Consider the following 57,140-nt stretch of genomic DNA (forward strand, 5'->3'; position numbering starts at 1 on the left):
AGGTTGGCCCACGTGAGGCTCACAGTCTTCATCCCCATTTGACAGATGAGGGAACCGAGGCCCAGAGAAGTGAAGTGACTTGCCCACAGTCACACGGCTGACATGGGGCCGAGCCGGGATTCGAACCCATGACCTCTGACTCCCAAGCGCGTGTTCTTTCCACTGAGCCACGCAGCTGATCCTGGCCTCTAGGAGCTTACAGTCTCGCAGGGGAGATACTGTAAGCTCCTAGTGAGCGGGGAATGTGTCTGTTGATTGCTCTCCCAAGGTCTCAGTACGGAGCTCTGCCCACGGTTAAACCCTCAACCGGGAGGAGCATGGCTTTAATGGTTAGAGCACAGGCCTGGGAGTCAGAAGGTCATGGGTTCTAATCCTGGATCGGCCACTTGTCTTCTGTGTGACCTTCAGCAAGTCACTTTTCTTTCCGGCTCATTTAATTCACCTGTACAAAGGGGATTGAGACTGTGAGCCCCACATGGCACAGGGACCGTGTCCAGCCCGATTTGCTCCTATCCACCCCAGCGTGTAGTACAGTGCCCGGTACACAGTAAGTGCTTAACAGATGCCGCAATTATGGTGGTATTTGTTAAGCGCTTCCTGTGTGCAAAGCACTGTTCTAAGCGCTGGGGGGATACAGGGTGATCAGATTGTCCCACGTGGGGCTCACAGTTTTAATCCCCATTTTACAGATGAGGTAACTGAGCCCCAGAGAAGTTAAGTGACTTGCCCAAAGTCACACAGTTAGCAAGCGGCAGAGCCGGGAGTCGAACCCATGACCTCTGACTCTGAAACCCAGGCTCTTTCCACTGAGCCATGCTGCTTCCCCTAATAATAATAATAATAATAATAATCATTATGATTGACTGACTGGCTGACCCGATTCTGCACCCGCCAACCTGGCCAGCGGCTTCCATGGGAAGCAGCGTGGCTTAGTGGAAAGATCCTGGGCTTGGGAGTCCGAGGACACGGGTTCTAATCCCGGCTCTGCCACCTGTCTGCTGTGTGACCTTGGCAAGTCGCTGAACTTCTCTGTGCCTCAGTTACCTCATCTGTAATGGGAGCCCCACGTGAGACAACCTGATTACCTTGTATCCACCCCAGCGCTTAGAACAGTGCTCGGCACGTAGTAAAGCGCTTAATAAATACCATAATTATCGTTTCATAATAATAATAATAATAATGTTGGTATTTGTTAAGCGCTTACTATGTGCCGAGCACTGTTCTAAGCGCTGGGGTAACACAGGGTAATCAGATTGTCCCACGTGAGGCTCACAGTCTTAATCCCCATTTGACAGATGAGGTCACTGAAGCACAGAGAAGTTAAGCGACTTGCCCAAGGTCATACAGCAGACAGGTGGCGGAGCCAGGATTAGAACCCGTGTCCTTGGACTCCCAAGCCCGGGCTCTTTCCACCGAGCCACGCTGTGAGCCCGTCATGGGGCAGGGATCGTCTCTATCTGTTGCCGAATTGTCCATTCCAAGCGCTTAGTACAGTGCTCTGCACATAGTCAGCGCTCAATAAATGCTATTGAATGCATGAATGAATAAATGAATGAATGAATGAGATCTGGCGCAATTGGCCTTTGGACCACCAGGTGGCGGTGTTGCCGGCCTCAGTTTCCCTCTCTGGGCAGTAAGTAGTTCAAGGGAGGATTTGGGAATGGAGTTGGGGAGAGGAAAGAGCCGGGAAAGCGAAGAAGGGAAAGGGGAAAAGAAAGAGGAGGCGGAGAAGATAAAGAAGGAGAGGGGAATTGGCTCCTGTAGAACCTAAAATAGAAAAGGCAGGGGAAAAAAGGCACTTGTGTCTCCCTTCTCCCTCCCGTGAGTGGACAGTCACACCAGAGTTCAGAGATGTGGAAAAATTTGGATCCCTTGATGGACATCCGGGCAAACTAGAAGCAGGGACCCGGGAGACAGAAGAACCTGGGTTCTAAACACCTGGACCAACTAGAAGCAGCATGGGTGGCCTTGTGGGCGGAGCAGGGACCTGGGAGACCGAAGAACCTGGGTTCTAATCCCAGCTCTACCACTTGCCTGCTCTGTGACTTTGCACAGCGCTAGTGATAATATTTATGGCATTTGTTAAACGCGTACTATGTGCCAGGCACTGTTCTAAGCGCCGGGGTAGATACGAGGTAATCAGGTTGTCCCACGAGGGGCTCACAGTCTTAATCCCCATTTTACAGAAGAGGTAACTGAGGCACAGAAAAGTGAAGTGGCTTGCCCAAAGTCACGCAGTTGACAAGTGGTGGAGCCGGGATTAGAACCCACGACCTCTGACTCCCAAGCCCGTGCCACTGAGCCACGCTGCCAGTGCTTTGAACACAGCAAGGGCTCAATAAATACGATTGAATGAATAAACGTGACCTTAGGCAAGTCACTTAACTTCCCTGCGCCTCAGTTGCCTCCTCTGTAAAATGGTTATTACTTGTTGAGCATCTACTGTGTGCAGAACATTATAGTAAGCACTTGGGAAAGTACAATAGAATTGGAAGACAGGATCCCTGCCCTCAAGGAGTTTTGAATCTAGTGAAGAAGACAGATGCAAAATAATTTACACACAGGAAAAAGGGGAAAGAAGGATGTGTGGATGAGTCCTTGCTTAAATCGGAGAGGTCCAGAGGAAAGAGCACTGCCTGGGAGTCAGGAGTCCTGGGTTCTAGTCCCGGTTCTCTACAGACCTCACACGCTCTTTGCAATATGCTGCATCCCTGCCCATGTATCCTCTCCGTTGCTCTCCGTGCCCCGGGGGGACATGACAGGCTATTAAATATCAATCAATCAAAGGCATTTGTGGGACACTCCTTGTGTGCAGAGCACCGTGCTAAGCGCTTAGTAGGGATAGGGATGAAAGAACACAAATGGAACCGTCCGAGCCACTAGCACCAGTATGGATCCTCTGCACAGAGTTTCAGCCCCGATATTTTGGGGCGCTGAGGCCCGTCCATCGAAAGAGTGACGTATTCAAGTCAACGAGTGCAGAGCGACTTCGAACGCACAAGTGCGGAAATAGCGCAGAAACGCTAGGAGTAGTCCCCCCGGTCCCTTAAACATCTCCTCAAACACCCCAAGGAGTTTATTGCCACTTCTGTTTGGAGGAGTCGTGAGCAGAGGGAATTATTAAATCACCTTCTTTACCTGGGGATTTAGTGCCGATTTCAAGGACATTGCCAAGGTGGCAATTAGGAATTTTGGGTTGGAACAATTACAAGTTGTGAATGAAGAGCTAATGAGTTCCACGGGGGAGTGGGAGTTCCCAGGGAATATTTCCAACTGATCAACATCCCTCAGTGGCGTGTCTGTCTGCTCTTGGGATGGAGAAGAGAGACAGAGGTGCCTGAGACTTTTTTGTCCGCCTTTTCTACCTCAGGTTCCACATCAACCAATTCCTCTCTCTTTATCTTCTTCGCCTCCTCTTTCTCTCTTCCTTTCCCCTCTTCCCTTTCCCGGCTCTATCCTCTCCCAAACTCCATTCCCAAATCCTCCCTCGAACTATTTATTGCTCAGCTAGAGAAGGGAACTGAGGCCGGCGACACGCCCACGTGGAGGTCGAAAGGCCGAATGCGCCCGAGGCGGTTTGGGGGTAATAAACGTGGCTCAGTGGAAAGAGCACGGGCTTTGGAGTCAGAGGTCATGGGTTCGAATCCCGGCTCTGCCACTTGTCAGCTGGGTGACGGTGGGCAAGTCACTTCACTCTCTGTGCCTCAGTTACCTCATCTGCAAAATGGAGATTAAGACTGTGAGCCCCACGTGGGACAACCTGATTCCCCTGTGTCTACCCCAGCGCTTAGAACGGTGCTCGGCACATAGTAAGCGCTTAACAAATACCAACATCGTCACCTTACTGGGCTCCCAGGTTTGCACGGCAGGAGTTCTGTTCTCCCCTCTGGAGCTCTACTTTCTCCAAAGAAGAGAATTCTCCTGCCTCTCTCCTTCACCGGCCCTCTGCCCCCAGGCTGACGCCCAGGGGGACCCCACTGGCCATCCCTGAGCTGGGCTCTGGCACCCCGGAGGCTGTTCCCTTGGAAATCACGCCCCGAGAGCAGCACCATCATGCGTGCGGGGCTGGTGACGGGGAGAGTCATCGTCTTTCCTCTCTTTCCACTTCCCGTCCCTCCGAGCCTGGCAATGAACGCTTGCTTGATCCAGTTCTCCCCCACCCTCGGCCCCACAGCGCTTAGGTCCAGATCTGCCATTTTTAAATTTACATTAATTTCAGTCTTCCCCTCTAGACTGTAAGCTCACTGTGGGCAGGAATGTGTCTGCGATATCGTTGTGTTGTACTCTTAATAAACACGATCGATTGATCGATCGATTCTCCCCATTCCCTCTCCTACGGAGGGAGAATTGGGCTCAGTGAGCTTCTCCTCACGTGACTGTTCTCTCTTTCCCCTCCCGGGACAGTCACTGATGCAGTCATATCTGGAGGAGCTGGGGAAGTCGAGCCCGGTTCTCCCCTCTGATTCAGGGTCACACGCTGCAGGAGCTGAGCCATCACAACTATTATTATTAATAATAAATAATTATAATTATGGTACCTGTTAAGCATTTAGTATGTGCCAAGCACCGTTCTAAGCACTGGGATAGATACAAAGTAGTCAGGTTGGACACAGTCCCTGTCCCACATAGGGCTTTAACCCCATTTTACAGATGAGATAACTGAGGCCCAGAGAAGTGAAGTGACTTGCCCACAGTCACACAGCTGCCAAGTGGCAGAGCCGGGATGAGAACCCATGACCTTCTGACTCCGAGGCCCGTGCTCTATCCACTGTACCACACTGCTTCTCCAATTAATAACAATAGCTGTGAGTTTTGTTAAGCACTTATTATGTTCCAAGTAACGTACTAAGTATTATTGACAATAATAATGATAATGATGATGTTCTGATAGACCTTCGGCCCCAGATTTTGGAGGAAATGGGAGAAAAGGATGGGAGGAGGTGAAGGAGGAGCCCGGGACAGTTGAGGTCAGCAGGAGGGTAATAACGCAGGTGGGACGACCACCGGGGCTCGGCGGGGTCTCCGGGGAATGACCTGGGGCTGAGCCAGGACCCCAGAAGGATCCTCCATCTCCTCCTTCCCCTCCATATGCCCCAGCTGAGGGGTCTTTCAGCCTAGTGGACCTTAGCGATTGAAACACTTTCTCCCCGGGATCCTGGATCGTGCAACCCGAGCTCAGTAGGACCATCAGTGGGTCAATCGGTGGCATTTATTGAGCGCTTACTTTGTGCTGAGCCCCGGTCTAAGCATTTGGGAGAGTACGATACAACAGAATTGGCAGATACGTCCACTGCCCACCAGGAATTTGCAGTCTGGAGTGGGAGACAGACATCAAAATAAATTATGGTTATGTATGTAAGCGCTGTGGGGTGAGTATCGAGGGCTTGAAGGTTACAGATTCAAGAGGGAGAGAGAATGGGAGAAATGAGGATGTAGTAAGGGAAGGCCTCTTGGAGGAGATGGGATTTTAGGAAGGCTTTGAAGGTGGGGAGAGGGTGGTCTGGGGTGGCCCCTCCACCCACCCAACTCCGGTCCGAACTGGCCAGCCGCCAGCGGCCCCCTCCGCCGGTCAGCGGGGCCGGACGTCCTTGCGGCCGCCCAGCCTCCCCAGCGCCGCCTTCATGTCCCTGTTGCGCAGCGTATAGATGAGGGGGTTGAGCAGGGGCGTGATGACGGTGTAGAAGACGGCCACCGCCCCGTCCAGCGGGTCCCGCGCCCCCGGCCGCAGGTAGGTGAAGGCGCAGGGCCCGTAGTAGGTGGCCACGACGGCCAGGTGGGCGGCGCAGGTGGACGCGGCGTGGCGGCGGCCGGCGGCGGAGCGCATCCGCAGGACGGCCGCTGCGATGCAGCCGTAGGAGGCCAGGATGAGGCCCAGGCAGGTGAGGGCCAGGCAGCCGACGTCCACCACGGTGACCAGCTCGTTCAGGGCCGTGTCCGCGCAGGCCAGGCGCAGCACGGCCGGGATGTCGCAGAAGAAGGAGTCCACTCGGTTGGGCCCGCAGAAGGGGAGGCGGAACACGAGGCCCGTCTGCAGGAGCGAGTGCAGCCCTCCGCCCAGCCAGGCGCCCAGCGCCAGTGACCCGCAGGCCCTCCGGGTCATGAGGGAGGCATAGCGCAGAGGCCGGCAGATGGCTAGGAAGCGGTCATAGGCCATCACGGTGTACAGGAAGCACTCAGCGCTGCCCAGGAAGTGGAAGGCGAAGAGCTGGGCCGCGCAGCCCCCGAACGAGATGACCCCGCTCCCCGGCAGGAAGCCGGCCAGCATCCTGGGGACGATGGCGGAGGAGATGGTCACGTCCAGGAGGGACAGATGACACAGGAACCAGTACATGGGGCGGTGCAGCTTGGCGTCCAGCAGGATGGCCAAGATGATGATGCCATTGCCCGAGAGCGTCAGCAGGTAGGTGACCAGGAAGCCCAGGAAGAGGGGGACCCCCAGCTCCGGGGGGTGATGGAGCCCCACCAAGACGAAATCCGTCACGGTCGACCGGTTCTCGCCGGGCATGACGCCGGGTTGCCCTCCTGACAGAGAAGCCGGCCTCCACGGTCAGAACGTGGCCCCCGGGCTGCCCAGTTGGCCCCTGTGTGCTCCAGAGAGAGGCCTCCTCCTCGTCCACCCCCCTCCCATTCTTCTGGTCACCATCCCCCGTTCTGCCAGCTGTGTGCCCTGAAATCTCCCGCTCCCTCCGCCCCTGGGGTCAGCCTGTGAGGGCAGAGGAGTCAGGGCCCTATGTGGGTGAGGACTGAGTCGTGGGCTGTTAAACCCCCCCGGGAGTCCCGGGGCTGGAAGGAGCCTGTGGCCAGCAGCCCAGCTCCCCAACAAGCTGGGTGGGAGGAGGTTGATAGTGGCTGGGGTACTTCCCTTCGTTCCCAGAAACGAGCTCTGGGACTTTCCCGGAGCCAAGCCTGATGTCAGCGGCGTCTCGGCCCCGTCCCCAGGTCTCTGTCGCCCGCCCACTCGGGGACACCCTTTGGAAAACCAGGGGAAGGAGAATCTCCCTCAGGAAGGGCCCGCCATGTTGCGCTGCCCCTTCTCGTCCCCACTCTCACAGGGGAAGGGACAAGGAGAGAGAAATTCTGGTGATGTCCCTCGAGTTTGTTCCTTCGTTCGTTCCTTCCCTCCTTATAGGATTCATCATGGCGTTTAATAAGTGCCAACCACTGTGCTAAGTGCTGGGGTGAATTCAAGAGGACTGTGGTGCTCAAGACCCCCGAAAATCAGTTCACAAGAGGTTTGGCCCACAGCCCCCTGGCACCCAATCCCCTTCGTACCAGCCCAGCCTCCTCAGAGCTAAAGGACTGTGTCCAATCCAATCTGCTTGTATCCAGCCCAGCACTTAGTACTGTGCCTGGCACGTAGTTGAGCGCTTAACAAATACCATAATAATAATAATAATAATATTTATAATAATACTATAAAGCGAGGGTGGATTGGAGGTGTGGGAGCTGGCGGAGCGAGGGTCGGGAATAACAACTTCCTCGACGGCCACTTCGGGTGCTTCACAAACCAAGCCAGGAGCGATAGGGCTCCTGAACCCCACAGCGCTCTGCCCGTCCACTCCCTGGTTGCCCTGGTTCTTGGTCCTGAAGTCTTAGCTGATCCTGACAGGAGACTCCATCACTAATACAGCATTGCTGATTCCCCCTAGACTGTAAGCTCCTTGAGGGCAGGGATCATGTCTTCTAACTTAATTGCACTCTCCCGAGTGCTTAGTTCAGCATTCTGCACGGAGCAGGCATTCAATGAGTACTCCTGATTGATGGATAGTCCACTGATTCTGGCCAGTGGTGACCCTAAGAACTTTTTCTGCTGTTCCACACGTGTGCCTAACCAGTCTTTTCCTCATCCTTCATCTGAGCCACATAAGACCATTTATTATTCTTGCTATTACTGCGCATACCAACCTCGGCCGTAAGTACTGAGACAGAAACAAAATGATCAGTCTCCCTGTCTGACCTAGTTTTCCCTAGTCTAAGAGGTATGGAGAGCAGGGGTTCAAATCCCCATTTTATAGATGAGGAAGCCCAGAGAGGCTTAGTGACTGGCCCAAGGTCACAGGATGGAGAAGTGACAGAGCTGGGTCTAGAACCCTGATCTCTCAACTCCTGGGTCCCTCACCCTTTCTGCCAGATCATGCTATCATCGCCAGTGTCCATCCCAGTGTTCTGTCTCCGACAGCGACAGTCAGGGTGTCCCACAGGCGAGCTGATTGGTTTCCTCCTTGTTGACTTGATTTCTCCAGATGAAATTCCACGCACTTGTCTCTTAATTACATCCTATTTTCTGGGGCATTTTGAACTCTATTCCAGCCCAAATTCCCACCTTCATTTACCATAATGGGCACTATAATTGGTGAGACTATCTTCTCACCAGCACTAACCAACTAGTTAACGGTAAGCGTTACCACTGTTATTATTATTGTTCTTGCTATCATTATTAATAATAATAATAGCATTATTTATTAAGCCCTTACTCTGTGTCAAACACTCTACCCAGTGCTGGAGTAGACCCAAGATAATCAGGACCCTCAGAGATTCACAATCCAGGCAGGAGGGAGCACAGATATTGAATCCCCGTTTGGCAGAAGAGGGAACTGAGGCACAGAGAAGTTAAGTGACTTGTCCAAGGTCACTCAACAGGCAAATGGCAGGGTTGGGATTAGAACCCAGAGCCTCAAATTCCCAGGCCGATGCTCTTTCCATGAGGCTGTCCTGCTTCTCAAATGCTTGCTTTATTCATTCATTCATTCAGTAGTATTTATTGAGCACTTACTATGTGCAGCTTAGTGCAAAGCACTGTACTATATGCTGAGAAAAAAATTCACGGGTGAGAATTAGAGCCCATTCTTGGCCTCCAAGTGTTCACGGTCTAAAGAATAACATTGGGAGGAGGTTGGCAACGGCCTTAAAAGCACTCTTTTTTGGGAGAATTATTTTCCAAATTCCAGCCAGCAAAATCTCATCCCAATCCTTGCCCACCAACTCCACCCTGAGTCATTGAACAGGTTGTTTCCAGAACGCTCTTCCTGACTTCTGGCCAAACCTCATTCCTCCTTTCCTTTAGAAACATTACCAAAATATCACCTCCTCCCAGAAGTCTTCCCAGACTAACTCTTCCTGACTCAATCACCCTGATCACGGTAGCTCCACCTGGCCCGCTTATCATAAGGCGTATCGAACCATCTTTCATTTTAACAAACCGCCAACTGCACATTTTCGGTTGAAAGAACCTTCTGGAACAGAGTGGTCTGAGTGAGTAGCTAAACTAAATCGAGTCAGTTTCCAAACAGCGAATTTTCAGATTAGCCAACACACTTAGGGTTGCCCCCGGAGTGTTCAAATGGGCCGTCCATCACCTGTTTCATGTTGTTTGTCTTGTCTTGGACTTACCCTCAAAGTCTACATGGAGGTTGGGAATCGCATATTGGGCCGCTCTGCCTTCTGCTTTCGACTGGAAGTTATTCCAGGGCAGACTCAGTTCAATCCCTCCTGTTTAAAACCTGCTCCAGGGTGCCTAGGACAGAGGGTTGATTGGCCGGTGTTACACTCCATCAACTGTGCTTTGATCCCTCTCCATTCCCCGTGATGGGAGACAGCATGGCCTAATGGAAAAAGGATGGGAACGGGAGTCAGGAGAGCCGGTTTCTAATGCTAGCTCACCTCCTACCCTGCTGAGTGACCTTGGGCAAGTGACTTGCCCTTCTCTGGGCTTTAGTTTTCCTCATCTATGAGACAGACTATCTGCTCTCTTTCCATTTTAGACTGTGAGCCCTGTGCGGGACAAAACTATCTGTATCGACTCCACGACTTAACACAGTGAATGGCCCGAAGTGGGTGCTTCCTAAATACCTTAAAAGAAGAAATCACCCCATTGGGTTTCCTGTCCAAGCCCCACCGACCCCGGAGGAAGGACGCACGCTACCTGTGGGGACGGTCAGTGACCAGTCATCGTCGACGACCCGGGGTCTCTCTGGCCGCCCATTCTTCGGCCCAGTTGCCTCCTCGCTTGCTCCTCCGTGCCGCACGGATGCCCACCTCTCCCCTTCCACCATCCCCGGGCATAGGCCGACTGGTCCCTGTCTCTCGCCCGCCTGGCCGGGAGCTGCCCTGTCCCCCCACCCCCCGGCTCATCGAAGCCCTTTATCCCTGATGCCCCAACCTCCTCTCCCTCTGCACCCCACCCCTGCCGGTTCCCGGTCATGACATCACTCCACCCCTCCCTCCCCGCCCCCCGACCCGGGGGATGCCCGCTGCTTGCCGGTGAGCTGCCAGGAGAGAAATTGCTCGGGACTTCGTTAAAGCAGGGGGCGGACTTGTACAGCGAGGGGCAGGCGCACGGGAAAGGAGTGGGGCAGAACAGGTTCCTGGCAGTGGGGAAACCTTTATTATTACATTTATTCTTGCATTTATTACATGCCATCTTCCAGTATCCCTTCTTCTACCCACTCCCACTGTCCTAAATGTGGCCAAGAGATGTTGGAGCAGCGAGCTGAGCTGCTTAATCCATCAGATGGCTCCCAAGTTGCTAAGAGCCAAGCTTCCCCCTTCGCAGACTCAGAATCCTTGGGCCAGAAAAGTGGCTGCTTCCAGTCAACCAAGTATTCAGTGGCATTTATTGAGCGCTTCCTTTGTGTAGACTTTCCCCCTCCCTTCCCGTTGTCTCCGATCGATCTTCTAGCCGACATTCCAGCCAGCGAAGCCTAGAGGAAAGAGCCCGGGCCTGGGAGTCGGAGGACCTGGCTTCTAATCTTGGCTCTGCCACTTACCTGCTGTGTGACCTCGGGCAAATCACTTAACCGATCGGTCAATCAATTATATTTATTGATCGCTTACAGTGTGCAGAGAACTTCTCGGTGCCTCAGTTCCCACATCTGCAAAATGGGGATTCAATACCTTTTCTCCTTCCTATTTAGACTCCGAGCCCCATGCAGGACCTGATTATCTTGTATCCACCCCAGCATTTAGTACAATACTTGGCCCATAGTAAGTGCTTAACAAATATTATTATCATTTTTATTACTATTATTATTATCCTCATCATTATTATCATTACCATCATCCATGACAGGGCACTCTCTTCAAACTTACAATAACTCAGAGGTTTTTAAAAACCTTCCGCGTAGAACCTTGTCAAAGGCCTTTAGCCAGTCACCTATTGTGACATCCACCGGTCCCTCCTCTATTTCTTGGGCCTCTGCTTTCTGCTTCCCAATCACTTAGCAGAGTGCATTACATACATTCAGTGGGTACGCAATAAACACATTTGAAGAGCATTTAGGAAAGCGCAGATTTCTTCTACTGAACCCAACTGCCTCTTCCCAACAGGTCTAGGAAGCAGTGGTGGTTTTGCAGACTTGTGGTCTTTTTTTGGCTTTGAGATCCAAGGTAGTGCTTTTTCCCCGCATGTAGGTCAACATGGATTGTACCCCTGCTCTTCTTCCTGCTCCCACTATTTTGTAAATAATTTGAGCCTCCCTGTCTTCCCCATTAGATTGCAAGCTGCTTAAGGACAGGGATTGCATCTCCTAACTCTATTGTTCGCTGGCAAGCGTTTGGTACACTGCTCTGGATGCTGTAGATGCTTAATTAATACCACCGACTGACTGATTCTGTTGACACTGGTTATGCTTCCTGAGAACTGTTGGCCAATGGGAGAAAACTCTGCAAGTTGAAAAAGAGCAAGTTTGGGCTCATCTGTTAGAAAGGAAATGAGAAAAATCTAGTATGTGCTTAACAAATACCACAATAATAATAATAATATGTGCCAGAAACTGTACTAAGCGCTGGGATACAAATAAATCGGATTGGACACAATTCCTGTCCCTCATGGGGTTCACAGTCTTAATCTCCATTTTACAGATGAGGTACCGAGGCCCAGAGAAGTGAATTGACTTGTCCAAGGTCACTTAGTAGGCAAGTGGCAGAGCAGGGATTAGAATTCAGGTCCTTCTGACTCCCAGGCCCGTATGCTACAGCCCAGTTGTTTGCATGTCAGATACTGGGAAAATACATGAATTAACCATCAAACCACAAATTTACCATCCCCAAGAACAGCATAAAATCAGTGGAAACAACTGAAGGCTCTTCATAAAGGCCAAATCATGCAGCCACAATCAATCAATCACTGGAATTTACTCAGTGTGTTCTGTGTGCAGAGTACTGTACTAAACACTTGAACACATTCAACTCTCTTCAGTGGTACAGTGATAAACCACAGGACTGGAGTCAGGGGCTGTGTGACCCCCATTACCCCCACAGGACACAACTCCTTCTTGCGAAGGAGCTGCGGATTTTCTGATCCCCGTAGCCCCGAACCTGCTCTGTACCTCTCACCTTCCACCCTACTTCCTCCCTCTTACCTCTCTCATTCACCACCATTTTTCACCCTCATCTCCCTATTAACCTGTCCCTGCTCAGATGGGTCAGTAGGAAGAAGACATTTGAAAAGCAGCATTGCCCCATCCAAGGAGCCCGGGCCAGGAAGTCTTAGGATCTGGATTCTAATCCCAGCCCTGCCACTTGCCAATTGGGTGACTTGGGCAAATCACTTCTCTATGCCTCGGTTTCCTCCTCTGTAAAATGAGGACTCAATATCTGTTCTCCCTCCTACTTAGAGTTTGAGCCCAACATGGTACTGTGACCGACCCGAATATCTTTTATCTACCCCAAGCTTGTGCTGTGAATGGCATGTATCAGTAAGTGCTTAAGAAATACCATAATTATCTAATAAGTCTTGATCCTAGCATCTCTGTCCCAGAGACCCCACTGCCTCTGGGTCTGTGAGGGTCCAATAGGTGGGGGGCCCATCTGGATCCAGAGGGCCCCCCGCAAGGGTAGTTACCAGTGGCTCTGTGTCCACCTGGGGGATGTAGACTGTGGGATCACGAGACCGGTCCGATTGAATATCGATTCTCGATTGGACAGAGGAGTCGAGAACTTACCCATGAGTGGGCAGCCGATACCAGACGGAACGGATGAATTTTAAATTACTCAAGCAAGTTGGAAAAGTGATTCTGCAGAAACGGAATGAAATTCAGCAGGCCAAGAGCCAGAAACGCACTTAGGGAAGAAAAACAAAACACCAATACACTCCATTCTCCTAGAATGGAGATGATGTTCTCCACAAATCCTGCATTAAAGAAAACGCCTGCTATAATGCATGCATCAACTGAATCTTTCAACACTGTATCACGTTGTCCAGACAGATATGTATTGCGGGAAGAACACTTCCTAATTCCCTTGCAGTGTTCTGTCTAACATGCCCAGGGAAAACACAAGCTAATGGAAAACCAAACGTACAGAATGGGAAAAATCTGTCCATGAAGTGGTATGGCAGAAAAGAACCTGGGATAATAGTGGACCACAAGCTGAATCAGATTTCGTCAGCTTGGCCCAGTGGAAGAACAGGCTTGGAAGTCAGATGATCTGGGCTCTAATCCGTGCTCTGCCACTTGCCTGCTGTGTGACTTCAAGCCAGTCACTTAACTCCTCTGATCTTCAGTTTCCTCATCTGTAAAATGGGGATTAAAAACCTGTTCTCCCTCCCCACTAGATTGTGAGTCCCATGTGGAACAGAGACTGTGTCCTTCCTGATTATTTTGTGTCTGTCCCAGCACTCTGTACAGGTCTTGGTACACAGTAAGTACCACAATCATTATTATAGTAATTATTAGTAGATTCCTCCTTGGAAATCCGTTATTAAAAAACAAAATCAACATGGTCTTGGGATGTAACCACGGGAATCTATTAATCTAAATGCTTAGTACAGTGCCCTTCATAGAGTAAGTGACCCATAAATATTACTGACGATTGGTTACTCGAGTCAGACAGGAGACAACATATAGCTCTTTCTCTCTACTGCTTCATCTGCCGCGTCCAGGGCCTGCCTCTGTCAGTGGGGAGCCATTAAAGCAGCGGTGAGATCACCTCACCAGGGGCCTGTACCTCCCCAGTGAATTTCCGCTTCCCAAATACATTGTGGGAGTGGAGCGTGCGCCTCCAGAGCCCCGGCCCCTGCGCAGGGACAAGGTCTGGTCCTTGGGGAAGCTGCATCGACTCTCTGATGGTGATGATGATGATGATAATGATGACAGTGATGATGGTGGTGATTATGCCGATGGTGGTGACGCTGATAATAATAAATAATAATGATGGCATTTGTTAAGTGCTTACTATGTGCCAATCACTGTTCTGAGAGCTAGGGTAGATACATGGTAATCAGGTTGTCCCACTTGGAGCCCACGGTCTTTTTCATTCAATCGTATTTATTGAGCGCTTACTACGTGCAGAGCGCTCTACTAAGGACTTGGAGTGTACAGTTCGACAACAGATAGAGGCAATCCCTGCCCAACAACGAGCTCACAGTCTAAACGGTCTTAATCCCCATTTTACAGACGAGGGAACTGATGCACAGAGAAGTTAAGTGACTTGCCCAAGGTCACACAGGGGCAGACCCGAGATTAGAACCCGTGACTTCTGACTCCCAAGCCCGGGCTCTTTCCACAATGAGCCGTGCCGCTTCTCTATCGGTGTTGGTATTGATAATAATTATGATGGTGTTGATGATGGTGAGATTGGTAATGGTGATGATGATGATGGTGATGATTCGCTCCCATGGCTTCAACTATCACCTCTCTGCAGACGATATCCATATCTACAGCTCCAGTCCTGATCTCTCTTCCTCTCTGCAGACCTACCTATCCTCCTGCCTTCAAAACATTTCTACTTGGATGTCCTCCTGTTGCCTCAAACTTAATATGTCTAAAACAGAACTTCTGATCTTCCCAACCCAAGCCCTGTCCTCCCCCTCACTTTCCCATCACTGTAGGCGGCAGCACCATCCTTCCTGCCTCGCAAGTCCATAATCTTAGCTTTATCCTCGACTCCTCTCTCCCATTCAATCCACATATAGTCGATCCATAACTAAATCCTGTTGGCTCCACTTTCACACCATCGTTAAAATCCACCCCTTCCTTTCCATCCAAACTGCTACTGTGGCGATCCAAACACTTATCCTATCCTTCCTTGATTACTTTATCAGCCTCCTTGCTGACCTCCCTGCCTCCTGTCTCTCCCAACTCAAGTCCATACTTAACTCCTCTGCCTGGAATATTTTCCTACACAAATGTTCCCACTCCTCAAGGAACTCCAGGGGTTGCCCATCCACCTCTTCATCACACAAAAACTCCTCACCATTGGCTTTAAGGTACTCAATCACCTTGCCCTCTCCTACCTCAACTTGCTACTCTCCTACTAAAACCCAGCCCTCACACTTCACTCCTCTAACGTTACCCTTCTTATTGTACCTCAATCTCATCTATCTCGCTGCTGACCTCTCGCCTCTGGCTTGGAACACCCTCCCTCTTCATACCCGACAATTACTCTCCCTTGCTACAAACTCTTATTGAAGGAACATCTCCTCCAGGAGGACTTCCCTGACTAAGCTCTCATTTCCTGTTCTCCCCATCCCTCTGTGTCGCACTGACTTGCTCCCTATATTCATTTCCCCCTTCCAGCCCCATAACACTTATCTACATATTTGTAATTTATTTATTATATTCATGCCTGTCTCTCCCTCTAGACTATAAACTCCTTGTGGGCAGGGAATGTGCCCGTTTATTGTTATATTATTCTCTCCCCAGTGTTTAGTACAGTGCTTTGCATTTATTAAGCACTCAATAAATACAGTTGATTGAATGAATCAATGAACAAATATCTTGTATCTACCCCAGTGATTAAAACAGTGCCGGGCAATGAGTAAGCCCCTAACAAATGCCATTAAAAAAACCCCAAAACAAAAACAAAACCAAAAACAACTGTAGTCGGGCTGATCTGAAGGACAGGGAGTCCCAGACAGGAGGAAAGCATAAGCAAAAAATCAAAGACAGGAGACTAGAGAATGAGATAATAATAATTAATGGTATTGGTAAAGTTTTTACTGTGTGTCAAGCACTGTTTTGGGCATGGGGTACTCTTCTTAGCTCTGGATACTGTGAGAAAGATAGCATGGGGGAAGGAAGAGTGGGAGCTGGAGTTACTGAGAGGGGAGAGGGGATAAGTAAGAGTGAGAGAGCTGATGGAGGTCCTTAAAGCCACAGAAGTTTCTGTTTGATAAATAAACAAGTAAGTACATAAGTGTTGAGGTAAGTGGTGATGGATAACTGAGAAGGTGAGGAAATTACAGCAGTTTCACTTCTTTTTCATCTTCTAAATATTCCCAAGTGCCCAGTTCCGCACTCAGTAAGTGCTCAAATCATACTGTGGACCCTGAGGCTTTATACACGGAGTCTACCAGTTTTCCTTTCCTTTGCCTTGCGACTGGGTCTCTTCTAGCCAACCCTATTTAACTTGGGTTGTTCCCTCACCTCTTCTCAAATTAATTTGTTGGCTCTGACTTTGTTTCCCAGAAATGTCCAAAGCTGGGAGATGCAGGGAGGGGAAATGGGCACGGGGGCAACGAGATCCCCTTGTCCACCCTGGACCACCGGGCCACTGGCCCAAAAGGCAAGGGAGTTGGGAGGGGGTGAGGAAACTGAGGCACAGAGAAGCCAGTGACCATCCGCCCCAGAGACCCCGAGGCTTCATGGGGAGCCAGGGATGGAAAGAGGGGCAGAAGGTAGATGTGGGGTCCCGTCTCCATCCTTCCCCGAACCTCTCAATCACTGAACGAATCGATGAGTGGTATTTATCGCTTGCTGGCTGCGGGCAGATGACTGAACTGTGGTTTGGGAGAGGGTAATGGATTAAGTTCCAGCCTCGGGACGGGAGATGGACACTAAAAGAAATCGAGATGTGGGGAGGAAGAGCCAACGGATGTAAGGGCGGTAGGGAGGATTTGGCCCGCAGTCCCTGGGCGTTGACGGGCGAGGCCTCGGAAGGGGAGGGACCGTTCCGGGAAATCCTGGGCCCTGATCGGTTTCGTTTCGTGCCGCAGAGAGTGAGTACCTTGGCAGGACTGGAAGGGGCCACCCCCCCCCCTCCCCAAAATAGACCCTTCCCCCAACCCCCTGGTCCCAGGACGGTGGGTTCAAGGGGGAGGGAATTCACTCATTCGATCCTACTTATTGAGCGCTTACCGTGTGCAGAGCACCGTGCTAAGCGCTTGGAAAGTACCTTTCGGCAATAAAGAGAGACAATCCCTGCGCTTGGAAAGTATAGTACATCAATGAGGACATTCCCTGCCCAGCAATGAGGACATTCCCTGCCCACACCGGGCTTACAGTCTAGAGGAGGGGGGGCAGACATCAAAACAAATCAACAGGCAATCATCCCTGCCCTCCTCTGACTCTGTCCACTCCCCGACCCTGCACCCCCTCCATCCCCCTGGAACCTGGCAGCTTGGCAGCTGGCAAGGAAGCTGGGTCATCATCCTCCCTCCCCCCTTCTACTCACCCGGCTCCACCCAGTTCTTCGTTCAGCCTGCCACCTTATCACAAAACTAGACCACACACTTCAATTTCCACATTCCGCCCAGCACGGTCTCTCTCCTCTCTCTGCGCCTCTGCCTCTGTCCGTCCCTCTTCATATGCCAGGTCCGCCCTGATCTGCACCATCAATCATCTCCTAAGTGCTTACTGAGTGCCAAGCTCTATGCCAGACGTCGGAGTGGATAAAGGATAATCAGAAAGGACCCAGTCGCTGTCCCCAGCCGGGGCTCAAGGCCACGGGCTGCAGGGAAGAGGCAGAGAGACGTCCCTGGAAATCCTGGGGGACGTGGACCCCTCGCTGGGCTGAGGGGACCCTGTCCTGGTCCAGGGATTCCTGGTTCTCACACGGGAGGACTGAGAGCATCTCTGCTGCCCATCAGCCACTGCCGGCATCTCCTGGCTGCGACGTCCCCTTCTCCTTGGGGGGCTCCATTCCACCATGACCTGTCCCTGTGGCCTCCTCACCAGCTCCAAAAAGCCCGGTAAGTGCCCACCGTCTCCGGCCTTGGGATGGGGCAGAGGGCATCCTCGCAGAGTGGGTCCGGGGGGGCATCCTGGGTGGCAGAGAGCTGCGGGTGGAGGTGGGCAGAACAGACAGTGTGGATGATAATACTAATTACTATTATAGTATTTGTGAAGTGCTTACTATGTTCCAAGCATTGTTCTAAGCGCTGGGGTAGATTCGAGGTAATCGGTTTGTTCAATGGGGGGGGCTCACAGACTTAATCCCCATTTTACAGATGAGGTAACTGAGGCACAGATAAGTTAAGTGGCTTGCCGAAGGTTAAAGAGCAGACAGGTGACGGAGCTGGGATTAGAACCCATGTCCTCTGATTCCCAAGCCCGGGCTCTTTCCCCTAAGCTTTGCTGCTTCCCCAGCATGATGCCCTCTTCCCTTGCCTCCCCCCACCCAGTGCCCCTCAAGAGCATCTCCGTGGCCGTGGCCGTCCGGGGGTTCGTGGCGGATGTGACGGCGACGCTGCGCTACAAGAACGAGGAGCAGAGCCCCGTGGAGTCGGTCTTCGTGTTCCCCGTGGACGAAGACTCGGCCGTGTACGGCTTCCAGGCCGAGGTGGACGGGAAGACCATCGTGGCTGAGATGAAGGAGAAGCAGCAGGTAGCTGGGCGGGGCGCCCGGCACCCAGCACCTTCCTTCCCTCCATCCTTGCCCTTCCCGTCCCTCGTCTCCTCCTTCCTTCCCCTCCTCGCCGGTCATCAGTCCGTCAGTCAGTCAATCGTTTTCGTTGAGCATTTTCTATGTGCAGAGCACTGTACTGAGGGCTTGGAAGAGGACAGTATAATGATATAACAGACACAGTCCCTGCCCACAGCGAGCTTACAGTCTAGAGGGGCCTCTCGCCCTGCCCAAATCTAAACCCTGACCCTGGCACGGCTTCCCCTCCCCGCCTGAATGCAGTCGTCCCCCTCTCCCCCCGCCTAAACACCTGGAGAGAGACGGTGCGGTCAGCCCAGTGCCCACAGCCCTGCGACCCCTTCCCCAGTTTCCCTCCTGGGCTGCCCCAATTCCCCACCTCCTCCTCTCGGGCCCCCTGCCCCACTCCCCGACTGCTCCCCTCCCCCGTCCCCCATGTCCAGGCCCAGATGAGCTATGAGGACGCGCTGGCCCACGGCCAGGAGGCCTTCCTGCTGGAGCAGGACCCCAGCTCCGGGGACATTTTCAGCTGCAGCGTGGGCCACCTGCCGCCCGGCCAGGAGGCGAAGCTCAGCATGAGCTACGTGAAGGAGCTGCCGCTGGAGGCCGACGGGGCCGTGCGCTTCGTGCTCCCGGCCGTGCTCAACCCACGCTACGTCCCCGCCGGTGCGGACCCCCGACACCTGACCCCCATAATCCCTGACTTCTGGGGCACAGAGGAGGAGAAGCCTGAGGGAGCCGGGCTGGGCAGCAGGGACCTGGCCCCAGGAGGATGGGAGGGAGGAAATGGAAGCTGGCCCTGGGTGGAGGTAGGAGTATCTAGGCCTCCCTACTCCCTCCAGAGAGATCCTGGGCCTGGAAGTCACAGGACCTGGGTTCTCATCCCAGCCCCGAAATGTGCCTGCTGTGGCCTTGGGCAAGTCATTTTACTTCTCTATGCCTCAGTTCCCTCATCTGCAAAATGGGGATTTAAAACCAGTTATTAATAATAATAATGACAATAACTGCGATATCTGTTAAGTGCTTACTATGTGTTCTAAGTGCTGGGGTAGATACAAGGTAATCAAGCCGGACACAGTTCCTCTCCCACACGGAGATCACGGTCTTAATCCCCATTTTACAGAGAAGGTAACCGAGGCACAGAGAAGTGAAGTGACTCGGCCAAGGTTACACAACAGACACGTGGAGGATCCGGGATTGGAACCCAGGTCCTTCTGACTCCCAGACCCATGCTCCATCGACTAGGTCGCGCCACTTCTCCCTCCAACATAGAGCGTGAGCCCCGTGTGGGACCTGATCGTCTCGCATCTACCCTGGTGCTTAGTATGTGCTTGACCCATAGTAAGCACTTAACAAATACCACGGTCATTACTATTTTTAGGCCCTGTGGAGGGAGGAGGACGCTGGGGATGGGGGCAGGGGGCATGAGCTCCCCAGGCCAGCGTGGAACCCGGAGGGAGCCGACGGCTGGCGTTCTCCGCAGGGGCAGCCGAGGCCAGCAGCGTCACGTCTCGGGTCCCCCGGGCTGCCCGCGGCGAGCCGCCCTACACGCTGAGCGTGAGCGCCAACATCCACTCCCCGTACGGCATCGAGAAGGTCCAGTCCAACTGCACCCTGGGGCCCCTGGAGTACCTCGGGCCGGATCGGACGGCGGCCCAGGTGAGAGACGGAAGGGGAGAGAGGGAGAGAGAGACGGGGAGAGGAAGTGACTTTTTTGGCTTGTGCTCGCGTGGGGAGCAGGGTGCGGCCCCTTCCCACCTCCAGCTTTGCCCTGATGGAGCTTTCCCATACTGGCCCGGAGCTTTCTGCTTCAGGCCACACGGCCCTGCCCCTCCCCGCCTTGCCCGTGGTGGACCCAGGCCCGGGCGGCCGCTGACTGTCCCCCGTCCCGCTGGGGCCAGGTCTCCCTGGCTGAAGGGCAGCAGTTTGAGCGGGATGTGGAGCTCCTGGTGTACTACAAGCAGGTGAACACGCCCAGCGTGTGTGTGGAAGCTGCCCAGCCAGGAGCCCAACCGGGTGAGCAGCCCCTCCCCGAGCCAGACCCCTTGCGCTAACAGAGGGAGGCCCCTGGCCCTGGAAACTCCCTGGGTGGGAGGCTGAGTCCCACCCTCTCGCAGAGTTTTACTACTCTCCCTCTGGGCTCTGCCCTTCCCTCCTCTAGCTGAGGTGGGGTCCTTCCTCCGTGCCGAGCCTCCAGGCAGGTGGTGGTCACCCCAGGTTGGGCCAAAGGGGGTTTCCCATGCCCTGTGCTGTCTGTGTTCCCTGTTTCTCCACAAATCCCATGGGGTCCCGTGCCGGGGTCCCCGGGGCAACTTCGCCCTACCCCGCTGAGTCTCCTCTGCCCTGCTGCTGGTGGAGGTGGGGAGGGGCCTTTGGCCACCAATTGCCCGTCCATCTGTCACTCTGTCTCCCTCGGGTCTATCCTGTGGGAGCTGCTCCTCCTCCTATGGGTTTTGGAAGAGGCCTCCAGCTAGCAGGGTCATCAGGAGTATCCCCCTGCCTCCGGGCAGGAGGTCGCTCCCCCCAGCTCTGTCCCGCGGAAGTCTGTGTGTCCAGGGGAAGGGAACGTTCAGCTCTGCGGGTCCCGTCGACGACCGGCAGTGAGGGTTTGTGCTTGGATGCTCCTTGCCTGCAGGCTCGCTGATGGGGGAGGCCGCGGTGATGGTGAGCTTCTACCCCAGCATCCCCGACCCCAAGGAGCAGGCCTCGACCGGGGAGTTCATCTTCGTCCTGGACCGCTCGGGGAGCATGTCGTGTCCAGTGTCCGGCGACCTCCGTTCCCAGATGCGCATAGACAGTGCTAAGGTACCGGCTCCTCCCCTATACAGTCAGTCAGTCAGTCAGTCAACCATTCGGAAGTACTTAAGAGCACTCACTGTGTGCCAAGCACTGTAGTAAACCCTGGGAAGAAGTGTTTGGATAAGAATTAGGCATAGACCTGGTTTACTGTCTAAGATGAAAACACAAAGTCAGCGTTAGAAGGGAAGAGTGAGGATGAATAGAGTGAAAGCCACAGTGCAACGAGGCTGAAGAATCGGAGTTTCGGGTTCTTCCAGTTAAGAGCAGCCGGCACAACGTCACAGCCCCAGCTGCAGGGCAGTGTTCCCGGTATAAAGGTGGAGGAAGCCTCAGTCCTTCACAGTGGGAGCCCGGACGCCCACAGAATTTGCCTGAGTGGAGCCAGGTGGGCGCCCCAGGGGTCGAGGAGGGGGCAGAGGAGCACAGTGGGGAATTTCTTCATTGCGGGGAGCCCCGGGCCCCAGAACGTGGGGAACCACCGGAATGAGCTCCGTCCGGAGGCCGTCTCACCCACGCGGGTTCTCTGTGCCCAAGAGTCACCGGGCTGGGCCCATCTTTCCCGCAGGAGACGCTGCTTCTGCTGCTGAAGAGTCTGCCCCTCGGCTGCTTCTTCAACGTCTATGGGTTCGGCTCCACGTTCGACTCCTTCTTCCCGTGAGTTCTCCGCACTCCCGGCCCAGCCCTGAGTCTGGGGAGAGGGGGGCGGGTGGGAGGGGGGCAGTGGCGGGGCACAGGGGCAGTAGGAAGCTGGGGACAACTGAGACTGTGGGCGTGGGGTTGGGGGTCTGTGCGGAGTGGCTGCTGGTGTCCCCACTGAAGGACTGGGGGGGGTCCGTTTTGAGAGTCAGGAAGTGTACACGTTGAGGGGCTGGTCGTGTCCGTGCTGAGGGCCAGGTGGTGTCTGTGCTGAGGGGCAGGTAATGTCGCCCTGAGGGGCTGGAGCCGTCCACACTGAGAGGCCGGCCGGGTCCATGCTGAGGGGCTAGTGGTGTCCATGCAGGGACAGTGTGGAGTACACACAGCAGTCCATGGAGGAGGCCGTGCAGAGGGTGAAGGCGCTGCAGGCTGACTTGGGGGGGACGGAAATCCTAGCACCCCTGAAGAGCATCTTCAGCAAAGCCTGCAAACCAGACCATCCCCGGCAGGTCAGGAGCAAGAGGACGGGAAGCGGGAACCGTGGGGACCCGATCCGCTCCTCGGTCTCCGGGCAAAGGACCGGGCGGTGTGGGCGCGGTGACCGGGGCCCGTCCTGGGAGAGGGGAGAGATGCCCCCGCCGCCCCCCGGGGCACAGACGGTGGGGTCCGACGGACCGGAGCAGCCGGACCCCGGGTTCCGACGGGGCGTCCTCCCCCCGACAGCTCTTCGTCTTCACGGACGGAGAAGTGGGGAACACGGAGGAGGTGATCGCTGAAGTCCGGAGCCACAGCCCGACCCACAGGTACTGAGAGACCAGGGACCACTCGGCCCTCAACCCGCCCTCCTTAATGAGCACTGGCTCTGAGCAGACACTGCAGTAAGCGCTAGGGAGAGTACAATTCAATAGAGTTGATATAAAGGACCCCTGCCCTCAAGGAGCTTATTTATTTATGATGGTATTTATTAAGCACTTACTATGTGTCAAGCACTATACTACGTATGCACTGGGGGAGGTACAAGCTAATCAGGTCGGACACAGTCCCTGTCCCCCATGGAGATCACAGTTCTAATCCCCATTCTACAGACGAGATAACCGAGGCACAGAGAAATTAAGTGACTTGCCCAAGGTCACACAGCAGATAAGTGGAGGAGCCTGGATTAGAATCCAGAGCCTTCTGACTCTCAGGCCCGCGCTCTATCCACTAGGCAATGCTGCTCCCCAGTTTACTGGAGATAGCAGGGCAAGAAATTGATAACGGGGAGGAGGGCGCGGCAGAGCAGAAGTCTGTGTCCCTCAGTGTGATGGGGGTGAGGAGCGCGGCTCAGGGAATCCAGGAACGCTGAGGTGGCCGTAGAAGGAAATTCATTCATTCAGTCGTATTTATTGAGCGCTTACCCTGTGCAGCGCACCGTACTAAGATCTTGGAAAGTACGATTCGGCAACAGATAGAGACATTCCCTAGCCGACGACAGGCTCAGAGTCTAGAAGGTGGGGAGACAGACAACGAAACAAGGCAAGTAAACGGGCAAGGAAACAGCAAGTAAACAGGAAATGGGGTGGTGAGAGGAGAGGTCAATCAGGGAAGGCTTCCTAGCAGAGAGGTGATTTTAGTAAGCTTGGAAGATGGGGAGAGTAGTGGCTTTTGGATGGAAAAGGGGAGGGAATCCCAAGGAGGGGTGGGATGTGAGCAAGGGCTGAGAGAGCAGCGAGAGAGGCGAGGGTCAGGTGCTTCCAGATCCCCAGTGTGGTCTGGAGGAGGCAGTGGGGGAGACCTGGATGAGCCTTTGTTGTGGGGGCTCAGCGCCCACCCCTGACTCTTGGTCCTGAGTTTGGTGCCCCTGCCCCCCAGCCCTCGGCTCTAGTCAGCGTTTCTAAGCTAGATGCAGCAGGCGCGGTGTGGGCCGGGGCCATGAGGGGAAGACCATCGGGGTCTCTGTGTCCCCCCCTCTGCCCGCAGATGCTTCTCCTTCGGCATCGGGGAAGGAGCCTCCACCGCCCTCATCAAGGGCGTCGCGCGGGCCGCGAGGGGCAGCGCAGAGTTCATCACGGGGAGCGACCGGATGCAGTCTAAGGTGAAAGACATCCATCCGCCCCCACCCACCCACCGGGAGTCCCCGGCCAGGGCCGATCAGGAAGGCTCTGCCTAGCCGTCAGCCAGTCCCAACTGTCCAGGGCAGAGCCTGGCACGGGAACATTGTACCCACGAAGCTGACCGCATCCAGAATTCCCCACTTCCCACTCTGGAGCCCTGAGCTTCTTGTCATCTGTGGCACATTCCCTTCCCCAGCTCCCTCTTCCCCAGCCCCTTCTTCCTCAACATCCCCTGTCCCAGCATCCTCCATCCCAGTATCCTCTTCCCCTGGTCCTTCCCCTGTCCAGTTCCTCTTTCTTGTCCGTACCACACTCCGCTGGGCCCAAGTACCAGCCATCCCCTGTCCCCCAGGCTCTCCAGTCCCTGAAGCGCTCCCTGCAGCCCGCGGTGCAGAATATCTCTCTGATCTGGACCCTGCCCCCCGGCTTGGAGCCGGTCCTGCTGTCCCCAGCCCCCAGTGTGATCTTCGGGGGTCAGAGGTCTATCGTCTACGCCCAGCTAACGGGGAAGCAGCCGGTCAGTTCTCATTCCTCATCCTCACTCCGCTCCAGACCGTGATGGACTCAGAGATGGATCGCGGGAGTTGGCCAAGGGGTTGGGGGATCCAGGGCCTCTAGGGAGTTGGGTGGGGAAGAATCCCCTGGGGTTTCTGCCCACGGAGGGACGACCATCTGTACCGCCCGAGGGGTCCCGGGGCTCTGCCTGGCCCCGGGCGGCCTCTCTAACAGCTTCTGATTCTCCTGTGCCGGTGCAGCCGTCAGGGAGCACGGGCTCCGTGTGTCTCCGGTTCAGGCTCAGGGGTGAGGCCTTTGAGAACACATTACCATTCGTCTTGCAGCCCGACTTGGATGCCAAGTTAGTGCTTCCCAGTGGACTCTTCCCCTCCCGCCTCCTCCCAGCTGCCCTGCCCCTGCCCCCCATTCCTGCCTAACCGAGCCTTCTCCCCTGCCCTCTCCCTATTCTCACCGCTATTTGCCACACTTCCCTAGATGGGGGCACTGGATGGGAGGGCAGCGGAGGGAGAGTAGGGGCAAGCCCTGTCCCGGTTTCCTCGTGGGCAGCCCGTGTGGGCTCTGCTGTTCCAGACTGACCGTTCATCGCCTGGCCGCCAAGGCCCGGCTCCAGACCCTGGACGCTGCCGGCCGCCGAGCCTCGGACGAGGAGAAGGCGAAGGTGGTGGCGGTCAGCATCCAGTCCGGCGTGGTCTCCTCGCTCACGGCCTACGTGGCCATCCACAAGGAGCTGGGCCGGCCCCTCCAGGGGCCCACGGTGCGGAGGGATGTGCCGCTGACAGGTACCCGCCCCTCGGCCCCTCACCAAGCAGTAGCTGATTTGGGACCCAATTCCTCTGTCTGGGGTGGCTGGCCGGGGGTGCTCTGGAGGTTCCAGCCTCATGTCTCCTGAGAGAGATGGATGGATTCAGGTTCCCAGGGTGAGTACAGTCCCCCGCTAACCTCCCAGGCTCCTGAATTCCTGCCCTGCCGGGTTGGATGGAATGGTTGGCCCCTTGGAGAGGAACGATTCCTGGCCAGCGAGAAGCTGTGGTCCCTTACCTCCTTTTGCCTAGAGAACCCAGGCCCTGCTGACTTCACTGACCGCCTGTCCCATTTTGTCCCCCTTGCCATCACCACCTACTCTCCCCATTGACATCCACCCGCACTGTCCCCTGCCATCTTCCCCACCCTTCCCCTGCCCATTCCAACCTTCGGGACCCAACCCTCCTGTCACCCAGCTTTCTGTTTTTCAGCTGCCCCTTCCCCTGCCATGATTGTGAATAACCGCACCGATGGCTGCAGTTATCGCTCTTCCCCGAGAAGGGCAAGAAGGGCCGCATACTTTTGCTCTGAAGTCTTCGATTTTGAGGATGAACTGGACTCTCCTGTCATGAGATACTGCCAGCCTCTGAGATCAGGTGATAGCCGTGATGGCTCCATTCCCACCTCTGTGCCTCCCTCCCCCGTAGTTACGCTTTCGAGATGCTTCGTTTATGCCTCATTAGCCCACTATCAGATGAAGGGTCTCTGCGTTTTTAAGAAGGCCTGGGCCCCCTGTATTGGCTCTGCCAAAGGTGAGGTCAAGTCCAGATTCCTTCACCCACCACTAACTCCGGCCCTGACCCCAGGCAGTTCAGGAATGGAGAATTATCTGCCCTTCTTTTTCCCTGGACCTGGCAGCCCCTTGCCCTCTGTAGTCCTGGGGTTGGAGCGAGGGTGGCTGGTGGCAGCACAAACACTATGTGGGCCCAGAGCCTAACTGGGTGAGAAGCAGCATGGCCTAGTGGATAGAGGCTGGGAGTCAGAAGGACCTGAGTTCTAATCCTAGCTCCACCACTTGTTTGATGTGTTACCTTGGGCAAGTCACTTCACTTCTCTGTGCCTCAGTCACCTCATCTGTAAAATGGGATGAAGACTCTGAGCCCTATGTGGGACAGGGACTGCATCCAACCCTATTAGCTTGTATCTGCCCCAGCGCTTAGTAAAGCGACTGGCACATAGTAAGTACTAAACAAATACCATAGAAAAAATTGGATGATGCCATACAGCCACCATTTTGTGAGGGTCATTTAATCAGTGGTATTTATTGAGCACTTCCTGGGTGCAGAGCATTCTACTAAGCGCTTGTATGCACGATCTGGCTGGAATAAGTCCAAAGTAGAGAGTCTCTCTGGGGGCTGGTGCCCCCACTGCTCTAGAGCTACTGTATTCCCCTCTCAGGTATAGGTATTCCCAGGAAACTTTTCATGAGGCACCAAGGTGGCTACAGCGGGAACTTTGAAAGTAAGCACGAGTGTGATAAAAGCATCCGGGACCAGCCAATCCAAGGTATTTCCTGAGCACCAACCAAATGCAACTGTACTAAGCTCTTAGGAAGAGTATAATGGAAGCCAGACCTTCCATTCCCTGCCCTCAGGGGGCTTACACGCTAATCGGGGAGATGGACGGTAATTATTTGCGAAGAGTCATGAGAGAAAGAGTAAGAACGTAGCAGGAAATAGGGCAACTACTTCAGGATGAAGTAGCCGAATGAATATCCCCCGCAAAATACATATGTACATAAGCACTGAGAATAAGAATATTCATTCGTAAGTACTTTGGGTAACTGGTTGATGCTATTAGGAAATGTTGAATTAATCGGAGATGACCAGCTAGAAGAGGTGGGATTTTAGAAGGACTTTAAATGTGGGAGCGCTGTGGTCTGGCAGAAATGGAGGGAGGTACCAAGCCAGAAGAACAGAGTGTTGAAAGCCAAGGTCCGATGAGAAGGAGAACTAGGGGGAACAAAGACCGTAAAGAACCCTTGGGGAAGATGCGGAGAGCTAACCAATCGTGAGGAATTTTTGCTTGACGCAGAGGGAGATGGGTCACCAGTGGAGATTTTTGAGGGGCTGTGGGTGCCAAGCAACATTTCAAGACGATAAACTGAGCCACAAGTATAGACCTAAGGGGGGAGAGGCTGGGGGCAGGGAGGCCGGTGAGGAGGCTGAGACAGTAGCCTAGCCATGATGTGCACAGCTTGGATCAAGTAGTGTGGGTGGAGAGAAAGGGTGGCCTGGGAAGTGTCCTGGAGGAAGGACGGTCAGGATTTAGCAGTTGATTCGATGTGAGAGCTGAAAGACGGCGAGGAGTGGAGCGTGACATCGAGGCTGTCAGCTTCTGGGACAGGAAGGCCAGTGATCCTAGCCACCGAGATGGGACAGTTAGGAGTAGGAAGAGGAGGCGGAGGAGAGGGTCGAGGAGGGAAGATGAAAAGTTCAGTTTTCAATTGATTGGGTTTGAGGTGCCCGTGGGAGGCCGTGGAGACAAGAGGAAACGTGGGATTGAAGGTCAGGTGATTTGGAGCCCATCTCATAGAGGTGGAAGCTGGAACTGTGGGAGCAGATTAGCTCCAAGAACAAGAGAGTGGGGAGCAAAAGAGGAGGGGACCCAGAACTGAACTCTGATGGGACCCCCACAATTAGGGGGTGCAGATGGAAGAGGAGCTAGTGAATGAGACTGAGAAGGAGCAGGAAGGGAGTTAGGAGGAGAACCGGGAGGGTACCGTGTACCTCCTGACTTGCCTCTCCTCCCCACAGCTGCTGAGGAAGCCCCCCTTCTCCGCCTGGTTTCTCTCCAGAAGGTGGACGGCTCCTGGGCACTGGATGAAGCTCTGGCCTCCGTCCTGGGGGTGCAGAAGCAGGAGGCGGTGGCCTCGCTCCCCGGACAGGTGAGGCCCGCGGAACTGGGGCCGCAGAGAGCCGCTCCCTGTGTGCGGCAGATGCGGGGGTCCAGGGTCCCCTAAAAGTCTGCTCTGCCCTATGCTCAGGGACAGACCTCCGGGGGCCCCGCAGATGGGCACAGGTCTAGAAAGGGGGTTCTGGGGGCACTGGGAGGAACCCAGGATGGGGCCTCAGCGATGTCATGTGGCTGTCCAGGGCGTGGACACCACGGTCTGGGCCACCGTCCTGGCTGTGGTCTGGCTGCACAGCACCAGCGGGGACCAGAAGGATGAGTGGGAGTTACTGGAAGGCAAGGCTGTGGCCTGGCTCCGTGCCAGAGCAGGTGAGACCCCAGTCCAGGATGTTGCTCCCCTACCCACGGACCCTCTAGCCCCTGCCCGGGGTTAGGGCTGTCTCACCACCCCTTCCTCTGGGAGCTCTGCCATCCCCAAGTCCCTCACTCCCCGCTGCAGGGGTCTCTCCTGCTCCCGCTCCCACCCCACTACTCCCTGTCACAGTGTCCTCAGCCCTCTGAGCCCTGGGCTGTCCCCAAACCGACACCAGTGGCTAGCACCTTGCATGGCTAAAAGCAAGGGCACGGGCTGCCGGGTGAGGCCGGGGCCATGCCTGCCTGCTAGGCCTGCCATCAACCCCCTTGCCCTCTGGCTGCTCCTCCCCTGTCCTCAGGTGTCCACCTGGTCAAGTGTCTTCAGGCTGCCAACACCCTGTTGAAGGCATCAGTGGCTCCTGCCGTCTTCGGTCTGTGAGGGGACACCATCACCGAGACACCTGCTCATCTCCTTCAGCTGCTGCTCCTTCCCCTGCCTGGCCCCACCGACTTTCCTGTGCCCCCTGCTCTGCTGCCCCTTCCCCCGGCCCTGTCCTGCTCCATCCCATTCTCTGCTCTCTGCCCAGCCCCCGATGCTGCCCCATTCCCAGGTCTGCCCCATCCTGAGCTTTTGCTCACTGTGGGTGGCTGAGGAGATTCCCCCTGAGCTGGTATCAGCATCGGTTCCCATGACGCTGACTGGTCCGCTCCCATTTGAGGGAATGTTTGAGCCAGATGTGGGGGTCTTCCTATGCCCCCGCCCCAGCAGAAGCTCCTGACCCTCTTTAGGCCATCGGGCACCCCCAGTACAGGCCACAAACTGAGCCCCAGATTCAGGGGCTGCCCTGGTTGTGCTGCCGACCTCCTGCCCCAGGTCTCCCCCCACCCACCCCGGAAAAGGGCTGGGCATCTCTGGGGCATCTAGCCTGCTGGTGCCTTGGGGGAGACAACTGATTGGGTGCCTTAAAGCCTATGGCAAGTGTCTTTGCTTGATGCGGAGAACAATGGACGGCACTTAGAACATTCTGATTCGGGGGAGAGACATTTAAAGAATGTGCTTCAGAAAACCGGTCCAGGCAGCAGGATGAAGTATGGACTTGAGAGAAGAGAGGCTGGAGGTGGCAAGTCAAAGAGGAGGCCGATGCGGTACTCAAGGCAGGGTTTGACAAGTGCCTGGACCAACATGGTGACAGTTTGGATGGAGAAGGAAGAATGGATTGCAGAAATCTCGTGGAGGAAACCCAACAGGATTTAACCGTAGCCTGAATACAGGGGCCGAAAGAAAGAGGAGTCAAGGATGATGCCAAGGTTATAGGTTTGAGAGAGGGGAGGATGGTGATGTCTCCAACAGTGATGGGGGAGGTGGGAGGAGGAGAGGATTTGGGAGGGAAAAGGGGTTCAGATTTGGACTTGTGGAGATCGATGTGCCAGCAGGTTAGCCGAGCAGAGACATAACTGGAGGCAGGATGAAATGTGAGACTGCAGAGGAGAGAGGTCAGGCTAGAGAAGTAGATTGGAGGTCATCCGCAAAGATGGTAGCTGAAGCCATGAGGATAGGTGAGGGCACAGATCAAGGCAAAAAAAGGAGCCTGAACTGAGCCCTAAGAAGTGCGTGCAGCTATAGGGTGGAGCACTTTACCTCATTTTCCTGGGCCCTGGAGTTGCCCGCCGCCTGGCTCCTCACTCCAGTCCCGTGGCATGGGTCACCCCAGCCTTTGCCCAGCCCCCTTGCCCCAGGATGGGGTGCCACCCCTCTGGGTATCGGCTCACCTCAGTGAAGCCCCCTGGCTTGCCAAAAAGCTCCCTGTTATCTGCAAATCCTGTGATTAAAATGACTGAGATGCCCCTGGGCTTGGTTTCTGGTGTCTTGTTCCAGCCATTCTTCTGCCTGGCTCTCCTCCTGCTCTGTCCAGCCAGTCTGCCGGCCCCTTCCCCTCTCCTCCCCAATACCCCTCCCTGAGCCTTCTCATCTCCACACCTCTGCCGCCCCTCTGTCAGCGGGCCCTTCTGGCCCTGGGCAGCAGCTCCGGGAGATGCAGCTGAGTGGCCTGCAGTTAGAGTGGCCCCTTCCTCACTCTTCCTCCTTTCCACCCTTTGCTGTGGAGGGTGGTGGTGGGGGAATCTCCCAGCATCCAGCACCATCATCCTGCTCAGTCACCGCTGAAGGCCCCATTGGCGAGTGGAGGGGAGATCGTGTTTGACTGACTTGCAGTCCCTCGCAGAGCCCCATGCCGGCTCCACAGTCTCTGCCCCTTCAGCCTTTCCCCCCTTCTCAGGCCCCTCACGTGCCATCCCTGACACTGGCCCCTGAGGAGATCCTGGGGATTAAGGTTTAACCAGTCAATCCACTGCTGAGACTCAGGATAAAGCCCAGAACTGTGTGGGTTCTTCCTTCCATTTCCACATTCCCAACTTTCCCCGGTGCCACAGAGTCCCCCAACCTGAACCAACTTTTGGCCCGGGCACAGCGGGCAGGGGTTGGGCTTGAATGGGTTCAGACTTCCTGCCCAAAGAGAACGTGGACAAAATAGGTATGTTGGACTATGATCGACTGCCCCTGTGGACAGCACACATTGTAGTGTGGGTGGGCCGTGAGGCTACCACCGGGTACCAGGTGGCGGGGATCTGTCACCATAAGTCCCCTGACCTCCAAATCCTTTAAGGGGCAGGTGAAGAGGTGTCAAGGTGAACCACTGGCTTGCCCCATCCCAGCCCATCCTTTCTCTCGAGAGGGCCAGCAAGATCCAACCTGAGATCCACAGACCGATCCTAGCCTGGGGTGGGCCCGGCCCCGTTCAGCACTGCGGAGAACCACCGAGGACAGACAGGCCCCGGGCCCCGCTCGGGAGGTGCTGGCAGGCTGGTGGGAGAGACAGGTCTGAAAATAATTCATAAAGGTCCAGGTGGATTTGGGGAGCCGGAGGCCAAGCTCCGCAGAGCCAGAGGGCGGGACTGATTCCATCTCACGCTGAGACTGTAAGGAGCTGAGTTGTACTGGGGGAGAGCTGGAGTGATCGAAGGGAACAGAGAGGATTAATCGGGGGAGACTTTCTGAAGGAGGAGGGCTTTTGTGGGTTTTGAGGGAAGAGAGGGATGTGTGTAAAGGCTCTGAGGCCAGACAAAGGGAGTAAAAACGGCAATCCTTCTGTCCTTCTTTAATAATAATAAATGTAGTTATATTCGTTAAGCACTATGAGCCAAGCACCGTGCTAAGTGCCGGAGGTGATTCAAGATAAATTAGGTCAGACACAGTCTCTGTCCCACATGGAGAGGGAGAACAGGTATTGAACTCCCATTTTAAAGTTGAGGAAACTAAGACCCTAAAGTCACCAACAAGCAAGTGGTGGAGGTGGGATTAGAACCCGGGTCTCCTGGCCCTAAGTTCTGTGCTTTATTCGCTAAACCACTCGTTTCTGAGGGCCAGAATTCTACTCACTCTAGTACTCCTTCAAGCACTTGCTTCATTCATTCAATCGTATTTATTGAGTGCTTACTGTGTGCAGAGCACAGTACTAAGTGCTTAGCACACACCTACTACAGCACACTCTTGACAGGAAGTTGCTCAATAAATACTATTGTAGTGAACCACAGTAGTCACCATGGCAAGTCCCTTAACTCCTCCGTGCCTCAGTTATCTCTTCTATAAAATGGGGAATAAGACTATGTGGGACAGGAACTGAGTCACACCTGATTAACTTGTATCTACCCCAGCGCTTAGAAGAGTGTCTGGCGCATAGTAAGCGCTTAACAACCACCGTAAAAACGAACAAAAACCATACGCTCCCTAAGGGGAAGGGGTCACGTCTATTCTCCCAAGTGCTTAGTGGAGTGCTCTGTAAAGAGAAAGCACTCAATAAATACCATCGGTCACTTGGTAACTGTAATAATAATTAATCATAATTATTGTATTTGTTAAGGGCTTACTATGTGCCAGGCACTGTTCTAAGCTCCGCGAGGGCAGGGGTCGCGTCTACGCGCTCTCTCGTGCTCTACCAAGCGCTCGGCCCAGGGCTCTGCGTTCGGACAATACTACCGGTGAACAGGTTGATCGACTCGACCAGTGAGGGAGGGAGAGTCGGGGATGAAGTCAAAGGATCAGGCCGAGAGCTGTCGCTCCAGGAGCCACAGCCTCAAGCGTCTCCTCCATCCTCGGCCTCGAGCCGTCTCCTCTGGCCGGCGGCACCTTCCGGTGCCCGCGGAAGACCAGGGGAGGCAGGAGTGGACCGGAGCCGTGGGGTCCCGAGGGTCACATAGTCTGGGACAGCAGCCTCTTCAGGGCCGTCCCCACCTCCTTATTCCGCAGGGAGTAGATGACGGGGTTTAGCGTCGGTGTGACCAGGTTGTTCAGGATCTGGACGCCGGCACTGAACCCGGGGCTGGGGGCCGGCTGCAGGTAGATGAGGGCCACGGGCCCGTAGAACAGGAGGATGGAGGTCAGGTGGGCGCTGCAGGTGGAGAAGGCTCGGCGCCGGCCTTCGGCCGAACGCATGCGCAGGATGGAGTGGGCTATGCGGGCGTAGGAGACGAGGACGAGCAGGAAGCAGGCGAAGGGCATGAGCCCGACGTTGGTGAAGCCGATGGCCTGAGCCAGGGAGGCGTCGGCGCAGGCCAGCGGCAACACGGCCGGGATGTCGCAGAAGAAGTAGTCCACGCTGTTGGGGCCGCAGTAGGGCAGCCGGAAGGTCAGGCAGGTGAGCAGGGCGGCCTGCAGGCCTCCGCCCAGCCAGGTGCCCGCGGCCAGGCCGGCGCAAACCCCGGGATTCATGATGACGCTGTAACGCAGAGGGTGGCAGATGGCGGCGTAGCGGTCGTAGGCCATGACGGTGTACAGGAAGCACTCGACGCAGCCCAGGAAGTGGTAGAAGAAGACCTGACAGGCGCAGCCCCCGTAGGAGATGGCCCGGCCCCGGCCCGAGAGCGAGACCAGCAGTTTGAGCGAGGTCACGGAGGGGAACAGGAGGTCGAAGATGGAGAGGATCCCCAGGAAGAAGTACATGGGCGTGCGCAGGCGGGGGGAGCCCGCGATGATGGTCAGGATGAGCCCGTTCCCCAGCAACGTGAGAGCGTAGAAGGTCACAAACACGAAGAACAGAACCATCTCCAACCCTTCCGTGTGAGGGATGCCCAGTAGGATGAACTCGGTGACCGATGTGCGATTCCACATCTTCTGTGGGGGGGAGTGGGCGGGGCGGAGGGTCAGCCCTAAGGGACGACACAGATCACCTTGGGGGGAGGGGAAGTAAGGGGGTGGGAGGGGTGGGAAGGGGGCCTGACCCTCCCTCACTGCTCTGAGAGAGGGTCTGCAGGTATGGACCGGAGAGTTTTGGGGAGTCCTCTCCCTCAGATGGACACTAGAGAAGCGGCATGGTCTAGTGGAAAGAGCCAGGGCCTGGGAGTCAGAGGACCTGAGTTTGAATCCAGTCACTGCCACCTGCCTGCTGTGTGAGACCTTGGGCAAATTCCTTCATTTTACTTCTCTGTGCCTCTGTTTCCTCACCTGCAAATGGGCATCAAAGACCGGTTCTCCCACCCCCTTAGAGTCTGATCTCCCATGTGGGGCAGGCATTTTGCCCAACCTGATCATCTTGTGTCTGCCCCAGGTCCTAGTACAGCGCTTGGCGCAAATTAACAAATGGCACACGATTATTTCAGGACTGCTGCAGAACTCCATTCTCGGTACTTAGGGTGCAACCTTTCTTTCAACTGTACGTTTCATTATTCATTTTGATTACTCCGTTGAAATGCTTCTGCATCGCTCTGCCCCACTAGTGTAAACTCGTGGGCAGGGAATTTGTCACCTCCTTGTTTTGTATTTTCTAAGTGCTCAGTAGAGCACACCGCACCCTAGGATGGCCAATAAATGTTACTGCTATTACCACTAAACCCAAATATCCCACCCCCAGGATCGCACCCCGTCTGTTCACTCCCATCCAACACAACCCCACCCCTCCAGCGATCCCCCTTGATCTCCACCCCACCTCTCGCTCCTCAACCCCTCCAACCTCCTGCTCCCCTCCCCGACCTCACCCACTCACCAGTTTGGATGCTGGACTTTATCATCATCACTAGTCACTGTAATAATAACAACAACAACAACAATAAGTGTGATATTTGTTAAGCACTTACTTTGTGCCAAGCACCGGTCTAAGCACCGGGGTCGATACAAGTTAATCAGGTTGGACAGAGTCCCTGCCCCACGTGGGGCTCACACTCTTATCCCCATTTTTTAAATGAGGTAACTGAGTCCCAGGGAAGTTAAGGGACTTGTCCCAGGTCACGCAGCAGATATGTGGTGGAACTGGGATTAGAACCAGGCTCGGGCTCTGTTCACTGAGCCATGCTGCTTCTTGGCATGCTTGCTGTCTTCAATCCCTCATTCCCTGATGGCTCCTTTCCCTCTGCCTTCAAACAAGCTCACATCTCCCCCAAACAAAAAAAGTCTTCCCTGGATGCCAGAACTCTTTCCAACTATCATCCCATCTCTCTGCTCCCAATGTGTTATAGACACCCACTTCCACGTCCACTTCCACTCCTCCAACTCCCTTCTTGATCCGCTACAATCCAGTTTCTTCCTGCCTGCCCTCCACCGAGACTGCGCTCTCCAAGATCACCAGTGACTTCTTTCCTTGTCCACTATAACGGTTTCTAATCTGACCTAATCCTCCTTAATCTCTCCACTGCCTTTGACACAGCAGACCACTCCCTTCTCCTGAAATCGCTATCTGAATTTGGCTTTGTCAACACGGTTCTCTGCCTACCTCTTTGGCAGTTCCTTCTCAGCCTCTTCGCTAGCTCCTCCTCTCTCTCCCGACCCCTAACTGTAGGTATCCCTCAAGGCTCTGTTGTAGGTCCCTTAATCTTCTCACATTCAGTCCCTTGGAAACTCTTCCGCACCCACAGTTTCAGCTAGTAGATGGATTATTCCTAACTCTATTTCACCAGCCCCAACCCCTATCCCTATTTGAATCTTGCAATTCCTTTTGCCCCTAGGACATCTCTACCTAGATATCCTTCTGGCAATTCAAGTTCTTATGGTTAGAAAATTTAACTCGTCATTCCACTCAAACCCTCCCCACCTAACTTTCTCATCACAGTTGACAACACCATTGCATCCCCTGATTCAGAAGCCCGTAACCTTGGCATTATCCTTGACTCCTCACTCTCTTTCCACTCTCACCCTCGGTCTCACCAGGTCCTCTTGGTTCTGTCCTCCACAACATTTCCCAAATCCACCCATTCTGCTCACTGCGAATGGCCGCCACTCTTGTCCAGGTACTTGCTCATCATATCCCACCTTGACTTTTGTATCGGCCTCCTCACAGGTCTCCCCGCCTCCAGCCTCTCTCCTCTCCAGTCCATTCTTCACTCAGATGCCTGGACTATTTTTCTTAAAAAATCGTTCTGCACCTGACTCTCATCTCCTCAAAAACCTGGAATTGTTTACCATTCCCTTCCTCAGAAAAGAGAAACTCCTGACCACTGGACTTAGACACCTTATCAGCTCACTCCTCCTTACCTATCCACATTCTTCTCCCCCAACACCCCAGGTCACCCACTTCATTCTTCCCAAACACCCCCTCCCCTCTTTTCCGCCTTCTTTTCTCTCCCAATTCTGACTCTTTTTCTATATCCTATATCCTTATTTCTGTCTGATAGTGCTGGAATCAGTGTGGCTTAGTAGAAAGAGCACAGGCTTAGGATTCAGAAGATGTGAGTTCTAATCCCGGCTCTGGTACTTGTCTGCTGTGTGACCTTGGGCAAACTACTTAACTTCTCTGTGCCTCGGTTACCTCATCTGTAAAATGGGAATTTAGACTGTGAGCCCCACGTGGGACAAACTGATTACCTTGTAACCACTCCAGCACTTAAAATAGAGCTTGGCCCTTAGTAAGCACTTAAAAAATACCATATTTATTATTATTATTATTAGTTCCTCCCCTTCAAATCCACCAGATCATTGATGTCCCCATCTTCCTAGTCCTTCTGAATTCCCTCTCCTTCCAGGAAGCTTTCCCCTACTCATTTTACTTCTTCACAGTTTATGTTCTTTCATCACCTGTGGATGTTTACATCACCCCAGCACTTTTGCAGTTACAATCTCCTGTTGCTCTTTTGTATGTATGAATTACACACTGCACTATTTAAACCCTTCTTCTCCCTCTCCATGAATTAGTATATGTCTTTCTTTCCCATTAGATTGAAAGTTCCTTGTGGACAGGTAATATGTCTTCTTCATCCATTGTTCTTTTTCAAGGACTCAGTCCAATATAGTCTGTCTTGTCAGTCCACTGTAGGACCTTGGTGATTGATCTCTTTTAGTCAACAGGTTAAGTGCTTATTATATGCCAAGTCCTGAGCTAAACAGGATAATTAGATCAGACACAGGTCCTGGCCTACCCAGGGGTCCCAGTCTAATAGGGAGGAAGAGCCGGCATCACATCCCCTGTTTGTTTGCAGATGAGCAAACTGAGGCACGGAGGGCTTGAATATCTTGTCCAAGGTCACACAAGCTGCTCCCTCCACACTCCACCCCACTGCCTTCCTCATTGTCCTCGCCACTGCCCTTGCGTTATTGGTTGCCCCACGCTACCCACTGCATTGCCAGCCCACTGGAGTCACTCCCAGAGGTAGGGGCAGATGGAAGGATGGGAACCTTGGGAAAGGAGGAGGCTTTGGGAGACAGAAATTTGGGAGAAAATGGGAATGGAGATGAAGCCTCCCCCAACCTGGGCTGTCCAGCACAGTTGGACCCCAATCAGCTCTCCCCCGCTGGCCCTTCCTTGCTGTCCTCATCCTTCCCTTCCAGGGCAGGGAGAGGAGGGGAAAGGTCAGCCAGGAGAAGCACAGGGCACTTACTTGGGTCTCTGGCAAGCTGACAGGCAGCATGGGCAAGGGTCCTTTCTCTTCCCTCAGACTGGCCCTGTAGGACATCTCCCACCCAAAGCCAAGTGAGAATCTGGCCCAGGGTCCAGGAAAGGGGTCCCCCACTGTCTGTGACCCCTCTCCGCCGTCCTCTCTATAGTGGTCCCATCTTGCCCGCCAACACTGTGCCCGGCAACACCTTGCCCCTTCTGTCTCCTCTGCAAGCAGTGGGGGCGGGGGGGGGGGGTGATATAAAAGCCTCTGCCTTCTCAGGGGCCTCTGTAACCCAAGGCACCCTCAGATGATCCCATTCTCACTTCAGGGAGTAATTAATCTAGAGCCCCCCACCCTAACAACAGCAGCAGCAGCATCCCCCGGGGGTAATGATTGGAAACTTGTAGCCTGAGATGCTCCAGGTTTTTTTTTAAATTGCATTTGTTAAGCGCTTACAGTGTGCCAGACTCTGAACTAAGCACTGGGGTAAATACAAGTTAATCAAGTTGGACATCATCCCTATCCCACATAGGGCTCATGGTCTTAATCCCCATTTAACGGCTGAGGTAACTGAGGCACAGAGAAGTGACCTGCTTAAGGTCACATGGCAGACAAGTAGTAGAGCTGGGGTTAAAACCCAGGTCCAGAGCCCGTTGTTGGGTAGGGTTTGTCTCCATCTGTTGCTGAATTGTACTTTCCAAGCGGTTAGTACAGTGCTCTGCACACAGGAGGCTCTCAATAAACTAAGATTGAATGAATGAATGAATTCCCAGACCCAGGCTCCATCCACTAGGCCATACTGCTTCTTTTTGTCCTTAGGCTGTGTTGGGAGCCCTCTGGGAACCCTCTTGGCCAAGGAAAGGGACCCAAGACATCCTGCCTTGGGTCTACTTAGCCAGGGTGCTAAACACCCTCAAATACACGAAAGACCAGGGAGACCTAGAAGGCAAGAGATGAAGAGACTGTAAGCTCATTGTCGGCAGGGAATGTGTCTGCTATATTTTTATATTGTACTCCCCAACTTCTTAGTACAGTGCTCTGCACACAGTAAGCATTCAATAAAGACGATTGTCTGACCCACTAATTGAAGATCAGACAGTGGCCCACCCAGGAGAGCCCGGTCTGCAGAGAATCTCACACACATACATGAATAACGTATAATTCAATCCATCAATTGTATTGAGCGCTTATCGTGTTCAGAGCACTGTATTTACTAAATGCTTAGAAGCGGACACTATAAGGGGGTTGGTAGACACGTGTCCTGCCCACGGCGAGCTTAAAGTCTAGATTGGGGAGATGAGAGCACGGGGTTAACGTCCTGAGGAAGAGCGGAGAGCATTCCAAGCCGAGACAACGGTCCCAGAAATTCCTTATGGAGCGTGGGCTCAACTCTGGAGGGTTGGGGCTTCTAGACCGGAGGGAAAAGTGGAGACATGCGGCACTGGTGAAGCTAAGGGGAGGGGCAGGTCAGTCAATCGTATTTTCTGAGAATTTACCGGGTGCAAAGCACTGTACTAAGTGCTCGGGAGAGTACAGTATGTCAATATAACAGACACGTTCCTCGCCCAACAGGGCTGGGATAGAGTTGGAGAGGGGTCGGTGCTTATCGTATGGCAAGCGCTGGGGAAGACGCAAGCTCGTCAGACACAGTCTTTGTCCACAGCCGAAGAGGGAGGGAGGGCAGGGATCTTATCTCCACTTGGCAGATGAGGAAACGGTGGCCCAGAGAGATTAAGTGACTGGCCTGAAGCCACACAGCAGGCGGGGGGCTGAGGTATGATTAGAACCCAGGTCCCCCGACTCCCACTCCCATCCTCTCTCCGCCAAGTTGTTCTGAGTTTAGACTCCCGTGGGGCTCTGGTGTTGTCACCGGAGGTCGAGGTGGATCCAGTCAGCCCAACCCGAACAGCCACAGCGAGTGAGACCCTTCAGGACGATGGAGCCCGAGGTTCAACCGGCTTGGTCGGCGGCAGCTCAGGACCTCGGCGGAGAGTTTAGCTCATCAATCATTCCATCAATCTAGCATTCTTACGGTTGGTGAGTCACTTCTTGCTGCTGCTGCTGTTTGCTTGCAACTGTCTGGCATTCATTCAATAGTATTTATTGAGCGCTTCTTATGTGCAGAGCACTGTACTAAGCGCTTGGAATGGACAATTCGGCAGGTCCGAGCTTCCCATCTCTTTGGGGCCCATTTCCCCAGTAGCCAGGCTTCTGTCCTGACGGTCACTACACATGGTCCGCCTGTGAATAGGAGTGGGAGGAGACGAGGCCCCCAGCCCCCAAAAGAAGCAGCGGGTCCTAGTTGATAGAGCACGGGACTCAGAGTCAGAAGGACCTGGGTTCTAATCCCGGCTCTACCACTTCTCGGCTATGCGACCTTGGGCAAGTCACTTAACATCTCTGGGCCACAGTTACCTCATCTGTAAAATAGGGATTAAGACTGTGACCCCCCAGGGGGGACATAGACTGTGTCCACCCTGATCAGCTTCTATCTCCCCCAGCTACAGTGGCAGGCACAGTGCCTGGCATATAGTAGAGCGCTTAGCAAATACCATTAAAAGAAAGAGACACTCAGAAATGGAGAAGAGAAGGAAGGGAGAAGTGGGCAAGAGGACCCGGGAGAGGATAGAGACTGGCTCCTCTCCTACTGCACCCTCCACTCTTCCAACACCCACCTCTTCACTCTCTCAATCTCACCTCACCAGCCTTTGCCCAGGTTCTTCTTGCTGTGAACTCTGACAGACCACCACTCTTCCCATCTTCAAAGCCCTCCTGAAGTCATATCTCCTCCAGGAAGCCTCTGCTCTCAACCCCCAACCCCATTTTCCCTCCCCATCTATGCACTCCCATGCACTTCATTCCCACCCCCAAGCAGAGTAAGTGCTTAACAATTACCACGATTATTATTATTTGGGTAAACCCTCCCCACCCTCATAAAGGAGGTGGATATATAAGCAATAGGAGCGAAGGAAAGCAATGCTTATTCGTCCATTCATTTTGCTATGTGACCCTCCCCCAGCCCTTCTGAACTTTTGGTCACATCTATCGGTTATAGTAATAATAATTGTGTTATTTGTTGAGCACTTGAGTGTCAAGCACATGGAGTTCGCAGTCTTAGAAGGAGGGCAAACAGATACCGAGCCCCCAACCACACGCTGGGGTAGATGCAAGATAGTGGGGCCGGACACAGTCCTTGTCCCACAGGGTTCGTACTCCCTCTAAGCAGGAGATCAGATAGTGAATCCCCATTTCACAGATGAGGGAACTGAGGCACAGAGAAGTTAAGTGACTTGCTCAAGGTCATACAGCAGGCAGGTGGTAGAGTCAGGATTAGAACCCATGTCCTCAGGTCTGGGCTGTTTTGCTAAACCACGTTGCTTCCCACCTCTAGCACTTACATATCTGTTTTCCCCCGTCCTCTGTACATGTTAATATATGGAGTCAATTGTACACTCAATTCGCTGTTCTGGTTCCTTTATGAATAAATAGTTTGAAGTCGATCTCCCCATTACAGCGTAAGGGGGTTGGGGGCAGGGTATGTGTCTCCTGCATTGGCCGTCCACCCCCAGTTGCTTAGTAGTCCATCAGTCAATTGTATTTACTGAGCACTTACTGTGCGCAAAGCACCGTACTCAGCATTTTGGAGGATAAAACAATAAACAGACACATTCCCTGCTCACACGAGCTACAGTTCATTGCACTCAAAAATACTATCACGACGACAACCTCTACTATTAACTTTGGGTTCAAAGTTACCGCTGGAATAAGTGGTGTCCTGGTAATGAAGAAAATGAGGAAATCGACTGAGGGAATGTTTTATTACTCTGTATAGATCAAGACAATGATTAACGCCAGGGGAAGTCCTAACAAGGTAAGGAAAGACAAGCAAGAGACACATTTGAAAGGATCTTAAGTTCCCTGATATAAAAAAAAAAATGACAAAATATCATCGGCATCTTTCTGTCAGATGGCAAGCTCGAGTTTCCTGAAAGTCACAGGGAGGAGGATCGGAAACATATTTGGGTTTTCAGAAATTCAGTGTCAAAACCAAATCGTGGCTCGTCTCAGGGTGGTGGTCCCCTCAAGCCTGGGGCTGGAACCCCAGATGTTCCCCTTCAAGAAACCTGCTCGGGACTTTGAAAAAGTGACAGAAGAGAGGGAAGCCCCGGTAAGGAGGCACTTTGGTTTTCCAAGCCCATTCTGCAAACCCTATTGCAGAAATCAAAGGGACTAAATGGTTAAAAGGGATTTGAAAGAGGCTTTTCCCCAAAGATACCAGTGGGGTTCAGCATCGGGCTAAACCCTAAGGCACTCTTCTGGGCTCTTTCATCACCCTGGAGGAGGCTCTCCAAGGGCCCCACCTGAAAACTTTTAAATTAATCTCCAACGTGCTCAAGGCTCAAGGGACTTGGAGAGTTCCTTCCAAGCTTCCGAGGCTCATTATAACTTCTGCTTCTTTTGCCTCGACTTTTCTTCCCCAACCATGAGCTCGGTTGCAGGGGGAGTCGAGAATAACTAGAAATTATTTCTTGCATTCCAGTGGGCCTTATTAATGGTGTTTGGATGGTTAACTTCCCAGTAACGGCAGCCGGCTGGTGCACATGGTCATTACCGAATTACAAATGCCTCACGCAGACACTACGCCTTCCCTCCCTGTTCTTGCTTCCCCCCCGACCTGCGGATGCATCCTTCTCCAAACTTACCTAGCATTCACCCTGATTTCTCTGTTAACTAAAAGGCACTTTAGATCAACTCCTAAATTATATTTTCCTCTAGCGAAAACAGAAATCACAGGCTCTCGGGCTCCAGCCCTCTTCCACAATCACGACAGGCCCAGAGATGGCTCTATTAACTTTTCCAGGTCACTAGAGAGCCCCTGACCATCCTGCAGTGAAAATCTTCCCCTTGGTGGTGCAATTAAACAAATTCCCCTCCCCTATCTCAAACGAGAGGAGCAGGCTCTTTATTTCATAAGCAGCCAACGAAACCATGATTTGGAGGCAACACAAGCTTGATCTGGCTCTGAAAATTAGTCCTGGCCCACAGGAGCTAAAGGAAATCAGGGCCGGTCCAGTGAAAATCAGGCAGTTGGGCTGAAAGGGATTCCCCATAGTCCTCTTCTCCTTCAGCTTTGTGTTAATGGGAATCTGGACGTTGGGTTGGTTGGAGTGTTTCACGCTAGGTGCCTCCTGATGGCTGCCTTTCTACATATGTCATTCATCCATGCTAAATCCCCTGAAAGTGCCCAGCCAATCGCTCGGGGTGGGTTCGGGGAAGCCCAGGGATTACAGGTTGGCCACACAGCCCGCCTGGGGGCATCTCCCGGCCTTCAAGAGTGACAGGAGGGTGGGCCTGGGCAAGATGAGGGACGGGGCACACCAGGGAGTGGGAGAGAGCAGGGGCATGGGACAGAGTCGGGGACAGGACAGTTGGTGGGCCCCAGGTTTCCCCCTCCTTGGAGCAGAGGCAATCAGGAGGCTGGGGGTCAGGGTTCGGGGGGGCACCGGGGGCGGCCGGGCAGGGAAAGAAGAGGCAATTGAAGAAGACCTGCAGGCATCCCGGGGTCCTTCCGTCCCCTCACAGGCCAAAGACGGCAGGAGCCACAGATGCCTTCAGCAGGGCGTTGGCAGCCCGGAGACACTCGTCCAGGTGGGTCCCTGTGGGTGGTGGAGGGGTAGACAGGGGATGGGAGCGTGTTGTCGGCAGGGCCAGTGGGCAGGGACCCTCCCTCAACCCTGGGAACACCGCAGGGCACAGTTCCAGTCCTACTCGGGCAGCCAGTACCCTCGAACTCAGTGCAGAGGACGCGGGGACCCTGGTGTGAGTGGAGGCAGCCGGGGCTAAGAGGGTCAAGGACACGGCAGTCGGGGGTTGGCGGGCAGGAGGGGCCGCGACCAGGGAAGGGATGGTGAGACTCCCCCCACCCTGGACGTGGTCCGGAGGGTCCGCGTGTAGGGGAGGGGGGTCAGGGGCTGGGGTCTCACCTGCTCTGGCACGGAGCCAGGCCACGGCCTTGCCTTCCAGTAACTCCCACTCATCCTTCTGGTCCCCACTGGTGCTGTGCAGCCAGACCACAGCCAGGACGGTGGCCCAGACCGCGGCATCCACCCCCTGGGCAACCACAAGGCAGAATTGAGGGCCCACCCTGCGCTGCTCTCCGTGCCCGCCCCCCAAAAGGTCCCCAGCCCAGATCTAAGCCCACCTGCAGGGCTCCTGGGGGGGGGTCTGTCCTGAACCGGCCCCTCCCCGCCCCCCATGTCTCCCTCGGCTGCTCCTTGAGCAGAGGGCAGACCTGACCAATCAGCAGGCCTCCTCCTACCTCATCTCGCTGATTTCCTGCTACAACCCAGCCCACACACTTCGCTCCTCCAAAACTGATCTAGTCACTGTACCTTGATCTCAGCTGTCTCGCCGCCGACCTTTGCCCCGTCCTCCCTCAAACCAGGAAATCCCTCCCTCTTCATATTCTACATTCCACCTTCAAAGTCTTCCTAAAATAATATCTCTAAGAGGCCTTCCCCAATTAAGCCCTCACTTCTCCTCCTCTCTTTCCCTCTGAGTCACCTATGCACTTGGATCTGTCCCCTTTAAGCACCTGATAATCACCCCACCCTCACCCTCTCAAGACACTTATGTCCATATCTGTGGTTTATTTTAATGTCTGTCTCCCGCTCTTGACAGTAAACTGCTGGAGGGCAGGGAACGCGTCTACCAACTCTGTTGGATTGTACTCTCCCAAGAGCTTAGTACCGTGCTCTGTACACAGTGAGCACTCAATAAATACCACGGATTAACTGATTGACTTGACCTCTGGGGGCTCAGTCCCCCAGGCCTGCCCCAGACAGGGAAGGGCCGGGCCCCCGAGCACCTCACCACGGCGGGTCTCACCTGGCCGGGGAGCGAGGTCGCCGCCTCCTGCTCCTTCACTCCCAGGACAGAGGCCAGAGCTCCATCCAGTGCCCAGGAGCCGTCCGCCTTCTGGAGAGAAACCAGCTGGAGAAGGGGGGCCTCCTCAGGAGCTGCGGGGAGGAGAAGTGAGTCAGGAGGGGGCCCTGGGAGACACCACCCCTGACCAGCTGCCTGGAGAGACAGAAAGATATGCCATGGGTGGGGCAGAGAGGGAGGGTCGGGGGACCTGGGAAACGGGCTGTCCCTTGGCCCCTCGTTCAAGTACTCCCGGGCCTCCATCCCCACCTTCTGCACTAGGGACCAACGGCTCCAGAGAACTCCCAGCTCCAGGAGGGCCTTGGGGCGAGTCCAGAGAGCGGCCTGCTCATCCCCAGAAGCCGTGGCCGCCTGGGGTGGCGGATGGAGGAGGGGAGTCCAGTATCGGCATCCCCCAGATGGACAGGGGCTGGACCCCACGGCCAGGGGTCCAAAGCCGGTACTCTGAGGATTAGGCTGAATTCTTCCCCTGGTGTGGACAGTCGTGGAGCTGGCAGCGCCAGGGAGGTGGGCACCTCACCTCCGCTCATCCCGTCTCCCTCCTGCCCCAGGGCCCGGACCCGGGGACATCGGCTGAGGTGCCATCCATACCCTGAGGAGCAGGGGCTCCTGTGGACTTCCTGGCCGCCTTGGCCCGACTGACACATCTCATGTTTCGGGCGGATTGAGGGGAGTTGGCCTGGACATGGTAGTTGGGAGCGGGGCTCATCGGGGAATTCATCTCGGCGCAATCCATCACCACCATCGACATCATGGGCGGAGAGGCCATAGGGCAGCCTGCAAAGCGGGGCGGGCCCACGGGGCAGGATGCGAGGCGGGGCATAGCTCCAAAGCTGCCTGGAGAGGAGACAGAGATGAAGAAGGGCAGGGCCGGGAGCTGTGAGGCGGCCGTCGTGGCGGCAGGAACCGGGAAGCTGGGAAGGTCGGCCCGGCCGGTGACGGAGGTGCAGCTGCCTTGGGAAAGCTGCAGTTCTGGGAATGGTGGGGAGGGCTGGGGAAGACGGCAGGGCCCAGTGGGAGGGAGAGCGAGGGGGTTGATAGTGGGGGAGTGGGAGGCGGTGTGAGATCGGCACGGCCCAAGATTGCTGAGGAAAGGGAGGCAAGGGACTCCAGCCCCTCTTCGGCGAAGACTGGCTCCTCTTCAGGAGACCAAGAGCTCGGTCCAACCCAGCGGGACTGGGGTGCACACTCCTCCCAGACAGTGTAGTGAGGGGCCGTGTTCACACTGTGACACTTACTGGGCCTCACCTCCACTACAATCCCCAGAAAAGGTTCCCCTGGAGAGAGGAGGAGGGCCCCACCAGCCAAAGCACCGGGGATGCCCCTGGGGAGCCACCTGATCTGGACGAGGGGCCGAGGGGCGGGCACCTGTCAGCGGCACATCCCTCCGCACCATGGGCCCCTGGAGGGGCCGGCCCAGCTCCTTGTGGATGGCCACGTAGGCCGTGAGCGAGGAGACCACGCCGGACTGGATGCTGACCGCCACCACCTTCGCCTTCTCCTCGTCCGAGGCTCGGCGGCCGGCAGCGTCCAGGGTCTGGAGCCGGGCCTTGGCGGCCAGGCGGTGAACCGTCAGTCTGAAACAGGAGAGCCCACGCAGGGACTTCCCACGAGGACGCCGGGACGGGGCCTGCCCCCACTGTCCTCCCGCCCAGTGCCCCCGACCGGGAGAGTGATGGCAAATAAGGGAGAGAATGTTGGGGTGGGGGGGAAGGGCTCGATTAGACAGGAATGGGGGGCCGGGCGGGGCAGCTGGGAGGAGGTGGCGGGGAAGAGTCTTCTGGGGAGCGCTAACCTGGAGTCCGAGTTGGGCTGCAGGGTGAACGGCAGTGTGTTTTCGAAGGCCTCACCCCTGAGCGTGAACTGGAGACACACGGAGCCCGTGCCCCCTGATGGCTGCGTGGGCACAGGGGAGTCGGAAGTTGTCAGAGCGGCCGCCTGGGCCGTGCAGGGCCCCGGGACCCCTCAGGGGGCACGAACGCTCGTCCCTCCCTGGGCGGGAAACTCATGGGATTCCTCCCCTCCCGTCTCCTAGAAGCTCTGGGTCCCCCGGCCCCCTCGCCATCTCCGACCCGTCTGGAGTGGTATGAAGAAGAGGAATGAAAACTGACCTGCTGCTTCCCCGTTAGCTGGGCGTAGACGATTGACCTCTGACCCCCGAAGATCACACTGGGGGCGGGGGACAGCAGGACCGGCTCCAGCCCGGGGGGCAGGGTCCAGTTCAGAGAGATGTTCTGCGCCGCGGGCTGCAGGGAGCGCTTCAGGGACTGGAGAGCCTGAGGGACACGGGACAGCCGGTACCTGGGTCCAGTGGTGCTTGGGACAGGGCAGGGGGATGGGAGAGAGGAACTGGACAGGACAGGGAGCCGGGGAGGAGGGCGCCGGGACAGAGCGAGCTGGGATGGAGGTACTGGGATGGATGGCGGGGGTTGGGGAGCTGGGGAAGAGTGTGTCACACTGGCCAGGAAGCTCAGGGCTCCAGAGTAGGAAATGGGGAATTCTGGAATGTTGTGAGCACTAGGGGAACAACGTCCCTGTGTCGGACTCTGCCCTGGGCAGCTGGGACAAGCTGATGGACAGGCAGAGCCCTCCCGACTGGCTCTAGAGAGGAGCTCCAGGTGGAAGGGCCGGGGACGGGGTTCACCTACCTTGGGCTGCATCCGGTCGCTCCCCGTGATGAACTCTGCGCTGCCCCCCGTGACCCGCGCGATGCCCTTGATGAGGGCGGTGGAGGCTCCTTCCCCGATGCCGAAGGAGAAGCACCTGCGGGCAGAGGGGCGGACACAGAGACCCCAGCGATCCTCCCGGGTTGCCCCAGCCCACACCACGTGCTTCCTACCCACAGGGTGCCGCCCCTGCCTGCATCCGGACACTGGGCCGGGGCTGCCGCTCCGAGCCCAGAAACGCAGACCAGGGACCGGGGCCGGGGGCAGGGACCACCTAACTTAGGGTCAAGAGTCAGGGGTGGGCGCTGAACGCCCCCAACCGCAGGCTCACCCAGCTCGCCCCCACTGCCTCCTCCATATCACACTGGGGAAACTGGGGGCACCTCGCTCTCGCCTCTCTGGCTACTGTGCCCATGCTCATGCCCTCTCCCTGCCTGGGATTCCCTCCCCTCTCCCATCCAAAATCCTCTGCTCTCCCCATCTTCCAAACCCCACTAAAATCACTTCTGCTAGAAAGCCTTCCCTGATTGACCTCTCATCTCCCCGACCTATTTCCCTCCATTGCCACTTCAGCGCTTCTGTATCCCTTGAGCACGTGCCTCTTGCCCCCATCGCATCGACGGACGGTTTTCTTCTCTGCTGCACCCTCCTCCCTGTCATTGATTTCTGCCTCGCTAGCCCCACTAGACTGTAAGCTCCTTGAGGTCGGGGATGCTGTCTACCAACTCTATTGTACCTTACTCTCCCTAGCGCTTAGTACAGTGTCTGCACAGAGCAAGTGCTCAGTAAGGAGGCGGGTTAAGGGCCGGGTAGTCCGAGCGGGCTCTGGTCTCGCAGTACCTGTGAGTCGGGCTGTGGCTCCGGACTTCAGCGATCACCTCCCCCGTGTTCCCCACGTCTCCGTCCGTGAAGACGTAGAGCTGTCGGGGGGAGGACGCCCCGTCGGACCCCGGGCTCCGGCTGATCCGGTCCGTCGGATCCCACCGTCTGTGCCCCGGGGGGTGGCGGGGGCATCTCTCCCCTCTCCCAGGACGGGCCCCGGTCACCGCGCCCACACCGCCCGGGCCCGTGCCCGGAGACCGAGGAGCGGATCGGGTCCCCACGGTTCCCGCCTCCCGTCCTCTGGCTCCTGACCTGCCGGGGATGGTCTGGTTTGCAGGCTTTGCTGAAGATGCTCTTCAGGGGTGCTAGGATTTCCGTCCCCCCCAAGTCAGCCTGCAGCGCCTTCACCCTCTGCACGGCCTCCTCCATGGACTGCTGCGTGTACTCCACACTGTCCCTGCACGGACACCACCAGTCCCTCAGCATGGACCCGGCCGGCCCCTCAGTGCGGACGGCACCAGCTCCTCAGCTTAGGAAGCAGCATGGCGTAGTGGACGGAGCATGGGCCTGGGAGTCAGAAGGTTACGGGTTCTAATCCCGACTCCTCCACTTGTCTGCTGTGTGTCCCTGGGCAAATCACTTGACTTCTCCGTGCCTCAGTGACCTCATCTGTGAAGTGGGGATTGAGACTGTGAACCCCATGTGGGCCAGGGGACTGGGTCCAACCGGATTTGCTTGTATCCACCCCAGCGCTCAGTACAGTGCCTGGCTCACAGTGCTTAACAAATGCCATAATAGTTATTATTATAGACACAGCCAGACCCCTCAGCATGGACACCACCGGTCCCTCAGGATGGTCACCGCCAGCCCCTCAGCAGGGACCCACAAACCCACGCCCGCATCCACTGCTGCCCCCAGCTTCCTACTGCCCCCGTGCCCCGCCGCAGCTCTCCTGCCACCAGCCACCTCCCCCCTGCACCCCCTCTCCCTGACCCTCTCTCCCAGGACCGAAGGTTGCACCGGGCGGGCGGGGAACTCACGGGAAGAAGGAGTCGAACGTGGAGCCGAACCCATAGACGTTGAAGAAGCAGCCGAGGGGCAGACTCTTCAGCAGCAGAAGCAGCGTCTCCTGCGGGAAAGATGGGCCCAGCCCGGTGACTCTTGGGCACAGAGAACCCGCGTGGGTGAGACGGCCTCCGGACGGAGCTCATTCCGGTGGTTCCCCACGTTCTGGGGCCCGGGGCTCCCCGCAATGAGGAAATTCCCCACTGTGCTCCTCTGCCCCCTCCTCGACCCCTGGGGCGCCCACCTGGTCCCACTCAGGCAAATTCTGCGGGCGTCCGGGCTCCCACTGTGAAGGACTGAGGCTTCCTCCACCTTTATACCGGGAACACTGCCCTGCAGCTGTGGCTGTGACCTTAGTGGTGACTGTGACCCTTGTGGTGACTGTTCTCTTAACTGGAAGAGCCTGAAACTCTGCTTCTTCAACCTCGGTGCACTGTGACTTTCACTGTATTTATCTTTGCCCTTCCCTTCTACATCGTATTCTTAGACGGTAAACCAGGGTCTGCGGCTAATTCTCACGCAAACGGTACTTCCCAGTGCTTAGTACAGTGCTTGGCAAGCAGTGGGTCCTCGGTAAGTAGTACTGAATGGGAGACTGACAGACCGCAGGGGAGGGGCCGGTACCTTGGCACTGTCTATGCGCATCGGGGAACGGAGCTTGCCGGACACTGGGCACGACATGCTCCCCGAGCGGTCCAGGACGAAGATGAACTCCCCGGTCGAGGCCTGCTCCTTGGAGTCGGGGATGCTGGGGTAGAAGCTCACCATCACCGTGGTCTCCCCCATCAGCGAGCCTGCCGGGAGGGAGCACCCGGGCACAAATCCTCACTGCCGGTCGTCGGCGGGGCCTGCAGAGCTGAGCGTTCTCCTCCCCTGGACAGACAGACTTCCGCGGGCCAGAGCTGGGGGAGCGACTCTCCTGCCCGGGGGCATGGGGATGTGCCCGATGACCCTCGGAGGGACCCGCTAGCTGTAGGCCTCTCCCAGAACTCATATGAGGAGGAACTCCCAGAAGATAGACTCGGGAGAGGCAGACGGACAGACGGATAGACTGTCGGCGGCCAAAGGCCCCTCCCCACTCCCACCAGCGGCAGGGCAGAGACTTGGCGGGGTTGCTCTGGGGACCACGGCACCGGACCCCATGGGATGGTGGAGAAACAGGGAGCACGGACGGCACAGGGCATGGGAAAACCTCTTCTGCCTGGCCCGGGACGACTGCTCAGTTACCAAGGGGCTCAGCATGGAGGAAGGACCCCACCGCAGCGGGAGGAGGAGAAGTCAGGGCCCAGAGGGAGAGAAGTGAAACTCTGGGAGAGTAGGACTCGGCTTCCCAGCCAGGGGGTTTCCAGGGCCAGGGGCCTCCCTCAGGGAGCATAGGGGGCCCGGCTCGGGGAGGGGCGGCTAACCTGGTTGGGCCCCGGGCTGAGCGGCCTCCACGCACACGCTGGGCGTGTTCACCTGCTTGTAGTACATCAGGAGCTCCACATCCCGCTCAAACTGCTGTCCTTCCGCCAGTGAGACCTGGGGCCCAGCGGGGTGGGGGAATGGTTAGCGACCGCCAGGTCCGGGTCCACAGTGGGCACGGGGAGACGGGTAAGCGGGGAGGGAGGGAGGCCCCGAAGTGGGGCGGGGTCAGCCAGCCTGAAGCAGAAAGTCCCAGGCCGATCTGGAAAAGTCCCCGAGCTGTGGCCCACCACCGCTCCCTCACAGGGAAGCCAGAGGTGGGAAGGGCTGCGCCCTACCCCTTCACTGCACAAAGAGGCAGGCACAGGCCCGCACACACAAACTCTCTCTCCCTCTCTCCCCCTCCGTCTCTCACCTGGGCCGCTGTCCGGTCCGGCCCGAGATACTCCAGGGGCCCCAGGGTGCAGTTGGACTGGACCTTCTCGATGCCGTACGGGGAGTGGATGTTGGCGCTCACGCTCAGCGTGTAGGGCAGCTCGCCGCGGGCAGCCCGGGGGACCCGAGACGTGACGCTGCTGGCCTCGGCTGCCCCTGCGGAGAACGCCAGCCGCCGGCTCCCTCCGGGCTCCACGCTGGCCCCGGAAACCCATGCCCGGCACCCTCCTCCCTCGCCTGGGTCATCATTAAATCATTAAAAATAGTAATGATTGTCGTATCTGTTAAGCACTCACTATGTGCCAAGCACTAGACTAAGCACCCCGGTGGATACAAGATGACCAGGTCCTACACGGGGCTCACAGTCTGAGTCAGAGGGAGAACGGGGATTGAATCCCCATTCTGTAGATGAACTGAGGCCCAGAGAAGTTAAATGACTTGTCCAGGCCTGCACAGCGGGAACGTGTTGGGGCCCGGATGTGAATCCAGGTCCTCTGACTCCGAGGCCCAGGATCTTTCTCCTCAGGGGACTAGACAGCCCCAACTCCACCGGGCCCAGCCCTTGTCCCCCCCTTCCTCCCCTGGGTCCAGTTCCCTGCCACCTGGCCTGTCGCCCTCGGGCCGCCCCTTCCCCGCGTGCCAGGACGCGGAGGTTCTTTGGGGTCCGCACCGGCGGGGACGTAACGCGGGTTGAGCACGGCCGGGAGCACGAAGCGCACGGCCCCGTCGGCCTCCAGCGGCAGCTCCTGCACGTAGCTCATGCTGAGCTTCGCCTCCTGGCCGGGCGGCAGGTGGCCCACGCTGCAGCTGAACACGTCCCCGGAGCTGGAGTCCCGCTCCAGGAGGAAGGCTTCCTGGCCTTGGGCCACCGCGTCCTCGTAGTTCGTCTGGGCCTGGACATGGGGGACGGGGGCAGTCGGGGAGTGGGCCGGAGGGCCCGAGAGGAGGAGGTGGAGACGTGAGACCGCCGAGGGAATATGGGGAGGAGGTCGCCGGGCCATGGGGCACGGTGCTGACCGCACGGTCTCTCCAGGTGTTTGGCGGGGAAACTGCAAGCGTGGGGAGCGGGGCGACCAGATCAGGGTCGGGATGTAGACTCGGGCAGAATGAGGGGTGACGACTGGTGAGGCGGGGAAGAAGGTGGAGGGAAGGTGAAGGGTCCCGGGGGTCCCCTCCAGCTACCTGCTGCTTCTCCTGCATCTCAGCCACGATGGTCTTCCCGTTCACTTCGGCCTGGAAGCCGTACACGGCCGAGTTCTCGTCCACGGGGAACACGAAGACCGACTCCACGGGGCTCTGCTCCTCGTTCTTATAGCACAGCGTCACCGTCACGTCCGCCACGAAGCTCCGGATGGCCACGGCCACGGAGATGCTCTTGAGGGGCACTGGGCGGGGGGGGGGGGGGGCGAGGGAAAGGTAGGGTCCCACAGCGTATGTCTCCTTTACCCCCTCTACTCCCAGCTCTCTGCCATCCAGGGTACCCCTCGGGCCCACCCCGGGCCAGTGCCCCCTGCCCTATCCAAGGTCCCACGGCAGCGGCGGGGGGCGCTTACCGGGCTCCTTGGAGCTGGTGAGGAGGCCACATACGCAGGCCATGGTGGGACAGGGCTCCGCGGGGAGAAGGGGAGGTCGCAGCCCGGAGATGCTGGCGGTGGCTGATGGGCAGCGGGGGAGCGCTCAGTCCTCCTGAGAATAATAAAATAATAACAGTACTATTTGCTAAGCGCCCATAGCCTGTACCAAGCTCTGTGGTAGATATGCTGCAGTCAGATCAGACACAGTCCCTGTCCCACAAGGGGGTCCACCTCATCATCACCATCACTCATTCGTTCACTCAGTCGTATTTACTGTGTGCAGAGCACTGTACCGAGCGCTTGGGAAAGTACAGTACAACAATAAACAGTGACATTCCCTGCCCGCGACGAGCTCACAGTCTAGAGGGGATCGATGGTATTTATTGAGCACTGGGTGGACAGCACCGTAGTAAGCGCTTGGGCAAATACGATAGACTTGGTAGACCTATTCCCTGCCCACCCCGCACTTACAGCTTAGAGCGGGAGACGGACACGAATATAAATCATTTATAATACATGATTTAAAGATATTTAGGTAAGTGATGGGGGTTGGGGTGGGGCGAATATGCTCAAAGGTCACAGTTCCAAGTGCACAGATGATGCAGAAGCGAGAGGGAGCCGGGGCAAAGAGGGCTTCATCCAGGAAGGCCCCTTGGAGATGTGACCTAAATATGGCTTCACGAGGGGGGAGTGGGGTGGTCTAGCATATATGAACGGGGACGAAGTTCCAGGCTAGCGGGAGGATGTGGGGAAGGGATCGGTGGTGAGAAAAATAAGATCGAGACAGAGTAGGAAATCTCGAAAAAGCAAATCAGGGTAGAGATGATCGGCCCGGCCACCTGCCATTCCGGGGCTTGGGAGGGGGGATCCCGACACCCTAAACCCCCTCTCCCTCTGCCTACCGGCCACACCCCGGCCCCCTCAATGTTCATTGGCCTCACCGCTGTCCCCAGAGCATGGGCCTGGGAGTCGGAAGGACCTGGGTTCTAATCCTGCCCCCGCCCCCGTCTGCTGCGTGACCTCGGTTAAGTCACTTAACTTCTCTTTGCCTCAGGGACCTCATCTGTCAAACAGGGATTAAGACTGTGAGCCCTGTATGGGACAGGGACTGCGCCCAACACGATTTGCTTGTATCCACCCCAGGGCTTAGAACAGTGCCTGGCACATAGTAAGCGATTAACAAATACCACGATTATTATCTCCCTCTAGGATGTAAGCCCGCTGCGGGCCGGGAATGTTTTTCTTTATTGTTGTACTGTACTTTCCCAAGCTCTTAGTACAGTATTCTGCAGAGAGTAAGCGCTCAATAAATACGAGTGATTCAGCCACATCCCTTGTCCCCTCTGCCCACCAGCCATACCCCCATCTCCCCACTGTCTACTGGTCAAACCCCCCTTTGCCCCTTCTACTTACTGACCCTCTGTCAACCGTTTACGGCCCTTCCTCCCTCTACCGACCACATCCCCGTCCCCCCGACTGTCCCAAGACCACCCCCCACCCCCCACTTTCTACCGACCACCTCCCCCGTCCCCCCACTCTTTACCGGCCATACCCCCTCCAGACCCCGGGCAGCCGGGGGGAAGCTTTTGCCCAAGGGGGAGACTTGAGTCCACCCTGTCCCAATCCTGGGAGGAGAAAAGCTGGGCCGGGGGCTCGGATAAACCCCAAAACCCGGACCCCAGGGCCCCCCGGGGGACACTAACCGTGACCGGTAGATCTCAGCAGGGAAAGGCCACTGGGAACTGGGGAGAGGAAGATCATTCCACAGGGTGGGGCGGGAGAGGGAGATGAGTCACATTGCCCGACAAATCCACAGGGTGAATGTCCCTGCCTCGGCCCCGGGGGGAGGGGAAAAGCAGAAGGCCCATGCCAATCAATCAATCATCATTCGATGATATTTACTGAGCGCTTACTATGTGCACAGCACTAAGTACATGAGCAGCACACATTTGTACAGTAATAGAGGCAGCGAGGCTTAGGGGAAAGAGCAAGGGCTTGGGAGTCAGAGGTCGTGGGTTCTAATCTTAGCTCCGCCACTTATCAGCTGTGTGAGTTTGGGGAAGTCACTGAACTTTTCTTTGCCTCAGTTACCTCATATGTAAAATGGGGATTAAGACTGTGAGCCCCATGTGGGACAACCTGATTGCCGCGTATCTACCCCAACGTTTAGAACTGTGCTTGGCACATGTAAGCGTTTAACAAATGCCATCACTACTGAGCGCTTGGAAGAGTCCAATACAGCAGAATTAAGCCAGGTCACAGCTCCCACTCTTCATTCCTCCCCACCAAACTTCCCAAACATCCCTCGCTCTCAACGCTCCACCTCTCATTCATCTGCTCACCCCTATTCCATATACTGCTCCTCTCAGCCTCATAGAGTCTCTGGCCCTCCCTCCTTACAAGTCCTTCTTTTAAAGTCACCTCCTCCGGGAAGCCTTCCGTGATTAATTCCACCTTCCCCCGTCACCGTTTCTGCAGCACTCAGGGTCCTTATCCGGTAGTTCAATTTTTTTTGTCTGCACTTTTAAAATATATATAGCTAATTCTCATTTATTTTTAAGAAGCCGCAAGGCCTAGTGGAAAGAGCACAGGCCGAGGAGTTAGAGGACCTGAGTTCTAATTCTAGTCCCGCCACTTTCTGCTGTGTGAGCTTAGGCAAGTAACTTCACTTCTCTGTGCCTCCATCTCTTTATCTATAAAATGGGGATTCAATACCTGTCCCCCCTCCTAGAATGTGGGTCAGGGGCTCTGTCCGACCTATCTCATACTTACTCCGGCAGATAGCACGGTATTTGGCATATAGTAAGAGCTTAAATATTTTTAATAATCATTATTATTGTTTCACTGTTGTTTCATCGATATGCATCCGGTAGGCCCAGAGGATGGATTACAAATTTATATTTTGGGAGGCTGTCCAGTGGATAGCAGAGCCCGGACAATTATTTTGGGGATGGTGATAAAACGACACTGACCTCTTCAGGCCCCATGGAGTTGACGTAGCAGGGAAGGATAATAATGTTGGTATTTGTTAAGCGCTTACTATGTGCAGAGCACTGTTCTAAGCGCTGGGGTAGATACAGGGTAATCAGGTTGTCCCACGTGAGGCTCATAGTTAATCCCCATTTTCCAGATGAGGGAACTGAGGCACAGAGAAGTCAAGTGACTTGTCCACAGTCACAGAGCTGACAAGTGGCAGAGCCGGGAGTCGAACCCATGACCTCTGACTCCAAAACCCAGGCTCTTTCCACTGAGCCACGCTGCTTCCCCTGGATGTTAGAGATAGGGTTGGGGATGGGGAAGCCAGAGTCAGTCAATCAGTCGATAGTACTGAGCACTTCCCGTGCGCAGAGCACCGTACTAAATGTACTAAAGACCCATTCCCTGCCCACAGTGAGTTTACAGTCTAGAGAAGCAGCGTGGCTCAGTGGAAAGAGCCCGGGCTTGGGAGTCAGAGGTCATGGGTTCGAATCCCGGCTCTGCCACTTGGCAGCTGTGTGACTGTGGGCAAGACACTTCACTTCTCTGTGCCTCAGTTCCCTCATCTGTAAAATGAGATTAAGATTGGGAGCCCCATGTGGGACAGGGACTGTATCCAACCTGATTACTTTGCATCTACCCCAGCGGTTAGAACAGTGTTTGGCACTTAGTAAGCGCTTAACAAAAAGGAGCGTAGAGTAGTGGCATGGCTCAGTGGAAAGAGCCCGGATTTGGGAGTCAGAGGTCATGGGTTCTAATCCCCGCCACTTGTCGGCTGTGTGACTCTGGGCAAGTCACTTAACTTCTCGGTGCCTCAGTTCCCTCATCTGTACAATGGGGATGAAGACTGGGAGCCTCACGTGGGACAACGTGATGACCCTGTACCTACCCCAGTGCTCAGAACAGCGCTCGGCACGTAGTAAGCGCTTAACAAACACCAACGTTTTTTTTTTCCTCTGTGCCTCAGTGACCTCATCTGTAAAATGGGGATTAAGCCTGTGGGCCCCACTTGGGACAACCTGATCACCCCACCCCCAGTGCTTAGAACAGTGCTTGGCACACAGTAAGCACTTAAATTAAAAAAAGGCCATACTTATTACTATTATTTTTCTGATCTCTTTCCTCTCCCTCCCCCCGGACCCCCATACTGACCCGGGTCGCCCCCACCTCAGGGGCCGAGATGAAGATGGACAGGCCTGGTCCTCGCTGGGCCGAGCGGGGGGTCTCGGCGGGGATGTCACTTTATGGACGCCTCCGGATCTGGTTCGGCCGCCCCCCTCCCGGCCTAGCGGGATGTTGCCCCCGCGGCCTTCGCACCTCGTTATTCTCCCCCGAGCAATGGGTGCGTTGGGGGAAGCTGGGGAGAGGGCAGGGGGAGGGAAGAGAGGCGGTCTTCCCTATAAACAACCCCGCCCTTCCCCGGGCAAAGTGAAACCACCAGCGCCAGGGACCGTCCACAAAGTCCTCTCCTGCCTGCGGCTCTCCCTTCATTCAGTCAATCGTATTTATTGAGCGCAGAGCACTGTACTGAGCGCTTGGAAAGTCCAATTCGGCCACAGATAGAGACCATCCCTGCCCAACGACAGCCCCTCTCCATCCTCCTCCTCTGGCAACTCCCCACCTCCCACCTATAACCCCTAGCGGATTCTCTCCCGAGCGTCTAGTACAGCGCCCTGCACACAGTAAACGCTCAACCAGTGCCTATTGAATGAACGAACCAATGCATGATAGAGCACCGGCCTGGGAGGCAGAAGGTCGTGGGTTCT

The 57,140-nt window shown here is 55.5% G+C and overlaps 4 protein-coding genes across 5 annotated transcripts; 1 reads left to right on the forward strand and 3 right to left on the reverse strand.

The window, feature by feature from the left end:
- Window positions 1–5,569: 5,569 nt before the first annotated feature.
- Window positions 5,570–6,505, reverse strand: LOC114815066 (olfactory receptor 10G6-like). The gene has a single exon (XM_029075231.1). The coding sequence runs from the start codon at window positions 6,503–6,505 to the stop codon at window positions 5,570–5,572; it is 936 nt and encodes a 311-aa protein (XP_028931064.1).
- A 10,996-nt stretch (window positions 6,506–17,501) lies between these two features.
- On the forward strand, window positions 17,502–29,773 carry LOC100089907 (von Willebrand factor A domain-containing protein 5A-like). The gene is made up of 18 exons (XM_029074629.1): window positions 17,502–17,908; window positions 18,341–18,543; window positions 19,023–19,245; window positions 20,063–20,238; window positions 20,481–20,595; window positions 21,215–21,384; window positions 21,944–22,032; window positions 22,379–22,523; window positions 22,738–22,817; window positions 23,974–24,088; window positions 24,460–24,624; window positions 24,863–24,963; window positions 25,194–25,402; window positions 25,856–26,020; window positions 26,823–26,930; window positions 28,181–28,311; window positions 28,520–28,646; window positions 28,991–29,773. Exons 1-18 carry the CDS (start codon window positions 17,866–17,868, stop codon window positions 29,068–29,070), a joined length of 2,445 nt encoding a protein of 814 aa, XP_028930462.1. The 5' UTR covers window positions 17,502–17,865; the 3' UTR covers window positions 29,071–29,773.
- A 2,780-nt stretch (window positions 29,774–32,553) lies between these two features.
- LOC114815155 (putative olfactory receptor 10D3) lies at window positions 32,554–33,824 on the reverse strand. The gene has a single exon (XM_029075837.2). It carries the CDS (start codon window positions 33,793–33,795, stop codon window positions 32,878–32,880), a length of 918 nt encoding a protein of 305 aa, XP_028931670.2. The 5' UTR covers window positions 33,796–33,824; the 3' UTR covers window positions 32,554–32,877.
- Window positions 33,825–41,286: 7,462 nt separating this feature from the next.
- On the reverse strand, window positions 41,287–56,764 carry LOC100087394 (von Willebrand factor A domain-containing protein 5A-like). 2 transcript variants are annotated; one of them, XM_029075517.2, is made up of 18 exons: window positions 56,527–56,764; window positions 52,378–52,510; window positions 52,007–52,209; window positions 51,495–51,717; window positions 50,805–50,980; window positions 50,392–50,506; window positions 49,610–49,779; window positions 48,961–49,049; window positions 48,233–48,377; window positions 47,939–48,018; window positions 47,081–47,195; window positions 46,544–46,708; window positions 46,228–46,328; window positions 45,801–46,009; window positions 45,024–45,269; window positions 44,376–44,506; window positions 43,472–43,598; window positions 41,287–43,144 (listed from the first exon to the last, which is right to left on the reverse strand). In XM_029075517.2, exons 2-18 carry the CDS (start codon window positions 52,418–52,420, stop codon window positions 43,065–43,067), a joined length of 2,418 nt encoding a protein of 805 aa, XP_028931350.1. In that variant the 5' UTR covers window positions 52,421–52,510; window positions 56,527–56,764; the 3' UTR covers window positions 41,287–43,064. The 2 variants fall into 2 exon arrangements, with proteins under 2 accessions (XP_028931350.1, XP_028931351.1); XM_029075518.2 differs by lacking the exon at window positions 56,527–56,764 and adding an exon at window positions 54,102–54,172.
- Between the last annotated feature and the right edge of the window lie 376 nt (window positions 56,765–57,140).

This window comes from Ornithorhynchus anatinus, chromosome 11 (genome assembly GCF_004115215.2).
Source record: "Ornithorhynchus anatinus isolate Pmale09 chromosome 11, mOrnAna1.pri.v4, whole genome shotgun sequence".
NCBI classification, from domain to species: Eukaryota; Metazoa; Chordata; class Mammalia; order Monotremata; family Ornithorhynchidae; genus Ornithorhynchus; species Ornithorhynchus anatinus.

Coding starts and splice junctions, on each gene's coding strand:
- LOC114815066 (XM_029075231.1), bottom strand. CDS start 6,505: ATGCCCGGCGAGAACCGGTCGACCGTGACGGATTTCGTCTTGGTGGGG.
- LOC114815155 (XM_029075837.2), bottom strand. CDS start 33,795: ATGTGGAATCGCACATCGGTCACCGAGTTCATCCTACTGGGCATCCCT.
- LOC100089907 (XM_029074629.1), top strand. CDS start 17,866: ATGACCTGTCCCTGTGGCCTCCTCACCAGCTCCAAAAAGCCCG. Junction 24,089..24,459: donor GCGACCGGATGCAGTCTAAG/GTGAAAGACATC, acceptor CCTGTCCCCCAG/GCTCTCCAGTCCCTGAAGCG. Junction 24,625..24,862: donor AGCTAACGGGGAAGCAGCCG/GTCAGTTCTCAT, acceptor GTGCCGGTGCAG/CCGTCAGGGAGCACGGGCTC.
- LOC100087394 (XM_029075517.2), bottom strand. CDS start 52,420: ATGGCCTGCGTATGTGGCCTCCTCACCAGCTCCAAGGAGCCCG. Junction 51,718..52,006: donor AGATGCAGGAGAAGCAGCAG/GTAGCTGGAGGG, acceptor CCCCATGTCCAG/GCCCAGACGAACTACGAGGA. Junction 49,050..49,609: donor TGCGCATAGACAGTGCCAAG/GTACCGGCCCCT, acceptor TCTTTCCCGCAG/GAGACGCTGCTTCTGCTGCT.